This window comes from Antechinus flavipes, chromosome 1 (assembly GCF_016432865.1).
Source record: "Antechinus flavipes isolate AdamAnt ecotype Samford, QLD, Australia chromosome 1, AdamAnt_v2, whole genome shotgun sequence".
NCBI lineage: Eukaryota > Metazoa > Chordata > Mammalia > Dasyuromorphia > Dasyuridae > Antechinus > Antechinus flavipes.
The window spans coordinates 647627670-647699758 of NC_067398.1; the positions used below are offsets into that span (position 1 = coordinate 647627670).

The following is a 72089-nucleotide window of genomic DNA, read 5'->3' on the forward strand; positions in this document are numbered from 1 at the left end:
CAGAATGTTTGCACCTTCCAAAAGCTTGTCTTCAAATGTTTATTCAGAATAATCCCGAAGACTGGTATGTAAGACGCTGGCAGAGTGTGCCTGGACAGTCCGGCACAGAGAAACTTACATGAACTGATGCTAAATGAAATGAGCAGAACCAGGAGATCATTGTACATGGCAACAAGAAGATTATACAAAGATCAATTCTGATGGATGTGACTCTTTTCAACAGTGAGATAACTGAAGCCAGTTATTGTTATCATCTAGAAATCAATGTTAACTAAATACAATCAACTTCATATTTGAGGGGATTAAAAAAATCATGGAGGGTAATGCTGTAAAAAAAATTGAGGGAAATTATATATATTTGAGCTATGTCTTTAATGTACTCAATTGAAGTATAGAAGTCAACCTTAGCCTCCCAATCAGTCCTAGGGATCACAGTCTAAGACCATCAACTTCATATTTGAGGGGATTAAATCTGGACAGGTTAATATGGTAATAATGGAGTATGTTTTTTTTTGGGGGGGGGGAATTAAAAAAATCATGGAGGGTAACGCTGTAAAAAAAATTGAGGGAAATTATATATATTTGAGCTGTCTTTAATGTACTCAATTGAAGTATAGAAGTCAACCTTAGCCTCCCAATCAGTCCTAGGGATCACAGTCTAAGACTGCATGAAGTACAGGGTACATACTTTATCATCATTCTTATGAGGCTATGAAACACTGGTCACCAATCACAAGATCGGGGGGAGTTTAGCTGATCTGTCCTCAGTTTTTTCACAAGAGAGAAACATGATAATGAAAAAAGGGAAGATTTTAAGGCTTAGAAGTTCCCAGGTAACGGGGACTCAAACCAGGGAGAGCTCCAGATATGAAAACTGCCCAAAGGGAGGAGCATTTCATATGCCAAATGTTCTTCCTTATCCACAAGGAATATATGACTCACATTATCTTCCCTATTCTTACTCCGGGCTGTCCAAGACAAAAGATCCTCTAAAACCTTTATTCTTTAAAACCCAATTCAAATGGCACCTCATCTATGAAATCTTCCTGGACCTTCCTTACCAGTAAAAATCTTTATCCTTAGATGTCACATAACACTTTGTTTTATACATTACAGTTGGCTGTATTTGTGTCTTACATCCCTTCTTGGCTGTGGGCTCCATGATGGTAGAAACCAGGTCATTCCTAATCTTTGTATTTCACCCAATGCCTAGAACAGTATTTCACATATTGTAAGCACTTAATAAATGTTTGTTAAGATGAACGAATGAATGAGTGGGCCTATTGGGGAGAGAAAAGATTATAGAGGGCAATTCAGGGAGCCATCTATAATGCATCTATAAAGTTTCCAGTGATAGGAACTGAGGGAGACTGCTTATCTGGGACCTAGCCATTCTAGAGAGCACAGTTGCCATTCTCTGGGCTCCCTCAGGAGAAGAGGCAAGTATTTTATCAGGGAATGCTGAGGAAAGACAAAGGAGCCATAAGTAAGACCAACCCTAGACTAAGGCTCCCCACTTACTTACCTTAGGCCTACCCTGCAACATAGTGGATTCCACATTACTAACCTTACGCTATTACAGTTACTAACTCACCAATAGTCATCATGGCATGAATTCCTAAAGTGTACGAGGTCATATCTGAGACAATGTGAGGGATTGGGAAGACTTTATGCTAAAAAGTCTGAAAGATTCTTAAGGGTAGCATATAGACAGAGACACTGACAGACAATTAGACCAGGCCATCCACAGTCAATCCAACAGGGTTCTATGAGGACTATCCTCTACAAACATATTTTTCAAGCTCATAAGCAGTTGTTCCTTCTTCCTAACAGCCCTTATTCTACACAGGCTTGATAACAGCTTTCGGATGTATCAATTTCCCCTACTTATTCAGGATAAAAAAAATATATCCTTGGGAACCTGGAGAGAGGCAGAATACCTGTAAGAAAGCAGAGTTGAAACTAAAAGAAACTAAGGAGAGAAGTTGGGCAAGATGAGCAAAAAGATTCTCAGCTCTTCTTGAGTCAATCTTCAGTAAATGGCTTCAGCTGAAATAAATTTCATACACTTCTAATCCATTATATATAAGTGTAAGCAGAAAAAATCGATTCTGAAGTCAAATATAAATGATTTTTAGATTTTCTGTCACACTTGGTCATCAATACTTTTGCCCCTCCATCAGGGTGAACAACAGAGCTGACTGGAGGCAATATGAAATCTACCATGTAAACAAGTAGAAAACTTTGCTCTTTATTCAACTTAAATACACCACACTGAGTCTCAGATGAAACCAACAAAACAAGGAGTCCTATAACAAAGGGAGAAAGGGTCTGCTTTTGCCTCCTTCCCTTTTCCATTCTTCTGTCAGGAATGTAAAAGAACTGTATGCTTTGGAGATGAAAGGAATCTTAGAACTCTTGGTTCCCTTTTAAATGTGAGGTGCTTTGGTCCTATGATAATCTAAGTATTTTATTGTACAGAAGAAAAAAGAGATGAACTAACTTGCCCACAGTCACAAAAATTAACAACTGAGCCATGATTCATACCGGTCCTTGGTCTCTTTCTTCACCATTTGGCTAGGAAAGCTCTAAGGCCTTTGTATATAATCCACTCTCTCATTTTATTATGGAATCACAGAGCTAGAAAAAACTTTAGACTTTATCTATTTCAATCCCTACTTGAAGTAGGAATACCTCCTATAATACATTCAAGATAATGCAATCACTTCTTGAAGACTTGTGGTGATGAGAAACTTACTAACATTGCATTAATTTTATTTATAATAATAACAATACTTTATTATTTATTATTATTTGAATAATTATTATATTAAGAATTTAAAATTATAATTATTATATAATTAAATTATTATTAAAATAATTTTATTATTGCAACTGACAGGAAGATTTTCCTTTCATCAAGCAACAAGTCCATCTTCCTGTAGTTGGTCTAGTTCTGCCTTCCATAGACAGATTGAATTTAATTTTTCTATGAGAAATTAAGGCAGAGCAAAGAAAAATGAATTGACTAAGATCACAGAAAAAAAAAAAAAAAACAAAAAAACAAGTGTATAAATTGTTGGGCCTGTTAGGGATGACCTAAGTTCAAATTCAACTTCAGACACTGGTTGTGTGACTTTGAGAAAGTCATTTAAATTCTCTTTGCCTCGCTTACCAGTACTGTAAAATGGGGATAGAAACACCTAAGTGGCAAAGATCAAATAAAATAATATTTGTGAAGAGCTCAGCATAGTGCCAGACACATAGTAGGCACCTTCCTCTCTTCCCTATTCCCTTCCTCCTCTTCCTCCTGCTCATCACTCAAAAAGTAAATGACATGGCTATGACTTCAACCAAAGTCTTCTGACTGTCAATCTTCATCCTCTCTGGACCACATTTCATTCAGTTATTCAACAAACATGAATTGAACGGCTTCACCAAATGGAGTTCCCGTCCTCAAGGATATTCTACTGGCAAGGCCACAAGTACAAAGATAAATAAACACAACATCACATGAAGGGTAAGGCACTTTGGCCGCCTGTCAGAAAAATGACGAGGAGACACAGACACGTCCTTGACATCCCAGAACTTCAAAACTAGTCTGATGCTTCTCTGCTCACCCCCTATAGACCTGCCCTTTGCTTAGCTCTGCGCACCCTCCCCATTTTGCCTAAATCTGTCCACTCTGATCCAAGAAGACTCAGGGAGGGGTCATAAAAGGCTGGGGTCACTGAAGGAAGAGTTCGGGTGACCTGCCCTTCCCCAACCCCATGCAGAGAGGGAAGGGGCTCTTAGCACGAAGGCAGGGAATGAGCAGAATGTGCTAAGGTCAGGTCCCTTCAGGTTCCTCCCTTCCATCATATTCCTTTCCTCTTCCCTCTCACATTTCTCCCTTTCCCCAGGCCCTGCTTTCTGTAGACTTCCTGCCTGGAACTCCTCCCCCTTCTCAGCCACGCCTAACCAGAGCACAGACTAGCCCCGCCCATTCCAACAACATCCCCTCGAGGTTCCTCCCCTCCACAGCCACACCCCTTTCTTTTCTTACCTGCACTTTCCCCTTTTTCAAATTTGAACTTATGACTATGAATATGAACTCCATATTGTAATAGAAACTCTATATTCTAAATTTTGCAAGTAAATTTTACAGAAGATCCATAGAAACTGTCCAGAAAGGCATCACCTATCAAATTAATCTTCTGCAAACCCTGATTTCACCATATCCTCATATTCAAGAATTTCCATTGGCAAATTTCTATTGGCCTCCTATTATCTCCAGGATTAAATATTAAATCTTATGTTTGGCTCCATTTTTCCAATCTTTTTACACCTTACTTCCCTCCACACCCTTTGCAATCCAATCGTGATGGGGTGAGACCAGCTCAAGGGCCTTATTAAGGAGAAGATAAGCAGTGGGACAGGCAGAGACAAAGAATTTCGAAAGTTCCTTTATTGAGCTGAGAACCAAGTTTATATACTTTTTATGCTAGTATTGCAATAACTGCAGGTATTTCTAAGTTACATAATGTATATTTCATTGTTATACTGAAACTAGACATTAATATTAAACAGTAACAAACAATATCTGTGTACATAAAATAATTATAAATTGTCATTTATGACACTTTGTTCCTGTTTCATGCATTCATCACCAAAGTTATATTGAATTTATATCAGATGTATTCCTGATACTTACATGTTCACATAGGCAAATTCCAGATTTATTACATCTTTGTGTTAGAAACACTTGTTTGATCTAACAGAGCAACACTTATTCTCAACCATGGCTGTGGAGGAATGGTGAGCCTGCCCCACATCAATCCACAGTTGCACAGAGTATGTTAACTCCTGCATAGCTTTTTGCTAGCACTACACTGGGCTTTAGAAATAGAAGCCCAAAATGTATAAATTTAGGGTATTAATTTCCAGTTTATTTAGTTTCAAAGAAAGTCTCTGATTTGGAGTTTTTAATATTTTATTTTTTATAATAGCTTTTTATTTTTCAAAATGCATGCAAAGATAATTTTCAACATTCACCCTTATAAAACCTTTTGTTCCATATGTTTCTCCTTCCCTCTCCTACACAGCAAGTAATCCAATGTAGGTTAACATGTGCAGTTCTTCTAAACATATTTCCATATTTATCATTATACACAAGAAAAATCAGTTCAAAAAGAGGAAAAAGTGAGAAAAAAAAAAACAAGCAAACAACAAAAAAGGTGAAAATACTTTGTGGGGATCCTCACTTAGTCCCCAAAATCCACAGGATGCAGATGGAAACCTTTTGATTTAATTTTATGAAGGGTAGAGATACGCTAATAACTCAGTTCTAGGACTCTACTATATGCTAATTATATGATTTAGAGGTTGGTGAGAATTAGGGATAATATTCTCCCTTCCATAATTACAGTTGTTAGATCTTCCAAAACCAGCTCCTTTAGTTAGGCATATTCCTTCCTAAAGATCAGAGTTATGAAAATACCGACAAAAACTTGCAGCTTCTCAGAAACAGCTCTGAAAACACCAGGAAGACCAAGAGAACCTCAGCTGATTATAAACACCAGGCCCAGTAGTGCAACAGATATGTGGCCCTGGTTAAGAAGTAACCAGCACCCAGTGAGTGCAAAGGCAGTGAGGCAAGGACACTGCTAGCTGTGGGCATTTGCAGAAGGGTAGAACTCTTGGCTTGTGTTGGGAACATATGTAACTTTGCTTTACCTCTGGTAGATCTTTTCTTCTCTTCTTGTGAGAGGATGATGGTGATTCAAAGAGACTGAGTGGCAGTTGCTGGTCTCTGACCTCCCCACTGACAGGCCATTGTGTTGTCTGACTTCTCTCCTCTTTCCTCTGTCTCCAATTTATTTTCTCAATCCACAAGCAACATCTCTGTCAGTAAAGACGGCTTTGCAACTCCTTCAGATGTTCACAGCTATGGAGATTCTCGGAGAACTGACCTACCCCTTATAGTGCACTTAGGCATGGTCCTTAACAGGTTTGGAATTCCAAATCAGAGGGGAGAGCTGAAGTGAAGCTAGAGGCACCATACCTCCACCCCCACAATTAGAGGGACTTATACTAATACCTCTTATTAAAAAAAAAAAAAAAAAAATGAACCAGCAAAGAAGCCTACCATAGAAACTTATTATGAGAACAGGAAAGACCAGGATTCATCTTTAGAGGAGGAGACTGAATTAAAAAAAGCTTCAATCCCAAAGAGTAATATAAAATGGCTCCCTGCCCAGAGAGAATTTAAAGAAGAATTAAAATAAAAGTTTAAAAATCAAACGAGAAACATTAAGGAAAAACTTAAAAAAAAAAAAAAAAAAAGATAAAAACCTTACAAGAAAAACAAGATTATGAAAAAAAGTTAACTAAAAAAGGAGATACAGAGTCTCAAAGATGAAAATAACTCTTCGAAAACTGGAATTGAGCAAGGCAAAGCCAGTATGAGAAAACAAGAAATAATAAGGAAAAAAATTCAAATGTGCTACTGGAACCACAATTAGAATTGTACAGAACTTAGCAGCAGCCACAATAAAAGACCACTGGTCCTAGAATCACATTTACTCACAATTAAAAGAACTAGAGCTATGACCAAAAATATCATATCCAGCAAAATTATCTATAATAAAGAATGAGAAAAAGTGGACATTCAATGAACTTGCAGATTTGGGGGACTTTCTATCAACCAAAATCAAACTTAATAGAAAATTTAACATGTAAGAGCCAACATCAAAGATCAATTTCAAGGAACTCAACATGAACAAATTGTCAATTTTCTTTTTAACATGAGAAATGTATACTATATCCTTAAGAATGACATCAGCAATAGGATAGCTCAAAAGAAAGATTGGAACAGAGTTAAGATAAAAACAGTAATTATTTTATACAAATGAGGGACAAAGGAAGAATAGACACAGAAGAATTAGAGAAGAGGAAGGAGGCCTTATAATAACTTCTGAAAACTTGCTCACATTGGGAATGGGTTAAATAGGCAACATTACTTATATACCTTCAAGGATTCAGCACCCTGCAAAATCTATAAAGAAATAAAAGGGGAAGGATGAGCATATGAGGAAGCAAAGGGTGAGAAAAGAATATAAAGGAGGGATCCATTGATGGAGGGAAGTAAAGTAATAACAAGGCAAATTAATTAAAAGAATTAAAACAAAGAATCAGCAGGGACAGGATGTGTGTGTGTGTACTTATCTACGTAAGTATAAATGAACATATTCTTTCTTAACTATAGCTTGCTTGTTTGGGGGAATGAAGAGGGAAAAAAAGAATAAAATAAAAAAGGTGATCAGCAGAGAACAAAAAACAATTTACAAGGAAGTAAAGATGAACACTCATGAATATAATTTTTTTCTACTCATATATATACTTTCTTGAACTAGTCATTTTATTGTTATATATTTTGAATCCTCCCTTATGTTCTGCTGGGCACAAAGCAATGTTCTCTTTTGTTTTGTATTGTATTCCTTTTCTGTTTTTTTCTTAATTTTTAAAATAAAATTAATTTAATGAAAATAAAGTTTTAAAAAGCATGAAAAAAGAGGGATAGCACCTCTTCCAAGGTGAGCAGAGCCCAACTTTAACATAAACATCAAAGTCCAAACTAGGATTAAAAAAAATTAACAAAAAAAAGACATAAAAATCTATTATAAAGGGAGGAAAGACCAAACAACTCAGGGGAAAAAATGTGAAAACATATTCATGAGTGTTCACTTTTTCCAAGCATTCATTTTTTTGCATAGAAATGCATCAAATACCTACTACGACAAGCAGATGAGTACAGAAGCACCACTATAAGCCAATGAATTTCATCTTATTAGATTCAGCCCAATACTCTTGCCTGCCAAAATAATTTTTTATCTCTACTGTCAACTAGGATGACTCTCCCAATTTTGTGTCATCTTCAAACCAGAGAAATATACCATTTATGTGCATAACCTGTGCCCCAGCAGTGTTTCCATTGGGCTTATATCCCAACGAGATCATAAAGAAGGTACAAGAACTCACATGTGCAAAAATGTTTGTGGCAGCCCTTTTTGTAGTGGCAAGGAACTGGAAACTGAGTAAATGCTCATCAGCTGGAGAATGGCTGAATAATGGTATATTATATGAATGTTATGGAATATTATTGTTCTGTAAGAAACGATCAGCAGGATGATTTCAGAGAGGCCTGCAGAGACTTACCTGAACTGGTGCTAAGTGAAATGAGCAGAACCAGGAGATCTTTATACATGGCAACAAGATTATATGATGATCAACTCTGATGGACGTGGTTCTTTTCAACAATGAGATGATTGAAGCCAGTTCCAATGATCTTGTGACGAAAAGAATTATCTATACCCAGAGAGAGGACTGTAAGAACTGATTGTGGATCACAACATAGTATTTTCCTTTTTGGTTGTTGTTTGCTTGCATTTTGTTTTCTTTTTCATTTTTTTTCCTTTTTGAGATGATTTTTCTTGTGCAAGATAACTGTATAAATATGTATACATATTATTTAACATATTTTTAACATGTTTATCATATATTAGATTACTTGCCATCTACAGAAAGGGGTGGGGGGAAAGGGGAAAATTTGGAACACAAGGTTTTGCCAAGGTTGATGTTGAAAAATTATCCATATATATGTTTTGAAAATAAAAAGCTTTAATAGAAAAAAGAAAAAGGATCCTAGGAATCTCCTAGAAGAAACTTTCACTATTTAAAAGAAGGGTTTTGGTCAGATGTTGGTTGGATTAGAGATTTTTTGAAGGTCTTATTAACTCTGAAATTTTGTGATAGTGATTTTGCAAAATTAAATTGGTCTCAGTTCCGGCTCTACAACTCACTTGTTATGTGACTTCTGGCAAGTTACGCACAATTTATCCTCCTGGAAAAAAAAAATATCATCTATGTGTTTAACAACACTGATACAAAAAAATGTTAAGTACAAAGGAAAATACAGGTCCCTAGGTAAATCTACTGGATACATCCATTAAAACAAGTATCCCATCCTCAACAACGTCTGCCCACACCAAGCGAGTATGAGTAGGAAAGTGAGGGCTATCAGACCATGTCTATGAAAATCTTTTAAAATTCCTCCCTACTATTTTTAGACAACTATTATTGGCTATCTAAAATAAAAAATTTTATATATATATATATATATATATATATATATAAACCTGAGAACAGGGAAATATGATCTCAAAGACTGTTCCTCTCCCAATAGGAGCCCAAGATGCAACTGATAAAATAGAACAAAAGTAAAACTCCAATCTAGTATACCATTCCAAGAATGCTTCTTAGAGAATAAGAACCATTCTTCAATTGATAAAATGTTCAAAAGATATGAACAAGTTTTCAGAGGAAAACATTCAAGCTATCAATAGTCACATGAAAACATATTTTAAATAATTATTAAAGCAATGAAAATTAAAACTCTTGAGTTTCTACAGAAAAACTAATGCATTGTTGGTGGAATTATGAACTAATTTAGCCATTCTGGAAAGTAATTTGGAAATATGCCCCAAAAGCTAAATTTTGTCAAAGGTCTTAGTGACATTATTAGGTCTACAGCCTCCTCCGTACTCTGTCCCCCCTCCCTCCCAAAAAAAAAAAAAAATCAAAATAAGAGGAAAAAGACCTGTAAGTGCAAAAGTATTTGTAGCAGTTTTTGTGCTGGCAAAGAAATAGTTGAATAAATTATATAGTATATGTGATAGAAAGCTATTCTGCTATAAGAAATGACAAGTTGTGGAGAAACCTGGAGACTTAAATTGATGAGGTGAATAGAGCCAGAGCAATTTATGCAGTAACAACACTGTAAAGAAAAATAACTTTTGAAGACTTGGGAACTCTGATGAAGAAAATAATCAATGACAATTCCAAAGGACTCAAAATAAAACATTTTTATCCACTACCAGATAAGACTGTTGGATTCAGAGTAAAAATTGAAGCATATTTTCGTTTCTCTCTAAAATGGCTAATTTGGGAAATTGCTTTGTTTGACTCTACAATGTGTTTGAAACAGTTTTTTTTGTTTTGCATTTTTTTTCTTGCTTTCTCAATGGGAAAGAAAGAAGAGAAAGTGATGGGAAAAAAGAAATGAAAATATTTGTTTGAAAATAATTTTTTAAGGAAAATTATTTCTTAGAGACAGTGCAAATTATTGAAAAGAACATTGGATCTGGAGTCAGAAGACTTATGTCCAAATTTCAGCCCTAATCAGCTATGTCATCACAGGCAAATCACTTAACTGTCCAAAGGATTGGTTTCCTGTGTGTACATGGGAATAAAAATTAGTTTACCTGGTTATTACATGATTCAAATATGAAAATCTGGGTAAAGTGCTTTGCAAATTTTTAAGCACCATTTGAATATCAGTTACCATTTTTATTATTACTTCACCTTCTTGGGCTTCAGTTTCTTCATCTGTACACTAAGAATATTTTACCACTTATCATGGAGAAAAATGTTTTATAAATCCCAAACACTATTAAGAAATGTTAGTTGTTGCTGTTATTACAAAACTCATTCTATGCCTTCAGAGATGACTCGCAGCAAGTAAGTTTTGATGAAGTTTTACAAGGAATTTATCACAAAGAAAAATACTATACAATCCATCAACAACTCTACAATGTTGTAAGGAAAGCACTTTGTAATCCTTAAAATGTCATATAAATGTGAGCTTTTTTTTTTTCTTTCTTTAACAGTTTTAAGTGGCAACTGATTGTGGTAAGTTCATCTGTGATCAACATTCAAAGCTGTGTTCTCAAATATGATCTACACCAATGTTAATCTGAAAAGTAGTATTACGCAAAATTGTTACAGTAATGTTTGGCAACTAAGCATACAAAATAAACAATTCACATTAAGTTACTTAAATTAATATTACTTCTCCAGTTAAACCAATTTTTCATGATTTTCCTTCTCTGTTAGTTTCCTGCTAAGGATAATTAATGTCAATTTTGATAGTCTTCCCTGATACTAGATAAGGTTTGAGTCTCACTTTGCTCCCTAAAAGCTACTTGGTATTCAAGCAGGCCTTTTTCAGGTCCAGGCCTACTGTGTGTCAATGTATCCTCAAACCCTCATTCTCACCTTGACAATTTTTAAAGATACTTCCAAATTCTAGTAGATAAATGAGATTAGCAATGTTTTTCTAATCTGATTCCAATAACTTCTATATTTCCAAATAGCCTTGCCCTAAAGAATCTTCTGAGTTTGGGTAAATACATTGAATCTTTCTGTAGCTTTCTCCACTTATTTGATCACTTTCCAGTGTGAATACTATATTCCTAAAGGATGCACTGACACCAAGACTCTCCCATATTGGTAGGAAAATCTCTTATACAAAATTTCAGATGTTAAAACTTGGGTTCTAACTAAATATATTTCCAATCATTACAGTATATAGGTTCATGTGAATTTCTGAAGTTGTGAGCTTTGATGAAAAGGCTTTTTTCCCATTTTCTCCAAAGAATTTTGAGACATTAGTAAGTTTCAACTGATTTCTGGGAACAGCTACTCTCTTAATCTAACCTGACCATTAAGAGTCAAAAAGTATTCTTTATGGAAGCCTTTTGTTCATTCATTATACTTATATTAATTTTCTCCAGAGTGAATTATCTGATGTTTAAAGAGATTTGTTCTTTGACTGAAGAGTTTACCACATTTATTACACATAAAAGGTTTCTCTCCAGTGTGAATTCTTTGATGCTGAATAAGATTTGAACTCCTACTGAAATCCTTCCCACATTCATTACATTTATAAGGATTCTCTCCAGTATGATTTCTCTGATGCAACATAAGTTCTGAGTTCACACTGAAAGCTTTACCACATTCCTCACATACAAAGGGTTTTTCTCCAGTATGGGTCCTCTGATGTCTAATAAGTCGAGAACTCCAACTAAAGCCTTTCCCACATATATTACATTCATAGGGTTTTTCTCCACTATGAGTTCTCTGATGTTGAACAAGGTTCGCTCTCTGACTGAAGCCTTTTCCACATTCATTACATTCATGGGGTTTCTCTCCAGTATGAGTTATCTGATGCTGAATAAGATTTCCTTTCTGGCTGAAGGCTTTACCACATTCACAACATTTGTGGGGTTTCTCTCCAGTGTGAGTTCGTTGATGTCGAATAAGTTGTGAGTTCAAACTGAAGGCTTTACAACATTCATCACATTCATAAGGTTTCTCACCAGTGTGAATGCTCTGATGTTGTATAAGATTTGCTCTCTGACTAAAGTCTTTCCAACATTCATCACATTTATATGGTTTTTCTCCAGTATGAGTTCTCTGATGTCGAATAAGTTGAGAGCTCTGACTAAAGGCTTTGCCACATTCTTCACAACTATAGGGTTTCTCTCCAGTATGGATCCTATGATGCTGAATAAGTTGTGAGCTTTTTCTAAAGTCTTTTCCACATTCATCACATCTATAAGCTTTCTCCCTAGTATGAATTCTCTGGTGATGAATAAGATCAGAAATGTATCTGAAGTTTTGGGTACAGACATTACATTTATGGGGTTGCTGTCCTACAGTATTATCTTGAAGGATATTAAGGTCTGAATTCATAATGGAGTCTTTCCAAAATTCCAGGCTCCTTTCCTCCATAGAATTTTGCTTATGGGTCACAGTTATTGGCTTGAAGTTTTTCTCCAGTGAAATTAACTCTGAAGAGTTTCCCTGTTGACTCAATAAATTTCGTTCTGTTTCACAAGTTTTTTCAAAACCATATTTTTGAGGAATGACCTTTAGAAGTATTTTTGATATCTCTCCGTATAATTCTATATCTTCTATATCTTGAAATGATATTGTTCTCAGTCCTTATCTCAGAATCTGAAACAATAAACAAAAAAAATGTTATCTATTAGCTATGCTAAAAGGAAATTACAAGAGTAAAAATATAATCATAGAAATTAATGTCTATGAGGAGTAAGGGCTTTGAAAATAATCAAGACAGTCCTAGAAAGAGGAAATATAGAAAGGAAAGATATTGATTAGTAAGAAGGGGAAGAAGTTGTGGAAGGATTGAACAAAGCTAAGCAGAGGAATTGAGGATGAGCTAGAAAGTCAAAGCATAAGCTGTTGATCCAGGATAAAGGAAATGGAGTTCATGAAGATGGTGGGGAAAGGTATTAGGTGAGTGAGGCAAGGGCTTCAATGATTAGGTAATAATGGGTAAAGCAAGGTAAATGCTGTGGGTGATAAAGATATGCTGTCATAGAAAAAGGAAAAGAATGGTGTTCCTGCCTGGCTCCACATGTACTTTCTAAATTCACTCAGTGAGAAGGATTTTTTGGGATGAGAGGGTTAACACTACAAAACACTACAAAAGCCTTCTCCAGCACCATATTTCATCATATGGTCCAATCACATGTAAATGATATTTAGATAACACTTTTAAGGTTTGCAAAACATTTCATATACAATATCTTATTTCTATGAAATAATTGCTAGACTCATTATTCCATTTTATGGAAGAGAAAATTGAGGCTGAGATTAAATACATAACCAGGGTCACCCAGTTAATAGGTATCTAAAGCAGGGGTTCAAATCCCAATCCCAAATTCAGCACTTTATCTATTATATCACTCAATTTTTCCCATATCATTCATAGCAAAGCAGGGGCAATATACTGTACCACAGAGAAAACCCAAATTCAAATTTGTTATCAGAAGATCTAAGTGTGAATCCCAGTTTCGTCACACACTAGCTGTAATCTCCAACAAGTCACTTAACCTCTCTGTGGTCCTGTTTCTTCACCTATGATCTGAAAATATCATTATCCACTCTCATTCGTTACACTGATTCTCCTTGCTAAGAAACATATATGATAGCTAAGGGTAACAGTGATTTATTTAGCTGCCAAAAAAGATTTTCTTGAAGTACAGGTCTGACCATGGCATACCCCATTTAATAATGTCCTGTGACCTCCAGGATTGAATATAAAATCATCTGGCAGTTAAAGCCATTCAAAACTAGTTCCTTTCCTAGAATTGTTATCCTTTCCCACCTCCATATACTTTATGATCCAGGGACATGGAGCTTTTTGCTGTTTCTCACACCCCACACTCTATCTCCTTAATCCTTGCCTTTTTACTGGCTGTCCACTCTGTCTAGAATGTTGTCCCTCCTCACCTCCACCTCCTGATTCCACTGGCCTCCTTCAAGGCTAACCTCAAATCCCTCCTTCAGAAGGTGGTATTTCTGTCACCATTTTTTCCTCCTCTTTTCCATCTTCCAAACTGCCAATTTCTTTCCTCTCAAATTACCTTCCATTTACATTCTATATATATTGTAGGTAGTTATTTGCATATTGACTCTCCCATTAGAATGTGAAATTTTTGAGGGTAGGAACCATATAAAGGGAGAGAAAAAGAATGAGTCAGCCATAAAACGTGTTTTTTGTTCCACTCATTATTGTATTTCACTCATATTCACACATTCAGAGTGAAGACACCTATGGACATTCATACATAAGGCAGATACCCTTGTCCTGGACAAGAAATAATAAATAATGAATAATCATGAATGGATTGCAACTGCATAAGCAAAGAAAACACATTGATAAGACCAGAGATCCATCAAAATATCAAAATATTATTATTATTACCATCATGCCTTACTGGACTCAAGTTTCATGAGGGAAAGGAAAAGAACTTGATCTAGACTGCTTTCCCTCACACAGCAAAACAAAACTCACATATTTTACATGTTTATTGCATAGAACTGAAATGAATTTTCCTTCCTCCAGCCTGAAAATGTTTCTTATCTGAATTAGTGTAAATTCTTACTTGAGAAAAAATCCTCTTTTCTTCTCTCTCTGTTCTCTTTCTGAAAAAGAATGATGATGATGATGATGATGATGGCTAACATTTGGGTGAATAAATACATATATATATAGAAACATGTATCTTTTAAAGTTTGCAAAATGCAAATATGTACATATGTACACATATATATTTACATACACAATTTTATTCTCACACGACTCATATGACATAACTGCATGAAGTGGGTATTAAATCCATTTTACCAATAGAAAATTGATGCTGAGAAAAGGTAAGTAAATTTCCCAGAGTTACCCAAGGAAGGATTTCTGACTCCAAATGACTATAGCATTTTATTCAATTATGTCTACTTATTTCATTCCCAAATTTTCACTCTATATCTACCTCAAGCCTTAGTCTCTTTTCTAAATTCTCAGTGTACCTAACAAACTTCCCATTAGACATCTTCAGCTCTATACATCTCAACTACAATTCATTATCTTTCCCCCTACCCTTTCTCCTTTCTCTAACTTCCCTATTTCTATTAAGGTGGTAACATTTTTCCAAGTCACTCATATTCATAGTCTTAGAGTCATCTTTTAATCACTATCTCTTACCTCTTACATTCAAGAAGGTGCCAGATCTTATTATTAATACCTCCATCATGGAATACATTAGGTACACAAGACACAATTATCATGACTAGAGTAATCTAATATTTGATAAACCTAAAGACTACAGCTTCTGGGATAATAACTCTCTATTTGACAAAAATTTCTGGAAAAAATTGGAAAATAGTATGGCAGAAAGTAGGCATTAACCAGCATTTAATACTCTATACCAAGATAAGGTCAAAATGATTTAGACATGAAGGGTGATACTATAAGTAGATCATGAGAACAAGGGATAGTCAACCTCTCAGATCTTCCTCAGAAGTAAGGAATTTATGGCCAAAGAAGAACTAGAGAATATTATGAAATGCAAAATGGAAAATTTTGATTACATTAAATTAAAAAGCTTTTACACAAACAAAACCAATGCAGCCAAGATTAAAAGAGAAGCAGAAAACTGGAAAAAAAAAATTATTACATGCAGTATTTCTGATAAAGGGTTCATTTTGAAAATATATAGAGAATTGAGTCAAATTTATAAAAATACAAATCATTCCCCACTTGATAAATAGTCAAAGGATATGAACAATTTTCAGATGGAGAAATTAAAGCCATCTATAGTCATATGAAAAAAATCCTCTAAATTACTTAACTAGAGAAATGCAAATTAAAACAACTCTGAGGTACTACTTCATACTCTCAGATTTGCTATGGCAGGAAAAGATAATGATGTATCTTGGAAAGACATGGGATACTAATGCATTGTTGGTGGAGTTGTGAAAAGATCCAACCAGTCTGGAGAGCAATTTGGAACTATGCCCAAAGGGCTGTCAAATTGTGAATACCCTCTGATCCAGAAGTGTCACTATTGGATCTGTATCCCAAAGATCATAAAAGAGGGAAAAGAACCCACATGTGCAAAAATGTTTGTAGCAGCCCTTTTTGTAGTGGCAAGAAACTGGAAATTGAGAAGATGCCCATCAATTGGGGAATGGCTGAATAAGTTAGAGTATATGAATATAATGGAATATTATTGTTTTATAAGAAATGAGCAGACTGATTTCAGAAAAGCCTTAGAAAGACTTACATGAACTGATGCTAAGTGAAGTGAGCATTATCAAGAGAATATTGTACATAGTAACAACAAGATTAGGTAAAGATCAACTGTGATAGACTGTCTCTTTTCAACAATGAGGTGATTTAAGGCAATTCCAATAAACTTGTGATGGAAAATGCCATCCACATGCAGAGAAAGAACTATGGCAACTGAATGTGGATCAAAGTATAGTATTTTCACCTTTTATTGTTGTTTGTTTGCTTGGTTTTTTTTTTCCACTTTTGATCTGATTTTTTTTTTTGCCCATCATGATGAATATGGAAATGTTTTAGAAGAACTGTACATGTTTAATCTATATCACGAGACTTGCTGTCTTGTGAAAGAGAGAGAGAGGAGAAGAAGAAAAATTTGGAAGACAAAGTGTTACAAAGGAGAATGTTTTTGAAAACTATCTTTGCATGCATTTAGAAAAAATAAAATGCTATAATTTTTTTTTAAATGAGCAGGCTGATTTCAGAAGCCTGGAAAGACTATATAAACTGATGCTGAGTGAAGTGAGCAGAACCAAGAGAATACTGGATCCATCAACTGTGATGGATTTGGTTCTTCCAACCAAAGTTGCAAGTGTGGTGTGAGTGAGGTGATTCAAAGCAATTTCAATAGTCTTGGGATGACAAATGCCATCCGCATCTAGGAAAAGAACTAGGGAGACTGAATATGAATCAAAACATAGTATTTTCACCTTTTTTTTGTTTGTTTCTCATGAGGTTTTTTTCGCTTTTGGTCTGAATTTTCTTGCACACATGACAAACATAGAAATATGCTTAAAAGAATTGCATATATATCAGATTATTTGTTATCTTGGAGAGAAGGGAAGAGGGTGGGAGAAAAACCTAGAACAAAAAGTCTTACAAAAATGAATACTGAAAGCTATCTTTATATATATATTTGGAAAAACAAAATACTGAAAATTAAAAAAAATAATACCCTTACAATCTCTTTTTCTTCTATCTTTTCTCCCCACTCACATGGCCACTACCCTAGTTCATCCTAAACACTTCTTTCCTAAACTATTGAAAGAGTGTCCTAACTGGTCTGCCTGCTTCTAAACTTTCCCCTCTCTATAAAACTTACATCAACAGGATATAAGCTCAGTGAAAACAGAAATAGTAATTTTTGTCTTTGTATTGCCAAAGCATAGCACAGCAGATACTTCTGGCACACAGTGAATATTTTTTGAATAAATGTGTGTGTGTGTGCATGCGTGCGTACACATACGTGCGTGTGTACGTGTTACATTTATTTAAGGGCTTCAAAAATGTTTCTTTTTTGATTAACCTACTTTGTTAAGATAAAATTCATCAAGAAAAATAAAAAGTCCCATTTCTACTATTTGGTTTATCACTACCTTTACATCAAAATCAATGTTTTAGCCCAAAGTGCTGGTTGCAGCCATCTTCCCCTGTTTGAGAGCAGACACTGACACTGTATTTTTTTACATCTTAACCAATTCCAAAGTTCTGATGATGATCTTCCAAATTTTCAGTATGGGAACACACACCCTCACTTCCTTTGTCCTACAACTCTTTCTGCCTATCTCCAGAGCTGCTACTTTCCCTCTCCCATCTTTATGCCTTCTCTACAGCAGTGCCTGGAATATCTGAGAATTTTCAGAGTTGATAAGAAAAGACAACTATTCACTTGTCCTTCTCACTTACTTCTACTGAAGTCTCTCAGGATCTCCTCTCTTTTCTTAGTTCTCTGTAGATCAAGGTCTCACAGTTCTTCCTCTTGCTCCAGTTGGAAAATCAGCTCAGGTTTGGAAACTTGAAATCCTGCTATAGGGAAAGAAACAGGATATGTTGCTTTGTGCTTAGAATTAGTTACAGAGCATACAATCTTAGCCCCCTCAGTAAGGAGGAAACAGGTAACTTAGGAGAGGAAGGAAATGCTGAGAGAGAACATGCCAAAAAAGCACCTTCGAACAATTTTGAGAAATGGGATGATAGGACAGAGAAAGGAGGGATGGCTAATAAATTAAAGGAGCCAAGGATCTGAGCACAGTATGACAACAAGCTCCTTTGGTCCAGCCCTACTGGGAGGACAGGAAAATTCTCACAAATATGGACTTCATTAATATTACCAATTGCAAGGATGAACTATAGAGAGTAGGGTAATTAAGTATAGGAAATTCAGTTAATAAGGGCGTGCTTCTAAGAATCTAAAAAGCAGCTGCTACTATACCAGAGATACCCGTCAGCTCATAAGAGGAAGCAAAAACATCTTGTCTCTAAGATTCAAAGGACTGAGGAGGCTCCGGATCCTGAGTTAATTTAATTAACTCTTTGAAGAGCTCCTCAGCTTTTAACATGAGGTACCACAGAAATGAATCTACAAAATCCTTACCCAGGAACATCATATTCCCATAATTCTCTAGCATCACATCCCTGTAGAGGGCCTTCTGGTCGGGATCCAGATGTGTCCATTCCTTTCTCAAGAAATACAAAGCCACGTCTTCAAATGTCACTTCCTCCTGAAACAACATGTTCTGTTGTTCCAGAGAGAGTGCCACAACTCTGCCCTGCCTAGTATGATGAAAAACCAGATAGTCCTGGTAAAGGGGAAAGGACATGGATTGAGGAGATCTGATGCTGTAAAAGTTCCCACTACATTTATAGAAGGGAAGAGGACAGAGATAAAAAGGAGAGGAGCACAGGGAAAGTATTAGGAAAGTGGAAGAAAGTCTCAACCCTAGATCTTAGGGAATATTCACTGGAGTTTTGAACAGGCCAATTTAAAATCAAGATAATGAGATTAAGGAGATTAGAGAGGCTCCCTATAAGAACAGATAAAAATAATTCAGATTCATTTTACTTGAATGACAAAAGTTTAGAGGGGACATACTTTCTCTCCTTCTAACTCATCTTTTATAGTACGGAAAGATTATTCCTTAGCATAAATCTATGCAAGTCATTGCTCTATTTAAATTCTCCCACCTACTGACTCCAAAATCAAGTTCAAACATCTGTGCCCTTCACAATGTCTCAACTCTACCTCATCTCATACTATATTCTCATCATATATTCTTCAGTTCCTGTGTTGTGGCCTAACTCAACTTTGTTCACACTGTTCATGATGTCCTCACACACCCATACCCAGCTTGTTGAATTCTTAAAAATCTTTTAGAGATCAATTCAAATACAAGGGCATGGAAGGAAAGGACTGTGGACAATCCTTATGCTTCAATCAAATGTGCTCCAAACATATCTAATGGCTTCCTGCTTCCACAGCTATGGTCATACCACTTTCTTGGCATGTAACATTGGCCCTCCCTGCATCTCCACATATGAAATCCTTCAAGGCCTGGCTAAAATTCTATCTCTTCCACAAAGGATTTCTGAATCAATCCAATCAAAAGTGCTCTGTCTTCTGAACTCCCATAGTATTATGTTTCAACTCAGTTCTATTATTTCATTTTTTTGCCTTCTATAACAGATTTTCTTTTTTATCTTTTCAATCAAATTTTGAGTTCCTTCAGGGTAGGGATGATGTCCATTTCTTTCCTATCCATAACACTGTATAATATCCTATGTAAGATTCTTTAGTAAATCAAAAATCAGTATCATTCCTCCAACTTTTCCTCAATTCTTTGGTTAATTATATTTATGCACTACGGGGGATAAGGATGGAAGACAGTGTGAAGAGGGAGCCCTCATTCCCTAACAATCAACACTGGCAGTGAGGCTTGACTCTCTGCAAAGCTAGTTCTTCAATGAAGACATACAGTCCATTGCTGGACACAAAGCCTTTCCAGCTGGGTAAAACTGACAATTCTTTTGAGAATTTCAACTCCCCTACAAATTGAGGTGTTAGAGAAGGATTTGTGCATATTTATATAAAATAAGTGCTAAGATAGTATATGTAGACTGAATGCTGATCACTAATGCTGCCCCTTCTGGATTCTGTACCTTTGCCTGACTTTGATCATCATGATTCCAATGCTTCCCCTCACTTCTGCTTTCTGATACCAGGTCATATCTTGACTTAATCCTTAAGACTCCCTTACCTCTGTTTTAACTTCTGATTCTCATACTTATGGCTGGCCTAAGGTATAGACAACACAGACTGTTTCCCAGAACCTTTCCAGGATACCCACAATTCTTCATTTCAATTAGGTTCTCAATTACCTGCTCCAACTGGCAGGGTACAGGTTAGCCAAGTTTGGAGTAGAATAAAAGCTCCAATAATAGGGAATGTGCTGAGGAAGTTCATTCAACTTTTCAATATTTAAAACTATTAACAAGTTTTTCCTGTATCTAATAGACACCTACCTACCAGTAACTATACTTTGCTGCCTCCCAACTTTTCCTATTTCTGCCCTCTTCATTCTATGATCTCAACAAACTTCCAAAATGCTTAGTTTGGTCATTTGCACTTTAAGATAGAAGCTATATTCCCTGAATTCAGAGCATCTCTCTCAAAATGTAATTGTGCTGAAGGGCTTCATACAATTGGGACCCAAAATATAATTATGGTTACAGATCAAACTCTACTCATTCTTAAAGTTTCTTTGCTACTCATGCATAAATCTACCAACTAGTAATAGTAATCATCATTTCTCCTACTGTAGAAAGCTAAACCATATTCCTAGTGCCAAGTCAGAGTAGGTTGTCAGAGTAAGCTAGGGTATCAACTTAATAACCCCAGTATCATAAATAAACAATGGACTTGAAATCAACAAGACTTGTAGTCTGAATCCTGGTTTTGTTATTCATAAGATAAATAATCGGGCCTGAGGTCTAAAAGAGCACCCTTGGAGAATATGCAATGAATTTATTTGGTTCTCTACAACCTACAGCAATCCATTTCTGGACTGTGAGAGAGGCTGAGGAACCACATCCCTTTATCTTTCACTAGCACTAGAACCAGGACTAGATTACTATTAAGAAGTATACCAAAATCAATGTTCCTTCTCTCAGCCAGCAGCTTTTAAAACATCTACCAAGGATCTGCATTTTTCATACTGGATCTTGCAAGAGGATGGGAGTTATAACCTAATATAGAAGATGTGAAGAGAAAATATGAAAACTGCATTCTCAACACACATATCAATCTTTGGCCTCCATATGAAATCTATTGGTCTTTTCGTGAACCCAAACCTGGAAAGCATCTGGATTTTCTTGTTGATCTCAGAAGAGGATGTTTAGCACGTACTTATCCACTAAATACAATCCACAACTACAGACACCAGAAGAAAAAAAAAAAAATCAGAAAATGACTTAATTTCTGTTACATTTGTTACAGAATCTCAGTATTCGAAGGTCTTCAGGATTTATATAGGAAAACCTTCCTCCCAAGACAGGTTACCCTTCTACAAACTTTCTTCTAAATAGATTTCTATCAAGTCTCTACTCAACTACTGTGTTTCCAGGAATTCTCAACCTGCCAGCCATATCTCATTGATAACTAATATTAAACTCTAAGACTGAGATCTTTTTCACATGGCCCATCAACATAAGGAGTCCCTATATCCTGTGCTTGTATAACTAATTTTTTATACCTAAATACTTTTTATTTTGCCCTTATTAATTATATATCTTAAGAAATCCAATCTATCATGTAAAGACTCTGAAGATTTTTTTGAATGTTGGCTTCTTGATTATGTGTGTTGGCTATCCGTCCCAGCTTTGTGTAAGCTACAAATTGAATAAGCATGACATCTAAGTCTTTATCCAAGTCACTAATAAAAATATTGAACAGAATAAGCCCATGTTTCGCCACAAAAATCTCTCCTTCCCAATACCTCACACTTCCTAGAACGAAGACAACCTGTCCCAGATAAGCACTATAGATCTCAGAAAGGCTCAAAATTTTTTGGACACCACAGCAGATTTTAGTCAGATACTAGGAAAAATCATCTAACAATTAAAGAGCTTCAATGAGTAGGAGTTTTCTCTATTTCTCCTTCACTTCTCTCTAAATCATTCCCTTTTCTCCACTCACACAATACTATCCTACTTCAGATTCTCACCATTTCTCCCCTGGACTAACATAATAGCTTAATTGAACTCCCAATCCATCATCCACAGAACTGCCAAATTGGTACTTCTAAATAACAGAACCGATCTCATCAATGGTTCTCAACTATGTCTAGTATATAATGTAATAAAAAATACTCTTCTACTTGGCATTGAAAACTTCCAGCTTGTTTTTCCAAGATCATTTCAACTAGCTCTTCCTGTGAAATTGGTCAACTTTCTGCTCCTTGGACATATCCCATCTCCTGGCTCTGTTAAATAATTATTTTTATTTATTACACAAAGCTGTTTGTCTGCTATCTCCTCCATCGTCAGTGAGCTCCTTTTGTGCTAAAATTAGTTTTCTGCCTTAATAAATGCTAAATGAGGAATTAAAACCTGATTGACATTTGGGTAATGCAAATTGACCAAATTACTAAATGATTTCGTACGTCAGTCCTCCGGGCCCAGAACAGTCTCTACTCATCTCCACTTCTTAGATCCTCAGCTTCCTTTAAGACTTTACCCAAGAGCCACCTCCAACAGGATGACCATGGCGATTTTTCTGTTACGATTTATTCGTAAACTAATTGGTCTCGGCTTTGTTTACTTCCCTGTGTTCACGGTTTTCCCCGCCCAAGAGAAGTGTTTCTTTCTCCGTAATTACAGAGCCAAGCACCGAGTCTCACCCACAGCAAGCGCTTATTAAACCCTTGGAATGAACAGAGAGCGGCAACTGCGGCCGGCCGGAGAGGGCTCAGCCTCGCCAAGGTTTCCAGACTCCACCTTGGGCTACTTCCTGGTAACACGGTGCCTCACTCTTCCCTTTATCCTCTCCGGAGCTGGACTCACTCTTGGCTGCGGCCTGAGGCAGCGGCCCACACCGGAAACGGCCCAAAGAGCGGACCTGTACAGGGGAAACGTAGAACCTGGGACCAGGCCCCACAGAAATCCTCACGGAAGGGGTAGTCTCGCCTGACCTTCAAGGCACTTCCGGGCCCACTCTAGCAACTAGGAGGACTCCTCTCTCGGTGGCTGCTTCGCTTGTTGACCCGTCCTTCACACTTCCTATCCCGGCCCCCAAGCAAGGGAGCCCCGCCTACTTCAACATGTATTGACACGCTCCACCCCCGAAAGGCGGGATCAAAGGGGAACAGTTTGTTACCGAAGCCGGGGCCCCGCCTTCCCTTTCCCTCAGCCTTGAGTGGAGGGCAGAAAGTGAACCGCAGGAGTAAGGCAAGCCCGCTGGGCCATGCAGCGGGTCCTAATTTTCATTTAACCACGTCGCCCTGGAAATTCGGGTCGTGCTACTTTAGCAGGCCCTCCTGAACCCCTCCAAGCACCAGCCATCTTCTGGCCATTCTCTGTCTTCCTGATTTTGGCACCCAGACCACAGCCTTGCTCTCAACCCCTTCCCTGGCCAACATTTCCCGAGACTTTCACATCTATTTTTCTGTACTCAGTTTCTGAGGCCTGAGGAAGGGGCGTTCAATCAGTGAGACTATAAGCATTTATTAAGTGCCTACTATGTGCCAGGCACTGTACTAAATTGCATTTCTCAATTGAGCTCATTTTCCTCATTAGACATGTAGTGAAATGTCCTGAACTGTTTTCAAAGAGTTGCTAACCAGCAGCGATCATATGAAAGATTTCACCAGAGAACTATTAATAGTAAGAGAAATGTAAAAATTAAATCTCTAAGATTTCACTTCACACCCACGAAAAGAGATAGAAATAGCATTAGAGGTGTTGGGGGAGCTGTGAATTGACCAAATAGTCTAAAAATCAATTTGGAACTATGCAAGAAAAGTGATTTGTTTATAATCTTTAACCCAAAAACTCCAATGCTGGGCATATATATATATATATATATATATATTCCAAGGAGCACAAGGCTAAAAGAAAGATCCCAAACATAGCAGCTCTCTTTCACAGCAGCTCTCTTTGCTGTAGCAAAATACTGGTTGGAGAATAACTGAATAAATTATGGAATCTTACTATGAAAAATTCAGAAAAATATGAGAAAACATGTGAACAAATATATAGTGAAATAAGCTGAATAAGGAAAATAATATACACAATGGTTAGGATAATGTAAACAAAGATTATAATACTTTGTCACAGAGGCTGAAATAACTGATGCAAAGATAAAAGTCATCAATGAGATATTTTTAAAAGAAAATATGATTCAAGATTAAAAAATAAAAATTTAAAGATCTGCAGATTACTCATAAGCTTCATTACTATACCTCCTGACTATTATTAGTGACTGATGATGATGAAAATGGAATGCATGAAAAAAAAAAAAAAAGAAGAAAGAAAGAAAAATTTCCTATAAGGCAGTAATTTAGGAATCTGCTATTTGTTTTTAGTCAGACCACTATCTGGAGCAAAGTTGGAGCAAAGGAGAAAAATCAAACCAAAAAGGATAATGATAAAAAACACTGTACAGTTTTTAACAACTTCAGCTTGATCTATTCAAGTAAGGTGTTGACTCTAAAAAATGATCAGTGAATATGGATAAAGATATCAACTTATCTCCAGTTTTTATAATAGTTTAACTTATTAGTGAGGGCAAGAGGGCCTAAAAAGTATCTCAGGTGCTAAAGACCTGGAGAAAAAAAAAAAAAAAAAAAACTTGGAATGCCAAATTTAGAGGACAAATGCATTTGCAAAACATTAGGAGAAAGATGCACAGATTACAAACAGAATCCTGGCAAAAAAGGAAACATCATTAATGTCCAATCTTGCCCTGTAATGTAGGAAAGTTCCTTGTATGTAAGGCATGTTTTACTCATTGTATTTGAATCCCCTTTGCCTAATACATTTCCTGACACATAGTAGTTTATTTGTGAACTGATTGATTAAAAAATGAGCAGGGAAAAGCTAGGTGGTACAGTTGATAGATCACTGCTCCTGGACTCAGGAGAATGTGACTTCAAATAGCTGCAAAATCCTAGGCAAGTAACTTAACCTCAATTGCCTTAACAACCACAAAAAGAAGGAAAGAAATGAGCATCATAGGCATGGAATGTTGCAAATATTTTCAAATGTGCTTGCTGTATAGTTTGGTTTTCCTCTGTAATAATGGAAGGCTTACCACACAGGTACCACATACCACAACCTAATTGTGGTATCAAGAAAAGATATCAATAAGCCTTTTTTTAAGAATCATTTTTAAATATATTTGAAATAAATTTTTATTTATTTTTAAATTTTTATACCATCTTTCCTTTTTACATCATCTACACGTCCCACTGCTTCTTTTTCTCTGATCCTTGGTTATTGCACTTTATTTTTTATTCTTCCTTTTTTAGTCTGTTCTAGTCTGCTAAGTAGCACATGATTTTGATGATTGCTTTACATTATAGTTTGAGCTCTAGAAGTGATATTCCTCTTTCATTGTTATCTTTTTTCATTATTTCCCTTGATATTCCAGATCTTTTTCCCCCCCTCCAAATAAGTTTTATTATCATTTTATCAAGCTCTGCAAAGTATACCTTTAATAGTTTAAATAGGAGAGCAGTAAACTTATAAACCAATTTTAGTAACACAGTTTAGTAGCACAGCACAGCCACAAGAGCTGAATTATATAATTATACAAGAGCTTGATTATACTTTATTTCTTGAAAGAATGGTTCTTATAAGTTATATCTATACAGGTACTAAATGTGTTTTGGTAGAATGATTCTCAAGTTATTTCATGTATTTTGTAATTATTTTGAATTGGACTTCCTTTTTTTATTACTGTCCCTCAGGTTTTGTTATTGATACATAGAAATGTTTTGGGTTTTGTTGGGAGAAGGGGAAGCAGGAAGGGTATTTTGGTATCTAAAACTTTACCAAAGCTATTGTTTTCTACTTTCTTAGCTGATTCTCAAGGATTTTCTGAGAAGAAAAAAAAAAGCATGTTATTTTCAAACAGGCGTAGTTTTGCCTCCTCTTTACCTATTTATGTATATATAATGCATATAATGCTAGATTTGGGGCTTATATACTTTTTAATCCCATTTAAAAATATCCTTTTTTGCCTATACTTTGTCAAGTTTTATTAGTGTAAGCTGAAGATGAAATCATCGAAAAAGATTAGAAATGTTAAACTGTGAAAGATGTGATCTTAAAAGAGGATCTCTATTCTGTAGTAGTACCTTTAGTGAATCAGAAAAAGAAGCCATATGAGCAACCTTGAAGAGGTTCCCTGAATCCAAGAAACAAAGCATGGAAATGGAGAAAAGAAATTTATAAGAAGTTGCATGGAGCTCAGAGACTAGAAGTATAGGTAAGAGCAACTCCCACAAATAAAGGGGTCAGAACTCAAATAGAAAGAGAAATATGAAAGTCAGAGAGAGGCTACTTGGACCACTCTGGCATTCATTGTGTCATGACAGAATTAGTGTTATCTAAACCGACTTCCCACCCCAACAGATGAACAAGATGATAACAAGATGAACAAGATGATACCTCCTTATCCCCCTTGAGCTTCCACATGGAAACCTGAAACTTTTTCTTCTAGATACAAGCAAAGTTCTTTCTCTTTGTTTTAAATGTTTACTTTGTTAATCCCTCAATAAGCATTTATTAAGTGCCTACTATGTGTCAGGCACTATGCTATATAAATATGTTTCTATGTAAAGAGTAGAATATATTTATTAGAAGTACAGTTGAGTAGAAAGCAATTTGGAGAGAAACATCCCTGAAAAGAAATAAAAAGAAAGATCTAATATCAAGGTGTTTTGCCAGAAGCATTATTTCTGGCTTGAGACTTCCAAGTAATAAAAGGATAAAGAACATTATAGATTCCTTATTACTGCTTCCCAGAATGGAAAAACATTTATTCTTGAGAAACCTATCTGGGAAAAAATAGTAGGATGAAAGTAAAATAGAAGTAGTTGAACAACCATGATCACCATACTGTCTTTTTTAATATTTAGCATTAATAAGTACTAAATAAATGAGTGATATGCCTTGTCAAAGGTTTTTTACCTTATTTTATTAATAATAAATATAAATAACATTTATATGGAGTTTTCTATGTGCTAATAATTTTATACAACAACCCTGGGAAGTAGGAGCTTTATTATCCTCATTGTACAGAAAAGGAAACCGAGGCAAGCAGAGAGTAAGTGTCTTGACCAGGGTCACCCAGCTTGTTAAATGTCATATTTGAACTCATGTCTTCTTGTCTCCAGGTCCAATGCTCTAATATGAGTATGTTAATTCTTTCTTAATTTGAATTATCTTTGTGGAATGGATGGAAGAGGTAATAGTGGTTAAGGAGCACAGCAGGGTCTCAGGTCCAGGCTCCAACTTAGGCTGAAGGTTATAGTAAAATAACTAGGATAAAATCCCAGACAAAAATGAAGACTACACTGCTTTTTGAATCTGCAGGACTATTCACCTAGCTAATAGTGGCTAAAACCAGAAGCAATCCACTGGAACTCTAGCCAGGAGCAAGTCCATAGGTGTGAAGCTGAGGTCCAGAACTTGCAGAACTCAGAAGAGAAGCAATAGAATTTTGAATATAAAAAGTTCACAAATCCCCAGCCTGAGCTGCCCCTAAAATCCTGGAATAAGACAATATTCAATACCCTAAGAAAGCAACAGAAGGATCCTAGAGAACAGCACAAACATTCCTTCCAGAGATATGCAGAACTCGATCCTAATATAAAGTCCAGAGGTAAGGAGTAGATTAAAAAATGGGGTGGGGGAAGGGAAGAAAAAATAATACAAATATTAAAAAAAATTATAAAGATGTTCAAGACACAAATCCTGAAATGAATGACTCCAAAACATTACAAGCAAGGCCTCAAAGAAAGACACAGCTTAGATATAAATTCAACTAGAAATTTTGGAAGAGATAAAGCAAAAGATTTTTTTTTAAGTAAATGAAATGAAAGCACTAGAGGAAAATTTAGAAAATGAGTGAGAGCTATAGGGACATAGAACTGGGAAGGGAATTAATAGTTTGGCATAAGTGGTAAAAAAACCTTACCTCAAGCAACAAACTTCCTGAAAATAAGAGTAGACCAAAAAGAAAACATTGACTCTATAAGACAATGAGAAATACTAAAATAAAGTCAAATGACAGAAAAAGTAAAAGAAAATATAAAATATCTCATAACAAAAACAACCAACCTCGCAAGCAGATCAAAGAGATATCATTTAAGAATCACAGAAATATCTGAAAATCATGACCAAAAAAGAACCAAGAGATACACAGGTATTAAGTATATTTTAGAAGAGTGACATTATAAGAAATTATAAAAGAAAAGTACGCAGACCTCTTAGAATCAGAGGGCAAAATGAAAATGGGGGGAAGAGAAACACCCACTGGTAACTTCCTGAAAGAAACTTCAAAATGAGAACTCCCAAAACTACATCATAGTCAAAATCCAGAGCTTCCAAGTCAAAGAAAAAAATATGGAAAGTATCCAGAGAGAACTCTGGTTTTGACTGGATGATCACAAAGATGAGAGAGAGCTAGAAACCTATGACTTCCTAAATAGATTCTGCTACCCTGCAGGGAGAGATGAATGGAAGGAAGAACCCTATCTAATGAAGCTCCCTATAAAATAACACAACTAAGTGATGCAGGAGTTTTAAAGAACCAGAAAAATAACAGAATTAGAAAGGACCTAAAAGAACATTTTCTCCCTATTTCCAACAAGCAGGCCTCTAGCTTCCTCTTGGAAACCTTGAACAAAGGGGAACTCACTACCTACCAAGACTCTGTATTCCACTTTTGGAAGTTTCTGACCTTGAGAGTTTTAACTTGAGCTAAAATTTGAGTTTCCTCTTATTATTCATAATTCTGCCCTCTGGGGCCATGCAAAAGTCTTATTACTTACAATTCTGCTCTCTGGGGCCATGCAAAACAAGTCTTGGAGAAAGAGGAAGAGAAATAATAGCTAGAAACTTCACAATCCTTCAGTGGGCTCTTACCTCTTTGTAACTGTTAATTCATTATAGAGAGAGGAAATTATCTGTTTCATCTTTAGGTACTACAACTAAGAATAAGAGGTTAGCAAAATATTTAGAGTTGAATTAATTCCACAACTGTGTTAAGGTCCATCTTAATTATAACAATTTTAAATATAAATATTTTCTCCCCAATAAAGCTGTTTCAGTTTCATGCAGGTAGGTCCAAAGTAATGAATGCTTAATTAATCTGATATTAATAAATTCTAAAGAGGTATAGTCCTGAGTTGTGAAGACCTTATGCTCTTAGAGATTCAACATGTCTGACTAAAACTTTTCTTACAATCACCATTCCTCGAACATGATAATTCATCTCTCAAACTTTTTTTTTCTTTCATTCTGGAGAAATAAATTGCATTAGGTCTCAAGGGTATTATATTCCCTTGGTTTCCTTCCTTCCTAACAGAGAAAGAAGCCATAGGTCATTCCTTGTATTTAGGAAACACTCCCTCTTTATTCTCCCTAACTTCTTTGAATTCTTGCTTTTCTTTAAGGTTTGACTAAAATACGTTCTCTCTAATGAAACCTTCTTTGATCCTTTCCAGTTGTACCTAGTACCTCTTAATATTATCTTGAACATGATGTGCATATTGTAAACCTCCATTCTGACAGATGAATGTTTAACTCCATGACAGTATTTAACCAATATCTTTTTCATTGCAGATATTAATAATAAATGTTTATTGAATTGAAGGTCTCATCAGCTATCATGGATCAATCATCACCTCTATGCAAATGATTCTTAGCTTTATCATCTAGTCCTAATCTCTCTATTGAACTCTGGTCTTCAATCAATAATTAGTTGCCTACTGGACATTTTCAATTAGATGTCTTTTATGCATCTCAAATTCAACATTTCCAAAATAGATTTCAATTATCTTTCCCAAAAAAACCTATCCTTCCAATAAACTTCCCTATTTCTATTGAGAATACCACCATTCTTCCAAATACTCACATCTAAAAACCTATAAGGACTGTTTCCTCTCCCCTGCCACTTTTTAACTGACTAATTGCTAAACCCTGTTAATCCTACATCATTAACATCTCACATTCATCACCTTTTGAAATGAATATTCACTGGATGACAAGTGATGAAAAAATACACTGAATAAGGGCAAAGTGATAACAAAGATTCTGCCATATATATTATATTTTTATAGTTTTCTTTTCTATACAAATGCTCTGCTTTTGAATGTGTAAGCTCCAAATAAAAACATTTCTACTTTCAAAATCATTTTCTCTCAAGTATGAATTTTCTGATGCTTAGTAAGCTGTGAGCTCTGACTAAAGGCTTTTCCACACTCCTGGCAACTATAAGGTTTTTCTCTAGTATGAATTTTCTCATGTTGAATAAGTGATGAACTCCTACTAAAGGCTTTCCCACATTCAACACATTCATAAGGTTTCTCTTCCATGTGAATACTTTGATGTTGAATAAGGTGGGAACTCTGAGTGAAAGCTTTCTCACAAACATTACATTTATAGGGTTTTTCTCCAGTATGAGTTCTCTGATGACGAATAAGTTGTGAATTTACACTGAAAGCTTTACCACATTCATCACACCCATAGGGTTTTTCTCCAGTATGAGCTCTCTGATGTTGAATAAGTTGCGAGCTCCAACTGAAGTCTTTCCCACATTCATAGCATTTATAAGGTTTCTCTCCATTATGAGATCTTTGATGTAAAATAAGGTGGGAGCTTTGACTGAAAGCTTTACCACATTTATCACACTCATATGGTTTCTCTCCAGTATGGATTCTCTGATGCTGAATAAGATGTGAGCTGCAGCTAAAGCTTTTCCCACATTCAAGACACTCATAGGGTTTCTCTCCAGTATGAATTCTTTGATGTTGAATAAGATTCCCTCTTTGACTAAAAGCCTTATAACATTCATTACATGTATATGGTTTCTCCCCTGTATGAATGCGCTGATGTCTAATCAGTTCTGAATTTAAATTGAAAGCATTACCACATTCATTACATTTATATGGTTTCTCTCCAGTGTGAGTCCTCTGATGTCGAATAAGTCTTGAGTTCAGATTGAAGGTTTTCCCACACTCATCACATCCATAGGGCTTCTCTCCGGTGTGAATGCTCTGATGCTGCATAAGTCCTGAGCTACAGACAAATCCTTTCCCACATTCAATACATTCATAGGGTTTCTCTCCAGTATGAATTCTTTGATGTCGAATAAGATTGGAGCTCTGGCTGAAGCCTTTCCAACAATCCTTACATTTATAAGGTTTTTCTCCAGTGTGAATTCTCTGGTGTCGAACAAGTTCTGAATTAAGATTAAAGACTTTCCCACATTCATCACACCCATAAGGTTTCTCTCCAGTATGAATCCTCTGATGTCGAATAAGATCTGAATTGTATTTGAAAATTTTGCCACAGGCATCACAACCATGGGCTTGCTCTCCCATAGTATCACTCTGGTGTAAAACAAAACTTGTATTCAGATCAAAGTTTCTCCTAAATTCACCACATTCCTGACTTTTTTCTTCAGTGGAGGTTTTGCTGTGATTCACAGCCATTTCAGAGAAACCTTTCTCCTGGATAAACGATCTTTCCAATATTACCTCAGTAGAATTTCCCTGGTTACTTTCTAACTTTCCCCCAAATGCACAAACTCCTCCAAAAATAGGTTCCCAAGAAGCATCTTTTAAAGGTATTTCTGAAGTCCCTCCAGATGATTCTACATCTTCTGATATATTCTCTTTTTTATAAGGTGTCTTGTTCTCAATCCCTATCTCAAAATCTGAAACAATAAACAAAAATGTTTTCTGTACTGGAAGAAAAGAAAACTCCTAGAAGAATATAATCACTGAAATTGAGATCTAAAAGAAGCAGATGGTTTTGACAGCCCTCAAAATTGGCTTCAAAAGCTAGAAAGAAAAAGGAAGTGCTAAGTAAGGGCTGGATGAAATGGAAGAATGAAGTCTTGGAGGAAAGTAATCTCTCCTTACCACAGTGCCTGGGGTACATTGTAAATGTTTACAATCTTTAATCTAATTTAATATATATCAAAAGCAAAGGGAATAGATACGGAGAGCCAGTTGAGAAGAGTGGGAGGCAGAGATGGAAGGCATGATGAATAAAAAGCAAAAGAGGCAAAAAGAGAATTAGAAAGACAGGAGATTTAGAGAGGAGGGGGTAGATGAATGTTGAGGAGATGAAGAAGAGCAGGTAAGTATGAATGATGGGCTAAGGCAGAGAAACCACTGCAGGTAGCAAGAGTTAGACACAAAGTAAGGAGCTCCTTCTAACTGGTACTATGGTGCTTATCATCTAGTACTCCTGAGATATGCTATATCAACTTTTCAATATAATAGGAACCCTTGAAGGGAAACCAATGACAACGTAGCCCTTTTCCTAATCACATTAACTTTCTCATGTCACTGACATTTGGGAGTATCATCTCCATTTGTGCTCAAAGCCATTTCTTTCCACCATGTTACAGACCCTCTTTTTTATCCTATCTATAACAATTCCTTGGATTGCTTCTCCTCAGCCTACAAGCAGATCCTTATTTTCCTAAACAATCTAATATTGGACAACAGCATTTGCTACAATTTCTTCTTCTCTGAGGTCTTCTCTATTGTACTCTCTCAAATCTGACTTCTAACATAATGTAAAGAAAAATATATTTCTTATAATCACGAAAGGCCTCCAAATGACCCTTCTCCCTTCACAGCTTCCTTAATTGCTCAGTTACTACTGACACCTAATACTAAGGGATTATTTCTCAGCAATATTTCTGCCTCTAATAGTTTACCTTCTGCCCCTTTACCAGTACCAAGAGACTTTTTAGAAACACTGTATCAAGCCACTTTCTTTGAGAATAAGAGAGCCCCATAACTCCATCCTGGGTCCTTTATTTTTCTCACTACCTAGAATAATCTTAAGAAATATAATTCTTTTACTTTGATCACATGTTTGTTTGGTATCACCATCCTACAAATTGCTTAGGGCACTGAGGAGTATAGTGGTTGGCATATAGCAGGCACTTAATAAATGTTTATTTGATTAACTGACCTGCCCAAGGTCATATAGCCAATATGTATTAAAAGCATCACTTGAACCTAGATTCTCTTGATTCCAAAGTTAGCCTTCTCTCCACTACATCATGTTGTTTCACCAGTGTGGACACAGTAGGCATTTATTAACTGTTTTCAAACTCCTTTTCTTGATTTTAAAGGTCCTCTACAACCCAATGCTTACCTTTCCACCAGAAATTCTGAGTATTTCTCACTACGCACTGGATTATCCCCTATTCCACAGACAAGTCCTGAGTTTTTCCACCTCTATTCCTCTGTTCACATTATTCCTTCAACTTGAAATCTCTTTCCAACCCTACTTCACCTGCTAAAATCTTACTCAATCTATCAAGCCCAACTCCAAAGCCACTTCCCTGATTGAAAGGGATTAAGTTTTTTCCAGGTCCTGTCTTCCTATATTCCTGGTTGGACTTCACCTAGTACTCTGTTTTGCATCTCACTCTGCACTCAATATATATTTTATAATTGAGTCATATATGTACCTTAACTCACTACCACAAAACTATAAACTCTGTGAAGGCAGAAAGTTCTCTGCACCCTTCAAGTAATTATCATAAACTTACATAGCAGGTACTCTATTTCTTCATGCATAAAATGAAGAAATTGGATTGAATGATCTCTATATTCCCTCTAACCCTGTGATTCTTAGTAACCCCAACCCCCTTTCCAGAGTAGCCTCATGTTCAATCATTAAGGTGTGTCTGACTCTTCTTAAATCCATGAACCATACTGTCCATAGGGATTTCTTGGAAGATACTAGAATGGTTGCCATTTCCTTCTTCCAGAAGATTAAGGAAAACAAGGGTTAAGTGACTTACCCAAGATCACGTGATAATAAGAATCTGAGGCTGGATTTTAATTCAGGTCTTCTTGACTAGTACTCCTGAGATATGCTATATCAACTTTTCAATATAATAGGAACCCTTGAAAATGACAAGGTAGCCCTTTCCGTAGACATATTTTCTCATGTCACTGATATTGGGAGTATCACCTCCATTTGTGCTTGAAGCCATTCCTTTCCACCATATTACAGATACTCTTTCTTACCCCATCTATAACAATTCCTTGGATTGCTTCTCCTCAGCAGAGGAGCTCTATCCACTGAACCACTTATCTGTTTCTAAGTGCCTTAGGGCAAAGTTTTTTAAATTGTGAGTCACAGCCCTATGTGACGTCATGTAACTTAATGTGGAGATCAAGAAAAAGTTGGTAACAAATACTCCACCAAGATTTAGTTCTTTAAGTAAAATAAACAAGCACATCCATCTTATTAATATGCAAATTTGCTTTTGTCTTTAACAAATGGTAAAATTATGTATGTGTGTGTGTGTATGTTTGTACACATATACATATAAATACATACACACCAAAGATTGTTTTGAAATAAATTCTTTATGATTTATTATCAATAAATGTTTGAGTTGTATACCTATATTATTATACCTACATACCTTCAGTCACATAAAAATTTCTCAGATAAAAAGTGGTCTCAAACAGAAAAAGGTTAAGCCCTGACCTAGTTACCATCCCCAAACTCCTAGAACCTACATGATTCTCTGTAAGATTTACAAAATATACCTGCAGTGAGCTGAATAATTCCTATCTAACACTCTGCCTTTCTACTCTTACTCCCTATTGGTTCAGCTAAAGCTTCTTGCATTAGCCAGCACCTAAATGCTTCTGTAACATTAGAGACAGAAAACAAAGTGGACTCACTTGAGTAAGAAATCTCTCCTTCCCCATAAAGCCCATTACCTTCAGCTGCCCTGGTATAAAAGTACTATATATAAATCAGATATTCTGTACTAAATAAAAGTTATGGAAGCCTTGGTAGAACTGAGTACACCAAGTCCAGAGAAGGCTTTCTGAAGAGCTAGCACTGAGACATCCTTACTCATCAGCCAGTGATCCAAAGATCTACCTGCCCAGTGCCCCAACAACTACACTAGGCACATATCCTTCCCTTGTTGCCATTTATCTTCCATTTTTCATTTGTCAAGAGCTTTATTTTTAGTCTTGAGTTTCCTTTGTGTGAATTAAAACATATAGTAATAAAGTGCTATTAATTTATGCATTCCTGATAAGTATGATTCTTTTGTAAAATCCCTTCTAAGTTCCCCAAATTCCTTACTTCTCTTAGACAAATATATAATTATTCAAGGCCACTTCCCATCACTTGATTTTCTTTTAACTCTCCATTTTCTCAAAAGCAAGTATGATTGTTATAAAAGATGATGACATAGCTGCCACTGACACATACTCTGTGTGTCTCTCTCTCTCCCTTTCTCTCTTCCTTCCCCCCACTCCTACTTTGTCTTTCTGTCTCTGTCTCTGTGTATCTCTATGTCTCTGTTACTCTCTGTCTCTGTCCGTCTGTCTTACCTCTTTTCAAGTCTTTCCAGGTGTCCTCTCTTTCCTCAGTACTCTGCTGTTCCAGGTCCCATGGTTCTTCTCCTTGCTCCAACTGGAAAATCAGGTTTGGTTTGGAGACTGGAAAACCTGCTTGTGATAAAGGAAAGGCTTGGATTAATGCATGTTGTGGAACTCAGATTATTCTCAAGGCTTAGTCCTAGTTCACTGATCTACAAGGGACTATCAGAAGAGGCCATGATGAGAAGGCAGCAAAGTTAGGTTTTTTGAAGAGACTCTATAACCAGCAAAGTCCAACCCAGCAAAGGAACTGAGGATCTGGATGCAGATAGAAGACAAAAACCACTATTTCTCACATGCTGAGAGTATAGGAAACTTTTACCAATGAGCACATTATCCCAAGAATTTATGCTGCTAAAAGCCTAACACTTATGGTAGTTAGTTGCTACAGCTGGAAAAGCTATGTTCCAATCTGGCCTCCAACACTTACTAACCTGCGTGAAGCTGAGTAAGTCATTTAATTTCTCTTTCCTTCAATCTCCCCAACTATAAAATGAGGAAAATTACAGCACCCACTTCACAGTGTTGTTGTGAAAATCAAATCAAAAGAATCAAAAGAGATAGCATGTAAAATACTTTAGCACAGTGCCCAACACAGGGAGTACTATTTAAATGTTTATCCCGGAGCTTCTACTGAGACAATAAAATGTGGGCCTCAGGCCCAGTACCAGGAAACTGCCCATTTGCCCTTTTGGAAGGAACAGACTTATCTCTTGAGCACAAGAAGCAAAAATACTCATCCCTGAGTACAAAAGGGATAAAAAAGCTCTGAGGGCCCAGTTGCAAACCCAGAGCTACTGGACAACCTAACAACTCTTGACAAAAAGGAAATCTAGAAAACCCCAGAGCTGGGGGTGGGATGGAAGGCAGATTCCAGAGAGTGACCTTACCCAGGCAGACCAGGTTCCCATAATTCTCCAGCATGACGTCCCCGTAGAGAGCCCTCTAAGGAGAGTCCAGGTACATCCCACTCTTTCCTTGTGAAATACACAGCTACATCGTCAAACATCACTGTTCCCTGAAACAACATATTCCTGCTTCTTCAGAACCAATCTCCAGGCCTCATAGAAAGACTGGCAAAGGGGGCAGGTTGAGTGAGGGAAGAAGACTTTGGAGGGAGGAAAAAGGGAACTGTGTGTGTGTATACAGGCAGCGCTTACCCCTGCTCAGTAGTCTGAGTTGGCAAGGCTAATTGTATAGTGGCTGCCTGATTTCTCCTGGCTAAGTTACTTGCAGCTTGCACACCCATAGCCAAGTAACCACATGTCCTCTAAAGTCCACTTTTGTCTAAATGCTGTGGCTGAGAGCCATGATGTTCAACTACTTATAGGTATCTCTCCCTCCTGTCCCTGGCTCAGTCACTACCCTCACATGTAGAAGATTCAAAATGCTTATTTCCTTGAACTCCCTAGATTTCCAGTTCCTCTACTCGTGGGTTCATCAACCGAGACCTTCACTTGGCCAACCCCAAGAGTGAGCATCCTCCATGGCCACCACACCATGTTATTATTTTTACCTCCAGACTCCAAACCCCGAAACTTCCCCTTTCAACCAGTTTCTAACATTTCCAATGTCCTCCTGAAGATGTTCTGGAGATGAGTAAACATAACTGATTACTCAGAAACAGTTATTAAGCATTTCCTATAGGCAGCCACAGTGACCGACTACAAAAAAAAAAAATACAGTTCCTGTCTTCAAGAAGGGAAATAAAACATTCATAGAGAAGTAAACACAGAATATATAAAAATGATTTTTCAGGGAGAAGGGAGGTACAAGATGCTAAGAAATGGGGGAATCAGGCCTCCTGGAGGAGCTGGCTCTAGAACTGAGTCTTGAAGGGAGCCAGAGGTGACAAGAGGTGGAAGTGAAGAAGGGGAACAGTGTATAATTGGAAGAGACCGCTATACAAAGGCCACAAGCAGAAGGTAGAATGTAACATACAAGAGGAGCAAAGAGACTAATTGGAATGGTGAGTATGTGGAAAGGAGTAATGCATTATAAGCCTGAAAAAGATTGTGAAAGATTTGGGTGCCAAACAGAAAAGGTTCTATTTTATTCTAGAAGTAATGGGGAGTCATCAAAGCTTCTTGAGCAGGGGCGTAACCTTGTCAGATCTGACAATCCTAATATCATTTAAGGGGAAGAGTAAAATGACAACTCAGAGAATTAGGAAAGATTTCCCATTCTGAAAGACACTTAAGCTGAGTTTTGGAAGAAGCTAAGAATTCTAAGAGGTAAAGGTGAAAAAGAAGTGTATTTCAGGAGACAGCACAGCCTATGAAAAGTAAAAGAAGTGGGAGATGAATTATCAAGTTTGGAGAATAGCAAGTAGGGCAGACTGGCTAGGACACAAGAGTTCATGGCTAGAGGAAGGTTGTTGGAATCCTTAGTAACTGCTAACTAATTAGAGTTGATCTAATCTTACAAGAAGATGTTTTGGCCAGAACCTGAAACAAGGTACTAAGTAGAACTAATTAAGACAAGGCTTGTGTTCACACCTTTACTCATTGGAGTCCACAAGTATGCCAGCTTCACAAAGTAAACTTTGTAACTTCAAGGGAGTCCACACCTCCCTTAAAGCTCATTGGGCCAGAGAGCACTATGGGAGAAAACCCATAATCCCATTCTCTCAGAAGAGTCAGATAAAAGGCCAGCGATGAGGGATCTATGGAGAATACATTTTTTCCACTTGGCTGGCTGGTGACGGACGAAGAGCTTTCAGAGGATAAAGCTACGAGTGAGAGTTCAGTGGACAACCAGATTCATCTTCATCTCACACCACTGTAGTTGGTGGCTGGGCTCCCCGGAGGGAGTCAAGAGAGACATTCCATCTCTGTGTTGGTTGGAGGCTGAAGAAAGCAGAGGCAGAGGCTGAAGGACAGAACCTTTGGATTTGGAGACATCCGAAGGGCTCTAAGCCTCTAAACCGGCTGTGCCTTGAGAAGAACAAGAACTCCAATATTTGAACTCATAACATTTGGCACCCAAGCGTGGGAACCAAGAACCCTACTTTCACTGAAGAAGTCTCCAGTGACCAGGAACTGAGTGAGTACAACCTTTTTTGGCGAAAATGGGACAGATCTTAGGTAAAGATTCTCCATCCCCCACCCCACCCCACAAACCCCAGCCCCACCCAGGAGTGGTGCTATAGAAAGCCTGCTTAAGCTGATAGAAGATCAAGGGCTACTTGTAACTTGGGGACAGGCAGCTAGACTTCTGGGTACATTAGAACGCACCTCCCCTTGGTTCTTAGAGGAAGAGCAAATCTCTCTAAAAAACTGGGCATTGGTTGGTCAACAGATCTCTGCATATAACAATGAAAATGGTCCTCATTCAGTTTCCATTGAAGTATTCTATTTATACAATACGATACAGATGGCCTTAAAATACCCTACTTGTTCTAGGAGAAAAGGAAAAAACTCTAGGAATAGCCAAAGGGGGAAGCCTGAGATAAAGGAGGAAGACAAAGAACAGATTAATGGTCATATCCCCACAGGGCAGGGAGACTTAAGTGAGGCTCAAGAGTGGGGTGAATCTGAGGCAGCTTCAGCCCCACCTGAGGAGCAGGTAATTGGCTCTCCTCTATCAACTCCACCCTCCGGGATGGAGAGAGGAGGGGTAGTGGGGGGGGGCAGTGACAGCACCAGCACCTCCCCCCCAACATCCAGCACCTCCCCCCCAGCATCCAGCACCTCCCCCCCAGCATCCAGCTGCTCCTATGAGTAGATTGCAAAAGGGACTAATTAAGGCCAGAGAAGAAGGGAAAAATATATCAGAATTTCAACACCACATTTTTCCTGTAATTCAACAGTTTAATTCTTCAGGTCAAGAAAGTAGAAGATACTCACCTTTTGATATAGAAATCCTCAAAGACCTGAAAATAGCTTGCACTCTTTATGGGGCTACATCAGCTTATGTTAAGATGCTATTACAAAATTTGTCTTTTGAAATCTTGACCCCTAATGACTGGAAATCTATAGCAAAAATATGCCTAGAACCTGGACAGAACTACTTGTGGCTTTCTGAATATAGTGAGCTCTGTAGGATACAAGCCCAACAAAATAGTCAAAGTGGAGTTCATACTGCAATCACCTGTGACCTACTAACAGGTACAGGTCCTTATGCAGATGTCGCAGCACAAATTAGTTATTCTGTAGCAGCATATCAGCAAATTGCTGCTAATGCTATCAAAGCATAGGCTTATCTCCACAATAAAGACGACAAGGGGGGGGGGGGCCTTCACAAAAATAACACAAGGGCCAAATGAACCCTTTGCTGACTTTGTGGGACACTTGCAGACAGCTATCACAAGAACAAATGGAGAAAATGCAATAACAGACATTTTGATAAGGCAACTTGCTAAGGAAAATGCTAATGAGGTTTGCAGAAGAATTATACTAGGACTGCGCAAGGATGCTCCTTTAGAGGAGCTCATAAGACGCTGTGCCACAGTGGGCACAGGTGCCTTTTATAGCCAGGCTATGATGAGACTTCCCAAAATCCAAACATGAGAAGACAGAGTCCCTCTTGGCAAGGGACTTCCTTGTGGAAAAGTAGGACATCTGAAAGCTCAATGTTGGTATAGAGATAGAATGGGAAAACAAGGGGGGAGAACAAGACCCCAAACCCCATGTCCAAAATGCAACAGAGGCTTCCATTGGGCCTCAGAATGCAGACAGATTCAGGGAAACGGGATGAGGGGCCCAGCCCCAGGGCCCAAGGCAAAAAACACTTGGGGCATGATGGCAGCCAATGGTGCACCCAGATCGTGCCTAGAAGTCCAGTACCCAGACATGACCAATCAGCCAGAAAGCCATATGATGGGAGAAGGGGATTACACAGTCAACCAGCCAGGAAGCAACCTGATGGCAGAAGGGAATTACAATTGGGGAGAATAGAGCTGTATGCAGCTGGGACAACTGAGATACCCTCTGGAGAGGTGAAATCTGTTCCTCTCCAGCCTATGGATCCCCTACCTCCAGGCACAGTAGGCTTGACCATTTCACCTCCTTGTATGTACAAAACAGTGTCCATCCACACACTGATGTGGGAAACTGGGGAATGTGTAGATAATATCCCAGTCACTAAGACAGGTAGACAATGTGTGACTTATCACCCAGGAGACGTAGTAGCATCAGGTTTACTCATACAGAATCCTAATAAGCAGCCTCGTGATAGTCACCCAGGTTCTGACTCCAGACCACAAAAACCAGAAATATACTGGACATCAGCTGTAACAGCTGACCGACCTATGCTCACTATCTATATAAATGGCCTACCATTGGAAGGATTGGTAGACACAGGTGTGGATCGTACAGTTATTAGAGGTGCCAGTTGGCCCAGTCACTGGCCAAAGATTAAAGCAGACACCTTTATGTCTGGAGTAGGAGGATCAATAACAGCTGAAGTTAGTGCTGCCCCTATGAGATGGACTTTTGAAGGCAAAACAGGAGTTTTTACTCCTTTTATAGTTGAAAAAATCCCCATCAATCTGTGGGGAAGAGACGTTTTACAACAATTGGGGTTAAAAATGAGTACTTCGGTTTTTTAAGCAGGGCTGCTGTTGAAGGCCTGCCAACACTTTCACCTGTTCCTATCCAATGGAAAACTGATACACCAGTGTGGATAGAACAGTGGCCCTTAAGTAGCGATAAAATTCAGGCCTTATTAGATATAGTACAGGAGCAGCTTGAACAAGGGCATTTACAACCTTCTCTAAGTCCTTGGAATTCACCAGTGTTTGTTGTAAAAAAGAAATTGGGAAAATGGAGGATGCTCACTGATTTAAGAAAAGTGAACGAACAGATGGAAACTATGGGAACTCTTCAGCCAGGACTTCCATCTCCTACTCAGCTTCCTAGAGAATAGCCTCTTTGGGTTATAGACATCAAGGATTGTTTCTATTCCATTCCTCTGGATAAGAAGGATATGAAGAGATTTGCCTTTTCAGTGCCCAGCATTAACTTAGCTGAGCCTTATAAAAGATATGAATGGACAGTTTTGCCACAGGGAATGAAGAACAGCCCCACTATGTGTCAAATGTATGTTGCTGCGGCTCTTGCTCCAATAAGAAAAGCATTTCCAAAAGTTATGCTATTACATTATATGGATGATATATTGGGATGTGCACCTGAGGAACAAATGCTAGAAGCATGTCTACAAAAGACCATAGAAACACTAAGATACTACAAACTTCATATCGCTACAGAAAAAATTCAAAGGCATGCTCCTTTTCAATATTTAGGATATGAAATATATCCTAAGGTACTTACTCTACAAAAACTGTCTTTAAGAACAGAGAGGTTGAACACCTTAAATGATTTCCAAAAATTAATAGGAGATATCCAATGGATGCGTTCAGTATTAGGTTTAACTACCAATCAATTGCAACCCCTATATGACATTTTAAGGGGAGACACTGCTTTAAATTCACCACGCCGGTTTACAAAAGAAGCTCAAGAGGCTTTGAGAGAAGTTGAACTGGCTTTATCCAATGTAGTTGAAAGAGTAACTCAAAAACCCTTGGAAATATCAGTTTTTGTTACGAAAGAAGCACCCACAGCAGTCCTTCATCAAGGAGACAGTGAGATAGAGTGGGTGAACCTCCCAGCACAACCAGAACAAAGCCTTACGCCTTACCCAGTGCTTGTGGCTAGAATTCTATTAAAGGCCATTAAGCGAGCAGTACAATTATTTGGGACAAGACCTGACAAGATATACACCTTTTATACAAATGCACAAATTAATGTATGCTGTGAAACCATCCCAGAGTGGAAAATTTTATTGGCCATGGCTCCAAATTTTGCACATGGATCTCCATTGAAGATAACCAGACTACTGCATAATTGGCAATGGATTTTTGAGGAGAAGGTTTCTAAGGTTCCTCTTGAAGGACCAACTATTTTTACAGACACAGCCAAACAAAATATTTGTGCTGTACACTCTCATGATTTAACCGTAAAAAGAGTAGTCAGAACTCCTTTTCAGTCCACTCAACAGAACGAATTATATGCGATCATGCTAGCTCTCACTTATTACCCAGGCGACATAAATATAATATCTGATTCAGCCTATTCAGTAGGTGTGGTACAAAGAATTGCCACAGCCCAAATAAAATTTGCAGCTTCTAATATATATCAGCTCTTTAAGGAACTTCAAGAGCAAGTGAGAAAGCATCCAGGAAAGATTTATATCCTGCATGTCCACTCACATAGTGGACTTCCAGGTCCTATTTTTGATGGAAATTCCAAGGCAGATAGCCTTTTAACTATGTTGGCCAGTACGCCTTTATTTCAGGAGGCCCAGGAATCCCATTCTAAATACCATCAGGCTGCTCGAGCTTTGCGTTTACAATTTGGGATTACAAAAGAAGCTAGGAGCATAGTAAAAAGCTGTACAGCTTGCCTTCCCTTCCACGCTCCTACACTGCCTCCAGGGAAGAACCCTCGTGGTTTGAGACCCAATGAAATCTGGCAAATGGATGTGACCCATTATAAATCTTTTTTCATAAAAGCATTCGCAATTATGGGTGTGCCACAAGAAATAAAAACAGATAATGGACCGGCATATACCTCCAAACATTTTGAACACTTTTGTGCACAGTATAAGATTTTACACACTACTAGCATACCCTTTAATCCTCAAGGTCAAGCAATAGTAGAAAGAAGAAACAGGGACATTAAGACACTCCTCCAAAAACAAAAGAAAGGGGGAGCCACGGGTAACCCTAGAGAACTTCTAAATTTAGTTCTCTATACCATTAATTTTTTAATCTTTGATAAAGATGCACTGGCTCCAGCAGACAGGTTTTATAACCCACCAGAAGAGCAGTGTCCAGTGCGAGCAGCTCCACTATCTTTAGATAATCGCCAGGTGATGTGGAGAGACCCAGAAAGTGGTGAATGGAAGGGACCAGATAGGCTAACTGCTTGGGGGAGAGGATTTGCTTGCATCTCTACATGTGGAGAAGGAATCAGATGGGTGCCTATGAGCCGCATTTGCCTTGTCCATCGCAGAAAGATGGAGCAGACCCTTGAAACAAAGGAGAAGACTCAAGAAATATCGGGTGGCTCTGTTGCTGACTGTGCTCACCATTGAAAGACCATAGCTGATAAGGAGACTGTTAAAAAGACTTTTAAAATCTTCAGGAATCATTGGATTTCCTAACCCAAGATGAAACTGTTTTAGTTCTTGAAAAACCAGCGAGAATCATTGGATTCCTTAAGATGAAAAATTGTTGATGAGACCTTTTGCAGTACTTCAGAGCTTACAAGAATTATTAGATTCCTGGCACATGAACTAATGGACAATGGAATCCTACTGGACTGTTTCTAGGACTTATGGACATGTGTAAATTTTCAGGATGATTCATGTTATTTGTTACATTACTACTAGCCTGTGTTATATTGCTATGTGCTCATGTAAATTATGTATAATGCCTCCCATATTGATGGATTTATGTATACCATGTATATCTGTTACAAAGTTCTGGCCCATATTGATGGATTTATGTGTACCCCCTCAGAAACCCCCTATGTTTTAAAACAAAAGAAAGGGGAAGATGTTGGAATCCTTAGTAACTGCTAACTAATTAGAGTTGATCTAATCTTACAAGAAGATGTTTTGGCCAGAACCTGAAACAAGGTACTAAGTAGAACTAATTAAGACAAGGCTTGTGTTCACACCTTTACTCATTGGAGTCCACAAGTATGCCAGCTTCACAAAGTAAACTTTGTAACTTCAAGGGAGTCCACACCTCCCTTAAAGCTCATTGGGCCAGAGAGCACTATGGGAGAAAACCCATAATCCCATTCTCTCAGAAGAGTCAGATAAAAGGCCAGCGATGAGGGATCTATGGAGAATACATTTTTTCCACTTGGCTGGCTGGTGGCGGACGAAGAGCTTTCAGAGGATAAAGTTACGAGTGAGAGTTCAGTGGACAACCAGATTCATCTTCATCTCACACCACTGTAGTTGGTGGCTGGGCTCCCCGGAGGGAGTCAAGAGAGACATTCCATCTCTGTGTTGGTTGGAGGTTGAAGAAAGCAGAGGCAGAGGCTGAAGGACAGAACCTTTGGATTTGGAGACATCCGAAGGGCTCTAAGCCTCTAAACCGGCTGTGCCTTGAGAAGAACAAGAACTCCAACTTTTGAACTCATAACAGAAGGTTATAAAGGATTTAAAATGCCAAACTGAGACATTTGTAATTTATCCTAGAAACAATAGGGAGTCTGAAAATTCTTGAGCAGCAGAATGTCTTTATATTACCAAGTAACATCTGAGGTCCCTTCTAAGATTTTATAATTAAAAGACAATGTGGAAAAAACTATATTCATTCATTTTAAATGATTTCACACTTACTTGTTTTAAAATTCTCATCTTTCTTGATCTTTCTGCAGGATTTAGCACTTAACTACCTCTTCTTCCCAAATATTCTCTGCTCCTCTCCTCCTATCCTTCTAACCATTCCTTTTAAGTTTCCTTTGCCTCTCTATTCTGTCTTCCAAAGATGGATTTACCGGCTGTATCTTAGATCTCTATTCTTTTCTCTCTACACCAAATTCCCACATAGCACTGCCAGGTGAAGCTGAAATCAAATGAAAAATGTAATAGAAAAATGTTAAGCAAGATAAACAAAAATACAATATAACACAGATAATGTTAATTTGTGGCTTTCTAAGTCAATGTATAGCTTACAGGGACCTCATTTTCTATCTGAGTCTGATATCTCTGCTCTAGACCATCCTCTGTATCTCTTGCATCCTTTCTTCACAAACTGCCTCTAAATTAGTCCATGCCCTTACTACCTCTCTAGACTAGGAAGGAAGGAATGGAGGGAAGGAGGGGAGAAGGAAAGAAGAGAAAAAGGAAGGGAGGGAGGGAAGAAGGGAGGGAAGAACGAGGAAGGAGGAAAGAAAGGAAAGAGGAAAGGAAGGAGGGAAGGGAAGGAGCTAGGGAGGAAAGGAGGAAGGGAGGGCTCTTCCAAAGATGGCTCTAGAGGGGAAAGTGAGTTAGATGACCTTGCATAGCCCTCTCTCACTTAAATCCAATGCATCTGCATGTCACTGCATTACCTCCCTGATGTCATGGTACTCAAAGGACAAACAACAGCAACACCTGTACCCTCCAGGAGAATGTAAGCACCCCAGGATAGGAGTTATAGTTTTGTGGAGTTTTCTTGTCTTTTCATCCCTAGTTTTTTCCTGTCTCTCACTGCACTTCCCACCCCTATGTCCAAACAGGTACCAAATCTTGGTGATTCCACCTCCATAACGCCTCATTCCCATTTCTTTCTGTGCTCAGAGGCCACTTTCTACCTTAAACCCTCATCTCCCTTAACAGAGACTAAAGCACCAGCCTCCATTCTCTCCCCTCCCCAGAGCCGCCAAAGTAATCTTCCTAAAGCAAATTTCCAGCAGCATCTTTCTCTCCCCTGTTTAAGAACTCTAGCGGCTACAAGAATTGCTACAAGAATAAAATGCAGAGTGTCCACCTTAGCATTTATCCACTATCTGGCTCCATCTCTCCTTCTAGACCTGCTGCATGTGCTCTGTGTTCCTGCCAAATTGACTTATTTCCTGTTCCCTGCGCCAGACATCCTATCTCCAGTTTCCTGAGGCTCTTCCCTGACCATCTGGCACACTTTCTCCTCCACCTCTTAGAATCCCGGCCTTTTTCAGGCCTTCGCTCAGGGGCCACTTCCTAAGGCAGGTCTTTTCTCCCTCTCCTCGAAGTGTATTCCTCCCCACCCCCAGCCCCAGTAGAATTTAAGATGTGACAACAGGGACTGTTTTCTGTTTTTTCCTTGCACTATATTTCCCATCACCTAATCCAGTGCCTTATACATTGTAGATTCTTCATCAGTGATTGCTGGATTGAAATATAAAGTCAGTATAGGGGCTGAATAATCTTCTAGATAACATAAAGAGTAGACTCCTAGACTTAGAGTCAAGAAGACCAGAGTTCAAATCCAGAGTCAGATACTCACTAGCTCACTGTTTGCCTCAGTTTTCTCATCTATAAAATGGGAGGAATAGCATCACATACCACCTCCTAGAATTGCTGTTAGCAACCAATGAAATAATATTTGTAAAGCACTTCCCAAACTTTAAAGCACTATATAAATGAGATCGAGTTTCAGTATCCCCTAGAGTATAAATATTACTTGTTCATAGAAGACTCTCAAAAAATATACGAATTTAGGGCAGCTAGCTGGCACAGTGGATAGAGCACCAGCCCTGAAATCAGGAGGGCCTGAGTTCAAATCTGGCCTCAGATATTTAGACACTCCCTAGCTGTGTGACCCTGGGCAAGTCAGTTAACCCAACTGCCTCAGCAAAAAAAATAAATAAATAAGTAGATGAACATAAAATTAAGTAATCCTTTGTAATTACGTACCCCATTGTACACCAAGTAATTAAGAACACCACTGTTCACCTAGTGACTCCACCACAACACAGACATTAGTTCTATGAAAAATGAACCATTTTTGACTGAGCTTGTCTTGCTCAGGACTAGAGAAGGGAATCCGGTCTAATGCAGGCACAGAGAGCTATAGGTTCTAAATTCCCCTTATTGCAGTCTTTCCTGGACTGATTTTGGACTGGCCATACCAAGGAGATTCTCTGGCTTCCCCAATACTTTCACACAAAAGGGCTTGGGCCAAAAGGAGCCGAAGGGAGGCCTGGGCCACTCTCTATACTGAATCAGGAACACTGAGACCCCATCTTTGGTCCCCCTGGCCTGATGATAGAAGGGTATAAATAAACAAGCTGCACAGGGATGCCACAGTGATCTAGAGTCAGGCCTCTGGGAGGGATTAGCTAAGCAAAGACCCAGCAGGAGGGAAGGAGACAAGGCTTCGCTGGGCAACCGATCTCAGAGGGAATTTCAGAGGCGAGCCCACCTGGGAGGTGGGAATCTCAGTGACTGTGGTCAAGAAAAAGAGCCAAGAACAGAGCAAGGACCCCAGTGACTGGAGAGCCGAGACCATGGCCCCTCCATTGTTATACCTGTAATCCTGGGAAGATGGGGGAAGGAAGAGGTTAAAAAGGGAGGAACCAGGAGCCATCTCTGCAGCTGAAGAGAGAAGATAAGTGATGGGACCTCTGGAGGGACAGCTCACCTGGGACTTGGCCAATATCGGGAACACAGCTGCCATAGCCAAGGCTCCTCGGCTTCCTTAGGAAAAGGGGCAGATACCTGGGGAGCAGGCAGAGCTAAGGGAAAACAGAGGAGCCATGAATGAGACCAGTCCTTTCCTGAAGCTTCCTCACTCACTAGGATTCCCCTTCTTTATAGAAAACAAGGGGCTACTGGATACAGCCCTTTCACTAAAGCATCATCAGTCTGACCCCCTAAAGAGTATGAGAACATGGAAGAGAAGTCATAGTGGACTACAGAAGAAGGTAGAAATAATATCCTTACAGTAGAAGGAATCATAGGCAAATAGATTAAATAGAACTGAATTTTGGGTTTCGCACATTTTCTCTCCTCTACTGTGAACAACACATAAATTAATAATTTATCATTAAGGGGAAAGTAACTGAAAAATCCACACAGTACTGAATCATATTGTAGAATCTCAAAGAGAATTCAATCTTGGTTAAGCATGAATCGTGTCTATAAGCTTCTCAACTTCTCCAGGTAATCCATTCCACTTCTGAGTAGCTATAATTATTAGGAAATTTTCTATCAAATCAAAAATCTCTCTCTCTAATTTTTTTCCCAGCAATACTGGTTCTACTATCTGAAGCCAAGTAGAACAAGTCTAATCCCTCTTGCCAGTGACATTTCAAAAACTCGAAATTATTAAGTCTCCTCTGAGTTGTCTCTTTTCTAGGCATCTCCAGTTCCTTCAACGAATGCTTCTATACCAATTTTCTATCTTTTCAACATCCTGGCCATTTTCCTCTGGACTGATTTCATTTGGCAAGGTCCCTCCTAAAATATAGTCACCAATATCATACACAATATGTAGAAGCACTGGACTAAGGCAGAGGAAGAGGGACTTGCTAGTACCTCCATCATTCTTGTCTGGTTCCCTATAGATAGTGAGTCCTCACCACTCTACCCCACCACTCTTCTCTGTGCTGATCTCTGAAATCTCTGATTTCCTAGCAAGGCTTAGGAAAAACTAATTTTCATGTAGCTCTAATCCCTGGATTCTTTCTGCTTCCTACTAGAACAGAAAAAAAGGGGTCCATAAATAAGAATTTCATAGTTCTGAAATCTCAAGCTAGACAGGACTTTAAAAGGTCATCATGTAATCAGTCAATTAACAAATATTTATAAATTTTGTTATGCACATTGTGCTAGACTTTGGGATATAAAGACAAAAAAAGAAGAAAAAAAAAAAAACAGTCAAACTCACCTTGTTGCTATTCAGTTAGAGCTCATTTAGAAAACAGAAGTTGACTTCTGCTGGCCAGAATTGGAAATTGAGAGGATGCCCATTAATTGGGGAATGGTTGAACAAGCTATGATATATCATTGTGATGAAATACTATTGTGCTATAAAAAATGATGAGCAGGATACTCTTAGAAAAACTTAGATGAACTGATACAAAACAGAATGAGTAAAACCAGCAAAATACTTTAATAAGACTGTCTACTGTAAAGATAGCTGTCAATGACTCAGCTATTCTCAGCAATTCAATGATCCAAGACAACTAAAAGACTTCTGATGAAAAATGCCATCCGTTCTGAGAGAAAGAACTGACAGTGTTTGAATACAGATCAAAGCACACTTTATTTTGCCTTTCTTTTATTTTTATTTTTTGCCTGTTTTCTTTTACAAAATGACTAATATGGAAATATGTTTTACATGACTATACATTTATAACCTATATCAAATTGCATGCCTTCTCAATAAGGGGGCTGGGGAAGGAGAAAAAGAGAGAATTTGAAACTCAAAATTTTAAAACTAAATTAAAAACTGTTTCTACACATAATCAGGGAAAAAGAAAATAAAAAGAAAGTGGAACTTAAGCTGAGCTTTGAAAAATCCAGTGATTTTAAAGGACAGATAAGTGACACAGTAGATAGAAAACTGGACTTGGAATCAGGAAGACCCATCTCTATGAGTTCAAATCCAGCCTCAGTCACTTACTTGCTGTGTGACTCTGTGCAAGTGGATTAACCCTGTTTGTCTCAGTTCATCATCTATAAAACTAGCTAGAGCTGGAAAACCACTCCAGGATTTCTAATGAGAAATCCCCAAAATGAAGTCACAAAAGAGTCAAATATGATTCAAGTACCAGAACAACAAGAACAAGAGAACCCAGGAGCCAGAGATGAAGAGAGGACACAATCTCAGCAGAGGGGAAAGATGTACAAAAGCACAGAGATGAAATGGGGGAGTTCCTGGATGAGGAACAGCAACAAGGTAAGTTGGACTGGATTAAAAAGCATCTAAAGGGAAATGAAATATAATAAACCTGAAAATGTAGGCTGGGGCAAAGTTTTGAAGGGCTTTCAAAGCCAGTGGAGTTTGTACTTAATTCTTGGGATAATAAAGAGCTATGCTGAGAGAGACCTGTGATTTAAGAGGATCACTATGACAGTTGTACAGTTTGGAAAGGACAGAAATTTGAAACAGAGAGACTAACTAGGAGACAATTGTAATAGCATTGGCTGGAAGTTATAGGGCCTACACAAGGGTCAGCGTAAGGTCAGTGTAAGGTATTGTGGAGATAGAAACAACACGACTTGGCAATTGAATGGATATATAGGTGCTGGCTTTGGCAGCATATATACAATAAATCCCTATGTAGAATAAAAGAAGATGAGGTAGCAAACTTGAATTACTGAAAAGATAGTAATATGGTTGAGAGAGATAAGGAAGATAGGAAGAGGAGAAATCTTAGGGGGAAAAGCCAATGAGTTTTATTTTGGACTCCAAACTATATAGTTTGGGATTTACAGGACACTTGGTTCAGAATGTCTAGAGCTAATAGCAAAAGAGAGAGAGACCGAGAGAGATAGAGAAGAGAGAGATTGAAACGTGTTTTTCAAATATGCAGAAGACCAGAAGCAATCAGAGACAAGCAGAGAAAAGCTTTGCACATAACACGCTGACTCTATATCAAAAGGTGCTCGATTTGTCTCTGCTAGTGTAGAAATATATCATATTATAGCTAAAGATCATGTTGTAATAATGAGTCATCAGTTTTCTTGAGTGATAGAGAGTGTTTTTAGGGTGAATGAGCCATTAATAAGTATAATTGAGAGGAGGATGATAGCTAATGATACTTCGTATGAGATTGTTTGTGCTACTGCTCGTAGGGCTCCAATTAGAGCATATTTTGAATTGGATGCCCAGCCTGATCATAAAATTGAATAAACAGACAACTTAAAAGTTTTACCAAAACAATGAATGATGAAAAAAGTGTCCAGGGCTGAGGAGACATTTCAGAGTTGTATATGCAAGTCTAGTACTACTATTATATTTGGATGATGGGGTCACCAAGAGAAAATATAGAGGGAGCATTAGGGCTATATTCACAGAGGATAGGCTATAGAAAGTGTTCTAGCGAAGAATATGAAGAAAGCACAGTCATGAGCCTGAGAAAAGTGTCATAAAAATTCAGAGGAGAAAGTATCCAGAAAAGGATGATCAATAATGTCAAAGGTTATGACAAATCAAGAAAGGTGAAGACTGAGAAAAGTCCATTGGATTTGTCAATTACAACATCACTGGTGATGTTACACACCAACTTTGTTGGGATGGGATGGGATGGGATGGGATAGCTATCTGAGAGGGAAATACAGGAAGAAATTTAGGTAATATAAAAATAAAAGATGTCCAAAAAAAATCTTAAGGGATCATTGGTAACCCTGAAAAGAGTAGTTTCAGTTAAGTGATGAGGTCAGAATACAGATAAGACCAAGAGGAGAAGAAATAGAAATAGAAGTGTAGATAGTCTTCCCTCTTCCCCACCTCAGGAGCCTGGCTATGAAAGGGAAAAGAGTCTTCCCTCTTCCCCACCTCAGGAGCCTGGCTATGAAAGGGAAAAGAGATATAAGGTAATAATATGATGGGATGAGGGTAGAATAGAGTGCAAAAGTTTAAGGATAGTGAGACCTGGCTGCGTTTTTGGTCAGTAGAGTAAGGGCCAATAGAGATTAAAGGTGGGAATAACTATGGGGAATCTGCTGGAGGAAATGGGAGAAAATCGGATCAAGTAAAGAAAGGGGTTGCACATGACTAAATCCAAACCAGTTCTGGTCCAGCTACTAAAAAGAAATCCCTTCTGCAACAATCCTGACAAGTGATCATCTAGACTTTACACAGATACCTGAGAAAGGACTCAGTACCTGTTAGGGCAGCCTATTCCAGTGCTAGAAGGCTCTAACTTTAGAAGCAACATACACACTCCACTCATTTGGAGTCAGGAAAATCTGGGTTTCAGTCCTACCTCTGATACTTACTATGGGCAAGACCTCTCAGGGCCTCAGTTTCTTCATCTTTAAAATGGAGATAATAATACCTATACCTCACAGAATTGTGGCACCTGCTCTGAGAAAATGTTTATAAAGTGGTCTGGCAAACCTTAAATCAATATATGTGTCGAAGTTTTTCCTCATCCTATACTAAAATGAGTCCTCCTGTCCCTTTACCTAACATATGATAGGTATGGAACTATGAAACTAAAAATAAATTTAATTCTTTTATTCACTGGAAAAAAGACTGCCCAAACTATCCAGGTCCTTATTCCTAATTTTCCCTGCTCTTCCAAACACTTTGGGGTAAGGCTGCTCAACATGACCCTCACTTTGGGTATATGTGTGTGTGTTGTATTGTTTGGGAGTTTTGGTGGGGAAACGGAGACAGAGAAAAGAATCATCTTGACATAAATCATGGAAAATGTTCAGGTTTTTCAGAAATTTCCCATGATAAAACATATGCCCAGAATACAGTTTAAATGTAAACTCTTTGAGGATAAGATCAGTTTTTCTATTTATTGTCTTTGCCTCCCTCGCATTTGGCACAGTGCCTTGCTCTTAACAGGATCTTACTAAATGCTTTTTGGATGGGATTGGAGCACAGCAAAGAATTAACATTTATAAAAGGAGACCAAAGGAATAAATACATAGTATAGAGATAGAGTTAGAAGGTGCCTTAAAGATCTTCTAATTCAACTGCCCATTATATAGCTAAAGAGAAGGATCATGAATAATAAGCAGCAGCACTAGGATTTGAACTCAAGTTTCAACTCCAAAGCTAGCACTCTTGGTTCACGCAATCTTTCATTTGTAATAACCTGTCCAAAAGCCTGTTGTCCCATCAAGCCTCCCAGTTACTCACTTAACTCCAGTACTCCATTCACCCTTCCTCTCCACTATTACCCTCAGTCTCCTACTTTGGAACATGTACATTCTGAAGTCTCCTCCAACTCCTTGGTCTCTTAAGTTCAACAACACCTTTGACATTTGTAGATATGAGATTCCACCATCACCGATAACTATCCCTTTTGGAGCTTTTCCTCTGTTTTGTTCCTTCTAAAATCTATTCTTCAATACCTTCACCATGATCTCGCATCCTTCCATTTCATTCTACCTTATTAATCCATCATCCCTTCTCTGCCTTCATTTTTCTCACTTTGCAGTCTTGATCCTACAGTTCACCAGTTCATTTATATGATTCCCACCAAATCTGGGTTCTTTGCCCCTTCTCCTATCACAACCATTCATGTACTATCTGGTCTCAATCCCCATCATCTCATCAAAGTTAATTAGTTAAATAGAGCACTAAACCGGGAATAAGAAAGATCTGAAGGCAAATCCAGCTTCAGATACTATTTGTGTAACCCTAGGAAAGTCACAATCTCTGCCTACCTCAGTTTCTTAAATTGTAAAATGGGGATAATAATAGCACCTACCTTACAAGACTGTCATGAGATTCAGATGAGACAATAAATGTAAAGCACTTAGCATGATTTTTGGTATATAATGGGCTCTAAATAAATGTTTACTTTCTTTCCACTCTACATTTCTCTTCTTGTTCTTACCTCCACAGAGAAAATCACACAACTATATTAACTGAGCACCTTACAAATTTTTATTTTTCCATGGGGCAGCTGGAGGGCCCCACAGATTGGGCTTGGAATCAGAAAGAATTGAGTTTAAATCCAGCATCAGACACTTATTGGCTATGTGACTCTCGACAACTTACTTCATCTCTGTTTATTTCAATTTCTTTATCTGTAAAACAGGATAACAATAACACCTTCCTCTCAGAATTTTTGTGTAGCTTAAATGAAATAATCATTATAAAGTTCTTTAAAAGAACCTGGTAGTCTATAAATATTAGCTGTTATTATGAATGAATTCCCTAACACGTTTCCTTCACAAATGTTTTGAACATTCTCTTTCTTTGAGCTTTCTAAATCTCCCCCCAGCTCCCTTTTTCTTTCAGCAAATGACCTTGTCTCTTAATGTATTAAGAAAACTGATGCCAACTCCCTTTTCTCCCTTACTCCACACCTATAAATCTTTACCTTTCTTTGCCTTTTTTTCTCTAGGAAGAGGTAGCTTTTTTCAACAAATGCTCACCTCTCTGTTTGTACCATTAGACTGGAAACTCCTTGAGAGCACAGCCCGATTTTGCCTTTCCGTATCCCTAGCACTTAGACAGGGCCTGGCAGATAGCAAGTACTTAGTAAATGCTATGGCCTTTCTGAAATCCTTTGATCTTATCCCTTCTTTCTTCCAGGAGCCTTTTGTGCCCAGAAATCATTCCCTCTTTCTCACCTTTCTTTTTTCTATTAACTTCTAGCCTGCTGCCTACTCTCCTGAAAAATTCATTTGATCCTATACCCTAAAATCACCACCTCCCTTTTCTATGCTTCTTGCCTCCCTATCCACTCGCTCTTCAACCTTTTATCCCCAACTTTACTACTGTACTGAGCTTTAAAGGTCGGCCTTTGAGGCTCAACTCCCAGATGAGGAAACTGAGACCCACAAAAGTTAATCATCCAAGATTTGAAACGGGTCCAAATTCAGTGCTTGTTGATTCCACAATGCTTCTGACTCTGTGCAAACAGAAAGACTTCCCCCTACCCCTGTTCTCCCTCCCTCCCCCCCCCCCCCCAACACACACACACAGAGCTTTAGGTTCTCTCCCTCTCCTACTTTGCTGCACAGTTCCTAAGGTTCTCATTCACAAGCCTCCCTGGCGCCAAACCCTGCAGCGGTTCCCCGGCGTCTTTCAGGTTCTCATTAGCTGCATTCAAGGTCCTTCCCCTTCTGCGCCCAACCTATTTTATCTTAGGCTAGTGCCCTCCCGACATTCCGAGTTGCTGCTACCAACCTGAGCTGCCCACGTCTCCCACGGTAATAGAACTATTTCTGCCTCAAATCGGCGAAAATACTCCTGCTCCCCTGCACCACGACACTCTCAACTTTCCGCTCCCTCATACCTTCCAAGGCATAGACATGAAATGTAGGGTGCACACCTTCCGGCACGCAGACACTGCGCACGCACACGTAAGACGCATGCATGCACGGACCCCCTCCTCACATACCCATGTACGCATGCACCCTTCTCCAACAAATGCGCGTGCACGCCAACTCTACCGATACACAGGTATATTTGCACAATCTTCCATAAACAAGCCTGCGGGAACACCCTTCCAATACCTGAACGCACGCCCTTCGAACATACGAATATGGACGCATCATAGATGCATACACATTTTCCCAGATGCACACACAAACACTTGTCTATCCAGGCCCCAACTCACCCAGAGAAGTCTAACAGCCGGAAGTGGATCACTCACTAATTCGCTCCGGGCAACAACAGCCTCCCATAATACTTCCGGGTCTGCTCTGGGCCGCTGGGAGGACTCATCCTCTTGCTGGTTCGCTTCCTTGCGAACTTGTGTGTGGATCACTGATGGAGAAGGATGGAGCACCTGAGGCCGCTTGGCCAAGAGCCCAATTCCCTGCTGTCTCTAGTTGGGAAGAAGAAAGAAGTGGAGGGGAAAGGAAATTTTAGGAAACTTGGGCTAGGGTCAAATTTATTTCAGTTCAATTCAATTACCTAAATATGTTGTGATTTTTTTTTTTTAATTAGGCACTCACAGGACCCTGTTGCCCTATAGCACTAAGTCCAGGATTTTCAAGTACTTGCAGTATATAGGTACACAAATAAATGATATAATGTAGAAAATAGCAGAACCAAAAGAAAGATGCAAAGAGCTCCAGGAAAATGTGAGGCAGATTGTTTTCTGTTGGGGTGGGAGACAATGGAGCAGACTTTCCAGAGAAGCTGGTGTCTGGACTGGACCTTGAAGAATGGAAAGGGTTTCTACAAGCTGAGCTGAGAACCTTAATCTAGGGTAGTCTGTGCATTACGTGGAGGAAGAAGTTGAGTTTTGCTGGGCTACCACAGCCCATGAAAGGAAGTACTTGAGAGAGAGAGGGCAAAGATAAATTGGATTCAAAAGATGGAAACTGAGTGGATGCCCATCAATTGGAGAATGGCTAAATAAATTGTGGTATATGAATGTTATGGAATATTATTGTTCTGTAAGAAATGACCAGCAGGATGAATACAGAGAGGATTGGAGAGACTTACATGAACTGATGCTAAGTGAAATGAGCAGAACCAGGCGATCACTTCAACAACAATACTGTATGAGGATGTATTCTGATGGAAGTGGATTTCTTTGACAAAGAGATCTAACTCAGTTCCAACTGATCAATGATGAACAGAAGCAGCTACACCCAAAGAAAGAACACTGGAAAAAGAATGTAAACTGTTTGCATTTTTGTTTTTCTTCCCGGGGTTATTTCTACCTTCTGAATCCAACTCTCCCTGTGCAACAAGAGAACTGTTCGGTTCTGCACACATAGAATATACTGTGACATATTTAACATATATCGGACTGCTTGCCATCTTGGGGAGGGGGTAGAGGGAGGGAGGGAAAAAATCAGAACAGAAGTGAGTGTAAGGGATAATGTTGTAAAAAATTACCCTGGCATGGGTTCTGTCAATAAAAAGTTATAATAAAAAAAAAAAGACTTTTAAAATAAATAAATAAATTGCTACTGCAGAATCAAAAATAAATAAATAAATAAATGAGATACAGTCCAGGTAGCATCTAATGTATGAAACCTCTGATTTTTCCAACCATTAGTGTTCCCACTTTCAAACTATCTTATATTTAACTACATTTTATATATTTATTTTATTTTATTATTTTTATATTTTATTATATTTTTATTTTATATTATTTATTTTTTATTTCTTTTTATTTATACATAAATTTATATTTTATTCTATTATTAATTTATTTTATTAACTTATGTAACATATATTAATATATATTAACTTATTTATATATTCATACTTATTAATATATATAACTTATTTGTGTGTGTGTATATATACATATACATATATACATATACATATACATAATGTCATCCCATTAGAATGTAAATTTCTTGTGAGTAGGTATTATGTCATTCTTTGTACTTTTATCTCCCAGCACCTAGCATAGTGCCTGGCCCACAGGAGGCATTTAAGAATTAATGATCGATTTCAACAATCTCTATCCTTTACAAAAGACAATCTAAAAAAATATCAAGCTAAACAGCCTGATACTGCATATTCTTTCTGATTTCTTGTAAAGATCAGAGCTGCTAACCATTGTATCACTGACCTACAACCTCTACAAAAGGGAAAATATCAGGGTAAAAAGAGAAGGCTCTTAGAAGTGATACTAAAGGATAAAGCTATTGCAATATTAGTGTCAGTACTGCATGGCCCTCTGGTAAATGTAGTACCTCCAGCATTCTTTAACCCACCCAAAATTTATAGAAGACATTCCCAGGGCACACATTCAACAGGTAGCTACAGAAACAGAATCACAGAGTAACCACAGAATCCCTGGAGCTCTATTACTTTGCCACACAGATGTCTTGCTAATTGTCTTGCTCTTCCCCAACACAGTCAAATCTCCAGGAATAAAAGACAGTTTGGAAATACTGCCCCCAAACCATAGGTTCTTTCTACACTGAATGGAGTTTTTCTCAGAATGAGAAGATGCTCATTTCAGAAATATCAAAAGCTACTCCTTTCTTTGTCCCAAAGAGCATTTGCCAGACTTTCCAGATAGTGGTAATACTAGTTTGGGGCCAATAGCTTGCTTATTTGTGTGTTTTAATCCACTACAACATCCTTGTAAACATTTCTTAATTTTTAAAAATAATTACTTTCTGGGATATATTTTTCAAGAGGGAGACTCCTAGACAGATATGACCCTACTGCTCCCTGTTGTCCAAAAAGGGTAACACCACTTTACAAAACCACCAAGCATCAAATGGAAATGTCTATTTATGCACCCAATCACCGAGTAGGTTTTACTGTTTTTATTAATTTATGCCAAATAGCAACAGATACAAGCTGCTTTTCATCTCTTTTCTTACGAGGGAGGACGAATATGTTTTTAAGTGTTTATTTACTGCGCAGCAGTGGTGTAGTGTCTCAAGTACCTAGGAGGCAGGAAGACCTAATTTCAAATCCCACCTCTCACCTCTCCAGGGGACTATGTGCTCGTCACTTAACTTCTTGAAACCACAGTTGATTGATACATAAAATAGGGATGACAGCTCCTATCGTTAGCGCCTTCCCTCTGTGGGCTGTCTCCAGTTTATCCTATACATATATTGTTCGCACATAGTTTTCTGCATGTTGTCTCCCCCATTAGAATTCGAGCTCCTTGAGAAAAGGGACTGTTTACTGCCGGAAACATAGTTGGCGCTTAATAAATGTTTATTAGGTAGCAGGGAATGAAGAGGAGGGGAAAGGAGATGAGGATTGAATGGGAGCAGAAAAAGGAATGAGAGTTTTTGGTTTTGTTTATTTTAAGACGGGACAGAACCAGATATATTGGTAGACAGATGGGGGGAGGGGAGGAGAATTCCCGGAGAGGAAGAGTGAAGATGCATTAGAAGATATGGCCGCAGGAGCCAAGATCTAGAGGAGGTGGGAGGAATGGGGTCCATGCATTGGGTTCAGGCATGTGTCAGAAGGAGCCGGAGCCACCACGCGGTGTCCAGGGATCAAGGCCCTGAGTTCGAATCCCCATTCTACCACATACAGCCTATAAGGCTCCCGGGGATGACCGCAGCCCTTCCGGAAGCCGCCCTCAGCAGCACAGGCCCCTCCCGGCAATGCTGGTTCCCCCGCTTACCTCAAGGGCAGGGATGACAACAGTCAGACTCTGCCCACCTAGCCTGGCTCTCGCGACTCTCAGGCGAACAGCCCTTCCCTCGCACGTCAAGACTGATTATTGCGGGTATCCAGGTTCAGCGCAACTCCAAAAGCCGGAAGTGACACCCCTCTGGTCCGCCTGGCGCTCTGCAGACAAGAGCTGGAAGCCTCTAGGCTGGGGGAGGACTTTAGTCTCAATGGTTCACTTCCGGCAGACCTTTGGGAGAGGTAACCCCTCTGCCCAGAATTGGCGGGATTAGGGGGCGACTTTAGAGGGAGCAGTGTGGTGATTTGAAAACAACTGTTGGGAACTGCGTGAGAATGGCTCAGGAACATAGAATAATTGAACTAAAGATCGTATTCATTCAAAGGTGGTGAATGATGCAGCTGCCAAGGCTTTTTCTTGGCATAGTCTCACCGCGTCTCTGAATCACCAACTACTTTTAGGACATTTTGAACTAGAACTCTTGTAGACATTTCAAATACAACACGTCCAAAACCGAATTATCTTTCACCCACCCACAAACCCTATCCCTTCGAATCTTCCCTATTAGTGTAAACTAGACCATCCTCCCAGTTACTCAACATCAATATTATCCTAGACTCCTATTCTTCTTCCCTTATATCCAGTCCTGTCATTTTTATCTTTACATTTTTCATATACACCCACTTTTCCCCTCTGGTACAGTCACTATATGGTGTAGACACTCATGGGGTAAATCATTACAACAGCTTTCTAGTTATTCTTCCTGCCTCAACTCTCTCCCAATACACACACACACACACACACACACACACACACACACACACACACACACTCACACTCTCTCTCTCTCTCTCTCTCTCTCTCTCTCTCTCTCTCTCTCTGTATATATATCCTGCCGTTCAATTGCCAAAGTGATTTTCCTAATGTCACTCTCTCCTACGCAATCAATTCCAGATTTCCTATTACTTCCAGAATCATATATAGTCCTCTGTTTGGGCATTTAAAGCCAAATACAACCTGGCCTCTTCCTACTTTTTCAGTTTTCTTACATTACTCTCCCCTCCAACATAAACTTCAAGTTAATGACATTGGACTTCCTGCTCCTCTCACATGACACTCAAGACCCTGAACAGAGAAAGGAAAAGGATCCATGAGCACAAAGATATTTACAGCAGCTCTTTTTGCAGTGGCAAAGAATAAGATACTGATTAGATGCCATCAATAGGGGCTGAATAACACATGGTATATTGTGATAGAATACTATTGGGCTATTAATATAAAGGAATGGTCTCAGAAATCAGGGACTAAGTTTGATACAAAGTACATTCTTTTAAAATTCCTATAGCCTAACAAAATTTACTATGAAGTAAATGATTAAACTCCTTAAGCCCCAGATCTTGGTTACTTAGACAGAGATAGATGTAAATAGCCAAGATATACATCAGAGTAAAGTTTATCATACCATTATCTCAGATATCTTTCTCCCAAATACTTTGTCTCCTTGTGAACATTATTTCCTGTCCTAAGTTCAAAGGTTTAGTTAAGGTCCATTAGAAAGGTCAAGCAAGAGCAATTGAGATGTAAGTAGGCCAATGATCTCAAGGTCCCTGGATGTGACTGGAGTTGAGTACTCAGGGACTTCCTTTGTGGGTGGGACCTCCAGCCATGGTGGGAATCCCAAAATCTCTATGTTTGAGGCCTTTCTAGCACTCAACCACCAATAATCTATCCTGATTCCTATGCCTGATCAGAGGGATCTCTGGTAAATACAATATCAATGCTACCTCGGTTTTGAGGTCCTCAGAAGTCCTCCAGCTGCTATCTCATATGGACACAGTTGGAACACAACAGAGCACCCGAGAGTTTTGGCAAACAGGCTTAGATTTTATTCACGTGGTTTACACCTCACTCTATGAACTCCTGCACTATCTTGGTATTGCTCCCCATGGTCGAGCTCCAGGTGGGAAAGAGCTGGCACAAAGAGAGAGGGTGCTTCCTGCTCTGAGCTTATATCGGATCTATGAGGTCATAGACACAAGACAATCAATGATGAAGATTACCTCCCGAATTTGACAAGATCTCAGAGTGAGATTTTGGGATTCCCGCCATGGCTGGAGGCCCCACCCACAAAGGAAGTCCCTGAGTACTCAACTCCAATCACATCCAGGGACCTTGAGACCATTGGCCTATTTACATCTCAATTGCGCTTGCCCGACCTTTCTAATGGACCCTTATAGGTTTAGCTTTAATCTGTTGAATAGTGTTTGTATTTTGTTTCAGTCATTAGAATACCAATTTATAACATTACCAAGCATATCTTTGCTATTCATAAAAGAAAAGAGATGTTGGTGAGCCAAGTTACAGTAAGATTTAAGATTTGGGATGGATTCTTACCTCCTGGCTCTCTAAAGTAACCAAATATCTCCAAAATAACCAAATATCATCAAAGGATATGAATAATTTTCAGATGATTAAATAAAAGCTATCTACAATCATATGAAAAGATGCTTTAAATCACTATTGATTAAAGAAATGCTAATTAAAACAACTGAGATATCTCACATCTCTCAGATTGGCTAAGATGACAGAAAAAAAATGACAAATGTTGGAGGAGATGTGGGAAAATTGAAACACTAATACACTGTTGGGGAAGTTGATCCAACCATTCTGGAGAGCAGTTTGGAACTATGCCCAAAGGCTGAAAAACTGTGCATACCTTTTGATCCAGCAGTGCTGCTATTGGATCTATATTCTAAGGAAATTATAAAAGAAGGAAAAAGTCCCATATGTGCAAAAATGTTTGTAGTAGCTCTTTTTATGGTGGCAAAGAATTGGAAAGTGAATAGATGCTCATCAATTGGGGAATGGTTGAATAAGTTGTGATATACAAAAGTAATGGAATATTGCTGTTCTATAAAAAATTATAAGCAAACTGATTTTAGAAAGGCCTGGAAACTATACACATACTTTTGCTGAGCAAAACAAGTAGAACCAGGAATACAGTGTACACAGTAATAACAAGATTGTGCAATGATCAACAATGAAAGACTTGGTTCTTTTCAGGGTTTCAGTAATCCAAGGCAATTCCAATAAACTTTGGGTAGAAAATGCCATCTGTTTCCAGAAAGAGAACTACAGTGAATGAATATAAATCAACATATGCTGTGGGCACTTTTTTCTCCTTTTTCTTTCTTTTCTTTTCTTTTCTTTTTTTTTTTTTTTTTGTGATTTTTCCCTTTTGTTGATTTTCTCTCCCAAAATGATTCAAAAACATTATTTAAAAAAAAAAAAAAACTAACGTACATATATAACCAGAAACCCTAATCCTAAATTCGCACCCTAACCTAACCCTAAATAATGAAATAACAAATTCTAGAGGATTAATGATGAAATATTAGTGATAACCATTACCCAAGTGTGATGACCACATACTTTAAAATCAGCCGGAGTCAGGAATTCAGGTTAAGGGAAAATCATCGATCTTTATTCTTAGTAGAGGTGAAGAAGGATCAAAGGTGAAGGGGAATTGGAGGTGAAGGAGGATCGGAGGTGAAGGGGGTAGCGATAGCAATGTGAGCAACTATGTCAAGACACCAGCCAGCAGTCTCTCTTTCCGCTTCCTTCTCCACCCCTTTGCCTCTACCCACCAAAATCGTCATTTCCTATACAACACATCAGGACTTGCACAAAAAGTGGGCAGAAGCCATTCTTTTTCCAAGCATATATATTAATAGAGTATGGTCCAATTACTATTTAGCCTCATGTGCTTGGGACCTCAGTGCATCAACTCGAGCCTCGGCCCATTACACCCAAGAGATAGAACTCAAAGTACAAAACATTTTTAAAATATGGCCTATAAGGACATTTGTTTTGCTTAACCAGTTTTGTAATGGGTTTTTTCTTTTGTTCTCAAGAGGGAGAGGGACGGGTGAATGTAGATTTTGCCGATTAAATAGTTTTTAAAAAATTAAATTTAAACCCCGTGTTCTAATCCTAATTCCAAGACTCATGATGAAACATGCTAACTATTTGCTGATAGTGATAGAAGTGCTACTTAATAGTGGGAAAGGAGGAGAGAAACAGGAAGAAGAGACATGATCAATCTGGACATTTCCTTTGTCTATACATATTTGTAACAGATTTTTCTTTCTTTCTCAGTGGGGGTGGCAAGAAGCAGGTAAGAGTGGGAAGGAAAGCAGATTTTTGTTAATTGAAAAAAATTGTTTTTCATTTTAAATTCTGTTTTACAGGAGGGAATACCATTTTCTTTTCCATTGCTAGGGCCTTTCCTCTGAAATGCCCTATTTACATTGTGGGTATAATTTTTTTGGTACAGTATCTTCCATTAAAAAGGGATTTTGCCTTTGTGTCCCCAGTACTGAACAAAGTGCCCGTTACATTGTAGGTGCTTAGTGTTTGTTGACAGATTCCACTGATTGCTTTTCTCTGCCTTCACTATCTTTCCTTTCTATACCTGCTCTTCATGTTCTTATTTCTCTTGCTAACATCCACTTCCATCAGCATAGGAGATAGCAGTCACAAGTATTGTTACAGCTGGAGTCAGGACAACATGTGCTCACATATACTTCATATCTCTCTTTAAGCACCCATGAGCTATAAGACCATAGATATAACTTGCTACTTAAACCTATTTCTTCCTTCATAAAATGGGGGTGGTACTACCTATAGTATGCACCTCAGTTAGTACCCTGGATTTAGAGCTATATGTTAGAGGGAATTAAGCCCAGCCCTCTCACTGTTCAGTTGTGGAATCTAAGGCCAGAATTCAGTAACTTGCTCAGGATCACATTTAGCAAGTGTCTGAGGCAAGGTTCTGTGGTGAGCTTTTTCTTCTCAAAACGCAGGCAGGTGATAAAAATTCAGATCTTTTATTATATCCAATATAGCTCGGTTAGTTTAGAGGTCTATCTCTCTGCTTGGTTCCAAGAGCTCCCTCCGAATGTCGCCAAATCCAAAGGTTTTGTCCTTCAGCCTCTGCCTCTGCTTTCTTCAGCCTCCAACCAGCACAGAGATGGAATGAATCTCTTGTCTCCTTCACTTGGGGCTCGGCTAGCTTTCTGGTGAGTCTTTCAGACCAGCTTGGTCTCAGTGGGGGAAGTGCAAGAGCCCAGCCACCAACTCCTCTCCAATGCAGCTGAACTCTCTTCTGCGACCAGCCAGCCAAGTGGAAAATATATTCTCTCTTGCCTTGCCTCAGAAAGAGGGCTTCTGGCATAATTCCGCTGAAATCTGACCGAGAGCCTCTGTCTGTTTCTTTTATACAAGAGGGATGAATTGTGGGATACGAGAGAGAGGGATTATGGGTTTTCTCCCATAGTGCTCTCTGGCCCAAAGAGCTTTAAGGGAGGTGTGAATTACCAAAGTTACAAAGTTTACTTTGTGAAGCTGGCATACTTGTGAACTCCAATGAGTAAAGGTGCAAACATAAGCATTGTACTAATTAGTTCTACTTAGTACCTTGTTTCAGGTTCTGCCCAAAACATTTTCTTGTAAGATTAGATCAACTCTAATGAGTTAGCAGTTGGTAAAGATTCCAACATCTCCCCCTTTCTTTTGTTTTAGAACATAGGGTGGTCATGACCTCCCTGATTTCTCAAGGAGGTGAGAACCCCACCTAAAAGGTGATCACGCCTTCCCTGACATCTCAGGAAGGGAGATGAAAACAGCAAAGGAAATAGGAAATCAAATCAGATTAGTGGGTTTCTGAAGGGGTACACATAAATCCATCAATATGGGCCAGAACTTTGTAACAGATATACATGGTATACATAAATCCATCAATATGGGAGGCATTATACATAATTTACATAAGCACATAGCAATATAACACAGGCTAGTAGTAATGTAACAACATGAATCAACCTGAAAATTTACACATGTCCATAAGTCCTAGAAATAGTCCATAAGGAATCCATTGTCCATTAGTTCATGTGCCAGGAATCCAATAGTTCCTGTAAGCCCTGAAGTACTGCAAAAGTCTCATCAACAATTTTTCATCTTAAGGAATCCAATGATTCTTGCTGTTTTTTCAAGAACTGAAACAGTCTTATCTTGTCTTAATCCAATGATTCCTGAAGATTTTTTAAAGTTCTTTTAACAGTCTCATTGTCAGCTATGCTCTTTCAATGGTGAGCACAATCAGCAACAGAACCACCCGATATTTCTTGGGTCTTCTCCTTTGTTTCAAGGGTCTCTCCACCTCTCTGCGATGGACAAGGCGAATGCGGCTCGTCGGCACCCATCTGATTCCTTCTCCATATGTAGAGATGCAAGCAAATCCTCTCCCCCAAGCAGTTAGCCTATCTGGTCCTTTCCATTCACCACTTTCTGGATCTCTCCACATCACCTGGCGATTATCTAAAGATAGTGGAGCTGCTCGCACTGGACACTGCTCTTCTGGTGAATTATAAAACCTGTCTGCTGGAGCCAGTGCATCTTTATCAAAGATTAAAAAATTAATGGTATAGAGAACTAAATTTAGAAGTTCTCTAGGGTTACCCGTGGCTCAACCTCTCTGTTCTTAGAGACAGTTTTGGGGCTCGGCTAGCTTTCTGGTGAGTCTTTCAGACCAGCTTGGTCTCAGTGGGGGCATGCAGGAGCCCAGCCACCTACCACAGTGGTGTGAGATGAAGATGAATCTGGTTGTCCACTGAACTCTCGACTTGTAGCTTCTTCCTCTGAAAACTCTTCTTCTGCCACCAGCCAGCCAAGTGGAAAATATTCTGCCTTGCCTTGGAGAGAGGGCTTCTGGCGTAATTCCACTGAAATCTCGACTTGTAGCTTCTTCACTCTGAAGAACTTCTTTGACTGGCCCACTGAAGCTCTATTTATGCTCCTTCAAGAGAGGGATTGTGGGTTTTCTCCCATAGTGATCTCTGGCCCAAAGAGCTTCAAGGGAGGTGTGAACTCCCTTGAAGTTACAAAGTTTACTTTGTGAAGCTGGCATACTTGTGAACTCCAATGAGTAAAGGTGTGAACACAAGCCTTGTATTAATTAGTTCTACTTAGTACCTTGTTTCAGGTTCTGCCCAAAACATCTTCTTGTAAGATTAGATCAACTCTAATTAGTTAGCAGTTTGTAAAGATTCCAACATCTCCCCCTTTCTTTTGTTTTTGGAACATAGGATGGTCATGACCTCCCTGATTTCTCAAGGAGGTGCGAATCCCCAAAAAAGGTGATCACGCCTTTCCTGACACCTCAGGAAGGGAGATGAAAACACCAAAGGAAATAGGAAGTCAAATCAGATTAACGGGTTTCTGAAGGGGTATACATAAATCCATCAATATGGGCCAGAACTTTGTAACAGATATACATGGTATACATAAATCCATCAATATGGGAGGCATTATACATAATTTACATAAGCACATAGCAATATAACACAGGCTAGTAGTAATGTAACAAATAACATGAATCAACCTGAAAATTTACAAATGTCTATAAGTCCTAGAAATAGTCCAAAAAGGATTCCGTTGTCCATTAGTTCATGTGCCAGAAATCCAATAATTCCTGTAAGCTCTGAATGTTGTGGTAAGCACCAAAATGTTGTGGTTCAAATGTGGGGTCCCTGTTCGGGTGCCAAAATGTGGTAAGCTTTTTCTTCTCAAAACGCAGGCAGGTGATAAAAGTTCAGATCTTTATTATCTCCAATATAGCCCGGTTAGTTTAGAGGTCTATCTCTCTGCTTGGTTCCAAGAGCTCCCTCCGAATGTCGCCAAATCCAAAGGTCTGGTCCTTCAGCCTCTGCCTCTGCTTTCTTCAGCCTCCAACCAGCACAGAGATGGAATGAATCTCTTGTCTCCTTCACTTGGGGCTCAGCTAGTTTTCTGGTGAGTCTTTCAGACCAGCTTGGTCTCAGTGGGGGAAGTGCAGGAGCCCAACCACCAACTCCTCTCCAATGCAGCTGAACTCTCTTCTGCGACCAGCCAGCCAAGTGGAAAATATATTCTCTCTTGCCTTGCCTCGGAAAGAGGGCTTCTGGCGTAATTCCGCTGAAATCTGACCGAGAGCCTCTGTCTGTTTCTTTTATACAAGAGGGATGAATTGTGGGATACGAGAGAGAGGGATTATGGGTTTTCTCCCATAGTGCTCTCTGGCCCAAAGAGCTTTAAGGGAGGTGTGAATTCCCAAAGTTACAAAGTTTACTTTGTAAAGCTGGCATACTTGTGAACTCCAATGAGTAAAGGTGCAAACATAAGCATTGTACTAATTAGTTCTACTTAGTACCTTGTTTCAGGTTCTGCCCAAAACATCTTCTTGTAAGATTAGATCAACTCTAATGAGTTAGCAGTTTGTAAAGATTCCAACAAGGTTCAATCTCACCTTCCTGGATAGATTATATCATCTAGCTACCAATCTGCTCTCTCCAATTTAGATATTCTTCCTAATGAGCTAACTTGCACTCTATCCTGTACCACTCATCTCTACTTTCCTAAATTCACATGTTGGGAGGTCAACCTAATATAGAAAGACTTTATTCATTTATTCCACCACTCTGATTGTCCAATTGTCACTCCTTACCCACTATAAAATCCTCAGACTTCATCATGGTGTGGCTTCTCAAAAGCTAGCCCAGCAAACAACAGTTGGCAAGTTAAAGGAACCTGTCCTGACAGTTCTGACCACATTAGTCTCCTGATGAAGAAGTTCCAATGGCTCCCTCTCACTTGTGGGATGAAGTACAAAATCCTCTGGCATTTATAGCCCTTCACTATCTGGATCCAATCTTTCTTTCTAGGATGATAGGATACATCACTCACATACATTGTACGCTCTAAACAATTTTGTCTGCTTGTTATTTCCTGAACATGATATCCCAATATCTTCTCTATGCTTTTGCAATGGTTATCCCAATTATGTATTCCCCCTTCCCTTCCAACCTGAAGCAACTTTAGTTTTCCTCAAGGTACCTACTCATATATTCAGTCTATCTCTGAAGTTTCCAAACTTTGTGCTGTTGCTCATTAATACTTTCCCATGGGTACTTCAGGATATGGTAAATATTTGAGGGAAACAGCTATAGTATCACCGTTCAAACCAAATTCCAAGGCAGTTCAGTTTCAACATTAGAGATAACTTTCGTTGTTACTCTTGGAATGTTTGTTTACTTGAACTTTCAACTATATCAGTAACTTCTTGAACTTTCTCATTCCTTAGATTTTATAAACATAAAAATACTTATCAACTCTCCAAGTCCATCAGTCTTCTTGACTCCAGGCCCAATACTCTATCCCCTGCACCACACCTAATTGCCTCTAATTGAAATGATTGGGTTTTTGGTTTTTTTAATGGCTACTAAGTTGTTGGGACAAAAATACGTTGTATTATCATTACTAAGTAGTTTGAACCACATTAATTACTTAATATACACAACTATTAGATATTTCTTTTGGTCTAGGAGTGCTGTGAAAAAAACGATTAAAATACTAAGGATGCCATGAAAAAAGAACATGTGGGAAACTCTTGCTTCTCTTGAACTCCTTTAGAGCCCTCCCTTTCAGAAATTGTTTTGTATTTTCTATTTGATTTCTCTGGCTTCCTTCAAGTCCCAACTAAAATCCCATCTTTTAAAGAATGTCTTTCCCAACCCCTTAATTCCAGTGCCTTCCCTCCATTATTTCCTTTTTTCCTATTAAAATTTGCTTTGCATATATTTCTTTGAATGTTCTCTCCCATTAAATTATAAACTTCTTAAGGACAGACATTTGTTATTGTTTTTCAGTTATGTCTGACTCTTCTAGACTCCATTTAGGGTTTTCTTGACAAATATATTGCCATTTCCTTCTCCAGCTTATTTTACACTTGAAGAATTGAGGGAAATAAAGTTAAATGACTTGCCAAGGATCACACAGCTAGTATTTGAGGCCACATTTGAACTCAGGAAGATGAATCTTTCTGACTCTAGGTCCAGGACTGCATTCACCTCAGCACTCAAGATAATGCTCTACAGATAAAAGATTCCAGCTCAGCACAGTAGTTACTCCTAGCTCTGTAAGATGAGAAAAAAAACTCTACTTAATGCTGATTTTTAATGAATGTCTCATGAATGAATGAATATGGGGATCACTCTTCTTAGGTCAGCTCCGAGAGTTCAGTAGACAGAGTAGAAATGGCTCCAAGGGAGCCAGTGCAATGTTTTTGAGGAAAATTTTTGTGAACCCATCCTACGTAGTCTTGAACATCTTAATTAACCTCTCTGGGCATCAGTTCATTTATCATAAGAGATTGACCTAAATGGGCTCTAAGATTCCTTCCAGTTCTAAATCTAGGCTCTCCTATTTATTTTGAAATAAGTTCCTTCATTTCACTGAGGCTCAATGTCTTCAATTGTAAAAAGGAGGGGGTTGAATACACTACAGTATTAACACTTTAGAAAAAAATTTTTCAAAAAACTTTAGAACTCCGATGAACACAATGATAAACTGAGTCCAAAAGAATGAGGATGAAACATATAAGTCATTTTCCTCCAAAAGAGGTAATTAACTTAAAACACAGAAAGAAACATGAGGAAACTCATTTTGTTGGGGAGGAGAAAAAGAGAGAGAGAGAGAGAGAGAGAGAAGAGAGAAGAGAGAGAAGAGAGAAGAGAGAGAGTGTCAGAGTCACCTATGGGGGACTTACTACTTTCAAAACTTGCTGGGAGAGGTGGGAATAATGGAAAGATCAAATTTTTTTAAAAGAAAGTAATGAATTAAAGGTTCTGATAAAGGCCTCATTTCCAAAATATATAGAGAACTGACTCAAATTTATAAAAAATCAAGCCATTCTCCAATTGATAAATGGTCAAAGGATATGAACAGACAATTTTCAGATGAAGAAATTGAAACTATTACCATTCACATGAAAGAGTGTTCCAAATCACTATTGATCAGAGAAATGCAAATTAAGACAACTCTGAGATATCACTACACACCTGTCAGATTGGCTAAGATGACAGGAAAAAATAATGATGAATGTTGGAGGGGATGCGGGAAAACGGGGACACTGATGCATTGTTGGTGGAATTGTGAACGAATCCAGCCATTCTGGAGAGCAATCTGGAATTATGCCCAAAAAGTTATCAAACTGTGCATACCCTTTGATCCAGCAGTGTTTCTATTGGGCTTATACCCCAAAGAGATACTAAAAAAGGGAAAGGGACCGGTATGTGCCAAAATGTTTGTAGCAGCCCTGTTTGTAGTGGCTAGAAACTGGAAAATGAATGGATGCCCATCAATTGGAGAATGGCTGGGTAAATTGTGGTATATGAATGTTATGGAATATTATTGCTCTGTAAGGAATGACCAGCAGGATGAATACAGAGAGGCTTGGAGAGACCTACATGGACTGATGCTAAGTGAGATGAGCAGAACCAGGAGATCATTATACACTTCGACAACGATATTGTATGAGGATGTATTCTGATGGAAGTGGATTTCTCTGACAAAGAGACTTAACTGAGTTTCATTGGATAAATGATGGACAGAAACAGCTACACCCAAAGAAGGAATACTGGGAAATGAATGTGAACTATTTGATTTTTGATTTTCTTCCCGAGTTATTTTTACCTTCTGAATTCAACTCTCCCTGTGCAGTGGGAGAACTGTTCGGTTCTGCAAATATGTATTGTATCTAGGATATACTGCTACATATTTAACATATATAGGACTGCTTGCCATCTTGGGGGGGAGAGGAGGGAGGGAGGGGAAAAAAAGAAACATAAGTGATTGCAAGGGATAATGCTGTGTAAAAATTATCCTGGCATGGATTCTGTCAATACAAAGTTATTATTAAATAAAAAAATAAATAAATAAATAAAAAATATAAATAAAAAATAAATAAATAAATAAAAGAAAGTAATGGAAAAGAAAAAGTATTCCATCTATGTGTAATTGTGATTATGGTAAACATATAGTCTATTCCTTTATTCTCTAGAGACTTAGACCCTGGGAAAATGAATATAATATGAACAGCCCTTGAAAAGGGAAAAAAAAAAAAAGCAAAATCAATTAAAAAATAAAAAGAATGAATGTTTAAAAGAAGTTCTTTCTATGTCCTTTATATAAGGCTATCTAGAGTGTCAATGATTTAGTGATTTTATTTCAATGAATTCTAAACTGTCAGAAGCAACACAGCACAGTAGAAATATTATAAATTAAGAGATTAGATAAGAATAGATAGATAAGAAATTTTAAAAACTGAGATGGAGTTCTGCCATTTAACAGCTAGATGACTTTGGGCAATTCATTTGACTTCATTGGGCTTCAGTTTTCCTCATCAATAAAACAAGGGATTCAAATTAGAAGAATTCTGAGACACTCAATTTCAAAGATTATATGAGGATGCTCAAGCCATAGAAAGAATTCTAGATTACAAGTCAAGAAAATCTGTGTTCAAAACCTAGAGCTCTATCTTTTGCTACCCATGTGATCTTTAACAAATAACAATCTCTTTGGGTCTCATTTTCCTTTTCTTAAAGTGGCAGGCTTGGATTAGTAGATGACCTCTGAGATACCTTCCAGCTCTAAATATACGATCCTATGGTTCTACAATCCTAAATAATACTGACTGATGAGTTTCCTTTTTCATTACATTCCGTGAAAAACTCTCAGATTACAGAAAGAAGGCTTAAACAGACATTGAAGTATTTGATCCATCTTTATGTTTGTTGGCTTTCTTTCTTATAGAATATACATTGATATAGTATTTTAAAATTTGCAAATACTTTCCTCACAATTCTATGAGGTCAGCAATTCAAGTATTAATAGCCCCACTTTACAGATAAGGAAATTGGGGCTCATTTGACCTGCCAATGATTATATGAATTATCTCATGCTAATTAAAAGTGGAACTTTGGCAGAATTTCTTCAACTGCATTTACAGTTTCTTCTCCAAGGAAAATTATGTTGTGTGAAATATCTGATGCTTATTTAGTTGTAAGCTGTGAAAAAAAGCTT

At 38.3% G+C, this 72089-nt stretch overlaps 2 protein-coding genes across 4 annotated transcripts; both read right to left on the reverse strand.

Annotated features, from left to right (window-relative positions):
* Positions 1 to 9887: 9887 nt before the first annotated feature.
* On the reverse strand, positions 9888 to 59932 carry LOC127544568 (zinc finger protein 239-like). 3 transcript variants are annotated; one of them, XM_051971243.1, is made up of 6 exons: positions 59127 to 59932; positions 55668 to 55877; positions 35875 to 35991; positions 18158 to 18277; positions 14796 to 14835; positions 9888 to 12837 (listed from the first exon to the last, which is right to left on the reverse strand). In XM_051971243.1, exon 6 carries the CDS (start codon positions 12610 to 12612, stop codon positions 11599 to 11601), a length of 1014 nt encoding a protein of 337 aa, XP_051827203.1. In that variant the 5' UTR covers positions 12613 to 12837; positions 14796 to 14835; positions 18158 to 18277; positions 35875 to 35991; positions 55668 to 55877; positions 59127 to 59932; the 3' UTR covers positions 9888 to 11598. The 3 variants fall into 3 exon arrangements, with proteins under 3 accessions (XP_051827203.1, XP_051827201.1, XP_051827202.1); XM_051971241.1 differs by lacking the exon at positions 14796 to 14835; XM_051971242.1 differs by lacking the exons at positions 14796 to 14835; positions 59127 to 59932 and having other exon boundaries at positions 55668 to 57099.
* Positions 29568 to 55425, reverse strand: LOC127547964 (zinc finger protein OZF-like). The gene is made up of 2 exons (XM_051975102.1): positions 55296 to 55425; positions 29568 to 32192 (listed from the first exon to the last, which is right to left on the reverse strand). Exons 1-2 carry the CDS (start codon positions 55423 to 55425, stop codon positions 30676 to 30678), a joined length of 1647 nt encoding a protein of 548 aa, XP_051831062.1. The 3' UTR covers positions 29568 to 30675.
* Positions 59933 to 72089: the final 12157 nt, after the last annotated feature.

What these genes read in the sequence shown, in the direction of transcription:
- LOC127544568 (XM_051971241.1), bottom strand. Translation starts at nt 12,612, where the DNA reads ATGGAGGAAAGGAGCCTGGAATTTTGGAAAGACTCCATTATGAATTCA.
- LOC127547964 (XM_051975102.1), bottom strand. Translation starts at nt 55,425, where the DNA reads ATGCATGCGTCTTACGTGTGCGTGCGCAGTGTCTGCGTGCCGGAAGGT. An exon ending in CGTGGTGCAGGGGAGCAGGA is followed by an intron (nt 32,193 to 55,295) that starts GTATTTTCGCCG and finishes TTATTGTTTCAG; the next exon opens with ATTTTGAGATAGGGATTGAG.